The sequence below is a fragment of the Hyaena hyaena genome, unplaced genomic scaffold (genome assembly GCF_003009895.1).
Source record: "Hyaena hyaena isolate Hyena2069 unplaced genomic scaffold, ASM300989v1 scaffold_2376, whole genome shotgun sequence".
NCBI lineage: Eukaryota > Metazoa > Chordata > Mammalia > Carnivora > Hyaenidae > Hyaena > Hyaena hyaena.
Genome location: NW_024083010.1, coordinates 1 through 51,413, shown reverse-complemented (window position 1 = coordinate 51,413; position 51,413 = coordinate 1). Strand labels below are relative to the sequence as shown.

At 64.2% G+C, this 51,413-nt stretch overlaps 4 protein-coding genes across 6 annotated transcripts; 2 read left to right on the top strand and 2 right to left on the bottom strand.

Annotated features, from left to right (window-relative positions):
• Window positions 1-1,373: 1,373 nt before the first annotated feature.
• Window positions 1,374-3,717, bottom strand: LOC120227473 (basic proline-rich protein-like; the record flags this gene model as incomplete). The annotated part of the gene is made up of 2 exons (XM_039225581.1): window positions 3,196-3,717; window positions 1,374-2,194 (listed from the first exon to the last, which is right to left on the bottom strand). Coding segments are annotated over exons 1-2 (1,343 nt in total), but the record flags the coding sequence as incomplete, so codon positions are not given.
• Window positions 3,718-8,060: 4,343 nt separating this feature from the next.
• FLNA (filamin A) lies at window positions 8,061-33,873 on the bottom strand. 2 transcript variants are annotated; one of them, XM_039225582.1, is made up of 48 exons: window positions 33,784-33,873; window positions 30,278-30,765; window positions 26,957-27,205; window positions 26,756-26,853; window positions 26,476-26,623; window positions 25,870-25,988; window positions 25,717-25,794; window positions 25,458-25,620; window positions 25,167-25,367; window positions 24,512-24,649; window positions 24,302-24,425; window positions 24,072-24,208; window positions 23,779-23,972; window positions 23,516-23,629; window positions 23,285-23,428; window positions 22,416-22,539; window positions 22,171-22,331; window positions 21,990-22,080; window positions 21,731-21,900; window positions 21,344-21,461; window positions 20,985-21,247; window positions 20,161-20,758; window positions 19,890-20,063; window positions 19,645-19,807; window positions 19,401-19,561; window positions 19,138-19,308; window positions 18,646-18,769; window positions 18,399-18,555; window positions 17,566-17,755; window positions 17,387-17,410; window positions 14,698-14,945; window positions 14,494-14,589; window positions 14,214-14,316; window positions 13,987-14,127; window positions 13,769-13,897; window positions 13,414-13,587; window positions 13,156-13,317; window positions 12,860-13,063; window positions 12,632-12,784; window positions 12,390-12,512; window positions 12,002-12,268; window positions 11,714-11,851; window positions 11,397-11,512; window positions 10,735-10,867; window positions 9,859-10,035; window positions 9,482-9,700; window positions 9,192-9,395; window positions 8,061-8,568 (listed from the first exon to the last, which is right to left on the bottom strand). In XM_039225582.1, the coding sequence occupies exons 2-48, from the start codon at window positions 30,648-30,650 to the stop codon at window positions 8,381-8,383; spliced, it is 7,944 nt and encodes a 2,647-aa protein (XP_039081513.1). In that variant the 5' UTR covers window positions 30,651-30,765; window positions 33,784-33,873; the 3' UTR covers window positions 8,061-8,380. The 2 variants fall into 2 exon arrangements, with proteins under 2 accessions (XP_039081513.1, XP_039081514.1); XM_039225583.1 differs by lacking the exon at window positions 17,387-17,410.
• Window positions 33,874-38,694: 4,821 nt separating this feature from the next.
• Window positions 38,695-41,356, top strand: EMD (emerin). Of its 2 annotated transcripts, none has more exons than XM_039225578.1 (6): window positions 38,695-38,960; window positions 39,050-39,157; window positions 39,337-39,414; window positions 39,633-39,784; window positions 40,525-40,571; window positions 40,677-41,356. In XM_039225578.1, the coding sequence occupies exons 1-6, from the start codon at window positions 38,879-38,881 to the stop codon at window positions 41,008-41,010; spliced, it is 801 nt and encodes a 266-aa protein (XP_039081509.1). In that variant the 5' UTR covers window positions 38,695-38,878; the 3' UTR covers window positions 41,011-41,356. The 2 variants fall into 2 exon arrangements, with proteins under 2 accessions (XP_039081509.1, XP_039081510.1); XM_039225579.1 differs by having other exon boundaries at window positions 38,698-38,960; window positions 39,651-39,784.
• Window positions 41,357-47,697: 6,341 nt separating this feature from the next.
• On the top strand, window positions 47,698-50,041 carry LOC120227472 (basic proline-rich protein-like; the record flags this gene model as incomplete). The annotated part of the gene is made up of 2 exons (XM_039225580.1): window positions 47,698-48,219; window positions 49,221-50,041. Coding segments are annotated over exons 1-2 (1,343 nt in total), but the record flags the coding sequence as incomplete, so codon positions are not given.
• Between the last annotated feature and the right edge of the window lie 1,372 nt (window positions 50,042-51,413).

The window sequence follows — 51,413 nt, the reverse complement described above, 5'->3', positions numbered from 1 at the left end:
GGCAGTCAGCACAGAGCCTGACGCGGGGCTCGAACCCACAAACCCACGAACCCTGAGCTCATGCCCTGAGCCGAGGTCGGACGCTTAACCCACTGAGCCACCCAGGCGCCCCTCTGTTGACGTTTTAAACGCCCATGCGTCTTGCCCGGGCCGTTCCACTTAGAGGTAATTATCCTAGAGGGAGACGGACTCGGTTCAAAGTGGGTAGTGGCGGTGCTAATACCAATTGCAGAGAGAAGAGAAACGGTAAAAGTATCACCCAGGTGGGGATTGGTTATGTAAATGGCAGGGTACGTATTCTATCAAATACCAGGCAGCCCGAAGAGAAATGAGCTAGACATTTGTTTAGTGACATGGAAGGTTTTCCAAGACATATTGCTAAGTAAATAAAAGACAATCAACAAATGTGTAGGATGTGTGCTTTTCATTTTTATTTTTTCCCTGTCCCCCCCCCCCCCACGCCCCGGGATATATGATTTTTAAAACTGTGTGAATAACTATGTTGGTGATTGCATTAGAAAACTATAGTAGAAGAGAGAAACGAAATTGTCAACAATCTTGCTTAACCTAACGCTGCTTTGCTAAAACGTTCAATGATGTGCTCCAAAACCCTGCAGGGTGTTCACGGAAAATGATACCGCGGCGGCGGACGGCAATTTGGCAGTTTCTCTTAAAGATGAACATCCAGGGGCGGCGGGCTGGCTCGGTCGGAAGAGTTGCTACTCTTGATCTCGGGGTGCTGGGTTGGAGCCCCCGTTGGGTATAGAGATTCCTAAAATAAATGCCCATTTTCAAATAAAAGGAAATACTTAAAGCTAAACGTCCATGTCCACAGGACCCAGCAATTGCACTCCTGGGCATTGATGCCAAAGCAACGGGAGTTTAGGATCACACGAACACCTGTACGTGACTGTCCGCAGCAGGTGTCTCTGCGGCAGCCTAGGACTGGGGACGAGCGGCCAGTCCTACGTGCAGCGGGGGAATGCTTGAAGCAACTGGGCGACCCACATCAAGGGGCGTAGCCAGCAACACGAGGGAAGAACTGCCTACGGATACGCGCAACAGTGGACGGATCTCAGGGGCGTCACGAGGGTAACCCCCAAAAAGCCCACCGCGGGTCACTGAGACGGACTGCACACGGCCTGGTTCCATCTTCCTAAGTGTTCAAATGACCACCTCGCAGCCGGGCAGACAATCCTGGTGGCCGCGGGTGGGCAAGGAGGCGATGGGAGGAGGCTGTGGTTGCGAACGGTTAACAGGAGGGGCCTTGTGAGGGAACCAACTGGGCGCGGATGCCCCGGGCGTCGCCTGTGTCTAACACGCGTGGGGAAACCGCAGAGCCACGCGCGGGCGCACACGCGGGTGCAACACACCCGGGGCAGCCCTCGGACGGCAGCAAGGCCACATCCGGGTGTGTGACGGCACTGGATGTGCGCCCCGCCGATCCCCGGTATCTGCGGGGGGCGCCCCGGCCTTTGTATGCAACTTCCGTGAGTTCCACTACTTCAAGACCCAAACTCCGGCCGAGAGCACACAAGCAGGGCTGGGGGGCGCCACACAGGACGACTCGCGCGGCCCTGCACGCAGACGTCGTGCTCTCCCGGCGGGGACGTCCAGGCGTCACGCAGTCCTCCGGGCCCGACGCCGGAAAGGAGCGCGCGGGAGCGGAGACTAGAGGGGCGGGCAGGCGGCCGGCTTGTCTTGATTGGGCAGGGAACCAGTCCGTCAGGCCGCGGGACCCGGCTTCCGCCGGCGGCCTGGGAGCGGGTCCCATCCCGAGCCGAGCCTGGTCATTGGCGGAGCTAGCCGGAAGGGGTGGGGAGGTGGGCGGTGCCCCGCGGCGCGTGGGGCGGGGCTTCCTGTGGGCGCGCTGAGGGACGTTAGGAGGCGGGGACGGAGGCGGGGACGGAGGCGGGGGCGGTCGGGGCGCGCGGGCTGTGCCTGGACGACGCCCCGGCTTCGGGACACCGCCCTGCATCCCGGGGCTCTGCCCTGCGCCTCTCCGGGTCCTGGGCCCTGCCAGCGTCCCCGTCCCCCGAGGCCTGAGGACCCATGCGTTCCTCTGGGGGGAGGCCGACGAGAAGCCTCCATCGAGTCCAGGCTCCGGGAGGCCGCGGGGGGCTCCGTCGGGCCTGTCGCCCACTGGCACTGCGTCGCCAGCCCCTCCCAGCCCTGGTCTCGGAGAGCGGCCTTGCTGTGCGGACCGGGGCGCATCCAGCCTCCCGGGGGCAGATCGCGGCCCTCCCCCGCCCCCCTCTGCTTGCCCGGCCCACTGTGCGTTCCAGCCGCCCGGAGTGTGTCTGGAACAGTCCTTGTAAAGCATAGATCCCGACCTCCACACACACACAGGCCTAGTACCCGGGAAAAAGTGGGCAGAGCTGGTGCCAGTACCCGCGAATGTGGTGTTGGCCAGGGGAGCTGTCCAGGCTCCTGCAGGTGAGGACGGCAGGAAGGTAAAGTCTTTCCCATGTCGCTTGACAGGTGCGCCGCCCCCCCGCCCCCCAGAGAGTCCTGCGCAAGTCAGCCTGTTCTCCAGGACCACCCGTGGTTGTCCCTGCCCGTCACCTGGGGAGGTCACAATCAAGGGGAGCCCCGCAGAGAAAGCTCGCGGCTTCCCTACAAGTGGGTGCGATCAGGAGCCATCCGTTCTGGCGGTTCTCACGCTGCAGGGCTGCGTGGGAACACCTGGAGGGCTTGTTCAACCTCGGGTCACTGGACCCCGCCCCACAGTCTCTGATCTTGCAGATCTGAGGTGGGGCCTGAGAACCTGGGACTCCACGAAACCCGCCACCGCGGGTCTGGGACCTGTCTGTGGGACTCACTCTCCGGAGGCCTGAGACTCACTCCTGGGTGTGTGCTTGCCCCCAGCCCGACGTGGGCGTGGCCCCTTGGCAGGGTCCCCACTGGCCTGGGAAACGCCAGGAGGGTGCTAGCCCTCGAGGATCGGGGACTTCCCGAGGAGGGGCGGTCACCCTTTCCTGCCCGGGTTGGGCCGGAGGGCACCGTCCACAGCCCTGGGGGGGGTGGGGAGGAAGGTGTCGGGTTTGTACAGGCGCTTGGCAGTTGCCAGACGCGGTGGCTGAGTCTGGCCGAGTAGGAGAGAGGGGCGGAGATCAGACTCCGTCGCCCCCCCCGTCCCCCCCCCGCCGTGGGGATGCAAAGAAAGGTCTGATGAGGCAGAGGCCAGAGCCGCACCCTGAGCTCGGGGATGGGGAAGGACCCTGGGCCCTGAGACCGAGAACGTGCATTTGGAGGCAGCGCGCAGACCGGAAAGGCGGTCGTCTGCCCGGGATGGGCCCTGCCGGGCCTCTGGTCTGTGGGTGCGGTCGGCCCTCTAGCCGGTGGGAAGCCGCTGCCTCTCGTCAGCAAGTCGACCCCCCCCCCCTGGCCCCGGGCGATGCTGTCCCAGGCCCCCGGGGACGCGGCCCAGAGCTGCTCCGCGCCCGCACCACCACCGCCACCCACCCACCAGGGCCCGTCTTTTTGGTGGTCGCTGTTTGTTTGGCTCCGTGCTGCTCGTCCCCGGGTGGTGGGTGAAATGCAGTGCCCGTCACTGGCCGCCGTGTGTCCCCACGAGGAGCAACTCTGCCACGTGGCACACGAGCTTGTGTTGGCCGTGGGGTCGGATGGGGAAGTGTTCGGTGGTGCGTGTTCGCCGCCTCCCCCTGGACCTGCCGGGCCTGGCGCTTCTCCCGGCAACTGCTTCAGGCTCTCCATGCGTTAGCGCTCCGAGCCCTGAGTCACGTCTCGCTGCTCTTTCTTTCCCCGCGCTGTCACTTGTCTCTTGACTCTGTGGTTTTGGGTTGTGTCAGGTCAGGCAGACGCGTTTAGCTTTTGTGTCATCGGACTTTCCAGGCATTTCCTAACGGGTTCCGGGGTTTCTCTGCTCCGGACTTGCTCAGAGAGGCTTTCTGCACGTACTGCGGTGTCTTCGTTACCCACGGCTGCACGGCGACTACCCCTCCCACAGCTAAGCCCTGCGATCTGACCTCCACGCCGTCTGAGGGCAGGCTCCTCGAGGGCGGTGGGGGGCTCTGGCTCAAGGTGACTCCCGGGCCGCAGTCCAGGCCTCAGCCGGGGCCGCGGCCACCCGGTCTGCCTGGGGGCGGGCCCTGGTCCAGGCTGGCTCACGTGGCCGTGGCGGGGGCCTCAGCGCCTCCCCCGTGGGGCCCCTCCAGAGGGCAGCACAGGGCACGGCCTCCCAGAGCCAGGGATGTGCCAGAGGAGAGCCGGTGACAGAAAGGTCCAGAGAGCGAGGGAGCAGAGGGGGAGAGAGAGACAAGACACGGGCCCCGAGAGAGAAGCCTCGGCCTTTGTAACTTCATGTCTGTGCCGCTGTTCCCTCCTCTGCTGTGTTCTAGGTCACACGGGTCCACCCGGAGCAGTGCCGCAGGGGACGACACGCACGACGAGCGTCCTGCCTCCTGAACGTGGTCCCACAGGGCCCCTCGGGAACACACACGCCCTTTGTCTAAAGGGGGGTGGCCCGTTCCGGCCCGGGGAGCGAGGCACGCAGGGCCCGCGCTCGTTAAGGGCAGAGACTGGCTCTTCCGTCGTTAAAGGGTTGCGGACAAAACACACAGAAAGCCAGAGACAGAAAGAACATGGGCCCGCGTTCCCGGCGGGCCCCGATGTCCACGGCGCGCTTTCTGCCCTTTGCAGGGCAGTGTGCAGCCCTGGCGGCGGTCCTGGCACAGGACCCCGCCCGGGGCGGGGGGCAGCCGCCCTGTGAGGCAGGCAGGGGGGACCTGCCTCCTCACACCGTTGCCCGCCCCCGGTCTGGCGTTGCGTAGGCTGGCAGCCCCCTGCTGGACTCTGGTGGCTCAGCTGGTGGCAGGCCCCGGATCGCGGTGGGGGAGGGGGTGCAGCTGCCACTCCAGGAAGGAGCCCCCACTGTGGCCACAGGAGGCCCGTAGCATCTCATTTCCCTGGGGAGATGCCCACCCCTCCCCCGCCTTCCTGGCTGGGACTCGGAGATGACTTCGCCACGACACGCTCTGACACGCTCTGACACTCTCTGACAGGCTCTGGAGTCCTTGGCGTGTCCCGCCGGCTCCGTGGGCGGGGCCTTTCCTGTAGACTGTGGCTGCCGCACGGTGCCCGGGCCCTCGCTGCAGCTCCTGGCCCCGTCGGGGGCCGCCCTGTGCTGTTTGAACCTGGGGACCGACCGAGGGACTTGGGGCAGCAGCGCTGTCTCCCAGGAGCAGCAGCAGACACCCGGGCCTTGCTTGCTGGGCCTGACCTCGGGGACCGTGGTCGTGGCTCCTGGGGACATCCCCCAGCCAGCGAGTCGGGCGGCTCGGTCCTGCAGCCGGCCCCGCGGAGACACGCAGGCCCAGTGCGGCCCCGCACGCCGGGGCCCCCTGACCGGCGGCGTCCCCGTCCCCCTGGCGTGTGCCTGAGCCGAGCCGCTTTCTCGCCCCTCAGCCCTGGCAGGAGGACCAGCCCGGAGGGCCCGGCTTCCCAGGCGCCCTTCCCTGGGAGGCCTCCCTCCCCGGGCGGCTGAGGAGGGGAGGGGCAGGGAGTCTTCCCTTTCCCCTCACCGGGCCACACAGGGGCTCCCCCTGCTGGCCAGCTCTGTGGGTGGGCGCACCCCCGCCCCAGGTCCTGTGCCCGCTCACCTGCGGTGCCCATCCCTGCGCCTCGGCCTCTCTGCCCGAGGACGTCTGCGCCCGGCCTGCCCTCAGCCGCTGTGCCGGCTCAAGGGCAACCCCCGTCCCCACGCACGGCTCCGTGCTTTGCTCCGCCCTCCCCTGCAGGCCGCGGCCTGGCTGGGCTCCTGGAGACCTGCGGAGAGACAGGGGACCCCCGCGGGGAGCGATAGAGGTGGCGGAAGCCAGCCCGACCTCTGAGCCGCACAGCACTGCACAGAGGCCCCAGCTGGGTACGGCCCTCCCCTGGATGGCCCTGCCCCGGAGGAGGGGACCGCACCCCCGGGGGGCCCGCCTGCACTCGGGAGGGGCCCTCGTGCTGGGGGCCTCCACAGGAACCCCGAGGGTCCCCGGAGTAAGGTTGCCCTTGTTGATGTGCTGGGACTCCCTCGCTGTCTCGGGCGGGTGGCGGCGCCACCCACTTTGAGGAGCCCGGTGCTCCCCTTTCCTCGTCCCAGACCCCTTCCAGCCTCTTTGGGGCCCGGGGGGAGGCGGGGGAGCGCGGCAGGCAGGCAACAGGCAGGGTCAGGTGCAGAGGCGTGGCGGGGGGCAAGGCCGGAGGCTGGCTGGGGGGCGGGGCTGCTCAGCTTCCCCCTGCCCTGTGCTGCCTGGACCCAGAGGGGACAGGACCTGCCGGCCGGTGGGCAGGCCGCGTGCTGCTCCCCAGTATGGGGACCAGCGGTCCCGTCCCTACACCTGGTAGATGGGACGGGGCCAGCCTGGGGTCGGTGTGTGGCCGGGACCGCTCCTCTGCTCCCGGCGCCCCGCCTGGCAGGCGGGGCTCAGGCGTGGGGCGCGGTGGGGCCGGGCCGCCCCCTCCCCGGCTCCGGGCAGGCGAGCAGGCCTCCCCCGCCTGGGGGCGAGCCCGCTGGGGGCCCGGCCTTGCCCCTCCCTGCCTCCTCCTCGCACCTAGCACCCGGGGTGTCCCTCGGGGATTCTCCGGGCACACCGTGTCCCAGCCTGCGGGCCGCTCGCAGGACGGAGTCCCGGTGCCAGGTGTCCGTCCTGCCGCAGAGCCCTCTGCAGGGATGGCGCCCCCTTCTGCTCCCTGCCTGGGCAGGGCCTCCTGCCCTGCAGCCTCCGTGCACAGACCTTCCCCCCCCCCCGCCCCCCTCTCCCCGGGGCCTCAGGGGCTAGTTCCCCATCCCCAGGCTGGCATCTTTCGCCCTTGCTTCCCTGCGTCTGTCACAGCTGCCGGGAAGGATGTGGCATCCATGGAGGGACAGGGACTCCTGCTCAGCCCATGAGTCTCAGCTCTGGGGCTGTCCTTCTGTGGGGACCCTGGCCAGCACGCCCAGCAGAAGTGGTGGGGCCTGACTTTATTCACCTGCGTGCCACCTGCCTCGAGTGCCCGGTGTCCCGAGGGACTCACCACCGGGTCCGGCCCAGGGTGGCAGAGCAGCCCGTTTCCAGAGCATTCGGGATGTAGCGCCACTTTTCTGCATTTCAAGGAGTGCCTTCCTGTTCTGTGTTTTGCCGACGGGGTCTGTGGCGGGTCAGGCCACAGCCTCGTTCTCGCCTCCCTCTCAGGCTCCTGTTCTGTTTTCATCAAGCCGGTTCATAACTGTGCGCTCTGCTTGGGCTTCTGCTGGCCCGGGAAGCGTTTCCCATGGGAGTGTGGCCAGCTTGCCTGGAGAGGCCAGGTAGGGGAGGAGGCCTGAAAGGCGAGGCTTGGCTGGGTTTAGAGCCCTTCCCTGCATGTTGCGGGGCAAGGCTGACTTCAGAGTGAGGGAGGGGTGGCTGTGAGGGGCTTGATGGTGGTTATGAGAGCTTTGACGATGGGTGCAAAACAGGGACTTGAGCCAAAGCACTGGATGACTGGCTTTTTACAGTGGGAGACTGTTGTGTGGGATGTAGTGCGATAGATGTAGGGGCAGAGTAGGAGTTAAGGAAGGGGCGAGGGGCACCCCACTGTGCTAACGAGGCAGGCACTGCAAGCCGAAGACGCCTGGGGCTGGCGTGGGAGGCCACCACAGTGCAGCCCGTACGCGGCACTTTGAACGGGGCCCCCTGTCCACCTAGTGGCCTCGAGATCCCTTGGGACAGAGATCCTCATGCTACTCCCTTATCCAGGGGAATGTGGCACATTTTAGAAGCCTGGGAGATGGCCTGGGGCTGCTGGTCATGGCCTGGCTTTACCTTAGAATGGTATCTGTTCCTGGTGCAGCACGGGAAAAATGCACCCGCGACAGGTCCTTCTCTGGGGGTGGGACACATCTCTCACATGACATTGGCCTGACCCCAGGGAAGCAGAGAAGACTTGCCAGTGGGCCTGAGAGTTGGGGGTGGGGCATGGGTATGGGAAAGTGGGAGCCCCTGGGGGCTGGGCCTAGAGCGCTAGCAGCTTGTGGCCTGTGCACAAGCTTTGGTCACCCTGCAGGCACCCTTACAAGAAAGCTAGAACCAGCCTCAGGAGAATGGAAGCAGAACTTTATTCTTCTTGGCTAGGGAAGAGAACTAGCGGGTGGTCGTGCATAGTACCCCCATCCCTCACCCCTCCCAGAACCAAAGAAGATAGGCAGAGCCACCAAAGGGCTACCTCTGCTCGCCTCTCTCCTTTGCCCAGGCGGAGGCAGGTGAGTGCAACGCAGGGCTGGGGTGGCTGCAGTGATGGAGCGGCCAGGGCTCCAGGGCCGAGGAGACCGGGGGGAGGGGGGGGCTGCTCAGGTTGGGGGATGGGCGTGGGGGCACTTCTCATCCTGGGAGCTGCCAGCTGGCACAGGCAGAGCTCAGGGTACCAGGACGCGGTAGGGACTGCCTGGGATGTGCTCGTCACCCCACTTGACCACCAGCGTGTACTCTCCCTTGTCCTTGAGCAGGTAAGAGACGCTGTAGAGCCGGCTGCCCACGTGCTTCACCAGGATTTCCTCGCACGGTGTCCGGGGGCCATGCACCCCTACCAGCAGCATGTTGTTGCCTGGTGGAGAAGGGGCCTCAGTTCCAGACCCCAGGGCTCCTCCCTCCAACTGAGGGCCCACTCAACCGTCTTTCTGTCTTGGTATCCTCCCCCCGCCACCCCCGTCTGTTCAGGGGAGACAGCCCTTCCTAAAGAGCTACAGGCACAGGAGACCTCAGCTCTTCCCAAGGCACCTTCCTGAAGGGTAGAAAAGAAGGTGGGGCGGAGCAGGTGGGAAGTGGCTTCAGAAGTGGTAACCATGCCCTAGGGGCGCCACCTGGGTGGCTCAGTCGTTAACTCTTGTTAACTCCGACTCTGACTCTGACTCCAGCTCAGGTCATGATCTCAGGGCCCGTGAGTTCAAGCCCCACGTCGGGCTCTGTGCTGACAGCTTGGAGCCTGGAGCCTGCTTTGGATTCTGTGTCTCCCTTTGTCTCTGCCCCTCCTTTGCTCACACTCTGTCTCTGTCTCTCTCTCTCAAAAATAAATAAACTTTAAAAAAAAAGTGATAACCGTGCCCTCAAAGGCACCCCCACCCCATCTCACCCCCTTCTTCCCGTGTTCCCAGGTACTGTCACCCCATCTCATCACTGGCCTTGTCTTCCTGGAAGGGCAGAGGCCGTGGCTGCGTCCAGGGCACCCACCTGCTTTGCTACAGTCTACTGTGAAGCTGCTCTTCTGGCCTGCGTAGGCCTTGCTCAGCCCCAGGCCCTTGGCCAGCACCTTGCTGGCATCCGTGGAGGCTGCGCCCGGGGCCCCGTGCTGGGGGGCACTGGCGGCCTTGGTCAGGGAGTCCACAAACACCGATGACGTCTCATGAAGGCTGTGGTTGCTGACGAGACGGGGACCTGCAGGGCGAAGCAGGTGGGGCGCTAAGAAGTGGCCAGAGTGCCAGGCATTGGGTTGGGCACCAGCAGTCTGGTGCAAGGCTTACCTGTGACTTTGGCCTTGAAGGGGCTGCCCCCAATGTGGTAGGGGCCACCATACTTGATGGAGATGAGGTAGCTGCCAGGCGCCATGGGAGTGTAGGTGACCCGGTAGCCGTCAGGGCACTCTTGGCAATCCATCTTCACCTTGGACGGCCCATCGATAGTTACGGACAGGGCACCGGCTCCCGCGTTGCTCGTGTTCACGATAAACTCAGCTGGGCTCCCTGGGGGCGTGGGGGGTGAGGAAGAGCTGGCCCGGCCTGCTTCCCCATTCCCCCAGCACGGCTTCGTCACCTCTGCACCTCCTGTTGTCGCTGACAGCTTGGAGGAGGGGGCCCTAGTAGCCATGTCCACGCACTGGAAACCACATCCACTGACCTACCTGTGACACCACCTTCTAGGCCGGCTCCATAGGCGGACACCAGGCCTGGGTCCCCTCCATGCCCAGGCTCCCCAACTCGGATCTTGAAGGGGCTTCCAGGAATGTGGGTGCCGTTGAACTTGACATCAATCAGGTAGACACCGTTCTCCCGGGGTATAAAGCGCACAGCATACTTATCTGAGGAAGAGAAGGGCATGCTGGGGGCTTGACACCCCTCCCCGAACACTGAGCCGGTGGCGTATGTGAAGAGGCTCCCTTGCCCACCAGTCCAGGAGGTCCGCGTGGCCCACTCCGCTGCTTCTGGGGACCACAGCAGGCTTTCTGCACCCCTCAACACAGACCTCCCCAAACCGGAGGACTGAAGCGGTAGATGCCCGAGCAGACCGCTATCGGTGCTCATTTGGACTGAGATCTACAGGCAAAACACTTGCGTCTCTGCCCCCTGGAAAAGGTGACCACAGATACCAGTCCCTGCTTGTTACCAGGGGCACAGAGGTCACGTGGCTGGGCGGGGGGCATGACTAGCCGTGAGACTGGCGACACCAGCTGCTTCGGGCCTGTCTGCAGGTACCAGCCCCGTGGATAGACTTCAGCTCCCTCCCTCAGGAGACCACATCGTACGGCCTGCAGAAGGTGTCCTCCTTCCTGGAAGCCAGAGCTTCCGAAGCAGACCCCCCACCCCAACCCAGGGCTCAGGCCACGAGTGGGGCAAGGGCTGCCTGGCTGGGAGAGCCCCCAGCACTCAGGCTCTGCTTGCAGCGTCTGTACCTTCCTTCTGCACTCAGTCTGCTTCCAGCCAGCTGGGCAGGCCCACTGTTCCCAGCAGGGCCAGGGAAGGTGGGTGGGTGGATGGCCCGGGCAGGGACAGGGCCTCACCTTGGTCGATCTCTGTGACATAGCACTCCTCCAGGGCTCCCGAGGGGCTGTGCACCTTAGCATCGATCGCCCCCTTGGCCCCGTTCAGGCTGACTGCAAAAGAGGCTGGCTGGTTGACCTTGAGCCCTGACTCCTGGAAGCACAGCAGATGAGGTTAGACAGGGCGGCTGGGGCGCACGAGAGCCGGGGCCCAGCGGCGGGGGCCCACGGGGTCACACTTACCCATCTGGCGTCCGATTTGGTTTAAAGAGGGAGAGCCACTGATTGCTGCAGGGCAGTAAGCTCCAGGCACACCCCCCCGCCCCCAGCCCTGCACTCTGCAATCACACAGCCACGCAGCAGGAACGGAGGGTAGCCCTGCCCTGTGGGCAGCACTGGGCCCTGGGAGGCTGTCCCTCTTTAAACCTTAGCCCTGGTGCTCAACGGGCACAGGCTTCTGTTCAAAGCCTTTAGACCTGAGACACGAGAAAAACTCCACACAGTGGGCAGGGGTGTCTCCTGCCAACCCCAAGCGTGGGCTGCACCCGGCCAGAGCAGAGGCCCGGCGCCCCGAGCTGGGCTGGGCGGGTCACTCGACACAGGGCCAAGGCCTGCTCTGTGCGACGGCTCTGGTCTGGCCGGGCCCAGGAGCCCCAGGCAGGCGGTTTCTCTCGGTGCCTCACCTGAAGACTAGAAACAGTAAGGCGGCGGGCATCGCCAGACGGAGAAGCCACAGGTACTACGAAGGGGCTGTCGGGGATGTGCTCCTCGTTGAACTTGACTGAGACCTCGTAGTCACCTGCGCAAAGAGAGAGCACAGAAGGCATGCTGGGAGGCCCCCATTCACTAGGGTTCAAGCCTCCCACGTCCCACAAACAGCCTGGGTGGTCCTGGGAACTTAGGGGGGAGGCCGGGATCTAGGTGGAGCCATCCGCTCAGACCCAGACCAACACCCATGCCCAGGTGCCGCCTCCCCTGGCCCTGGGCAGGCCCTCGGCACCTGGCTCCTGGACCACATAGGCCACGCCGCAGGAGCCGTCCTTGCGGTCCTCGAAGGAGATCTCAGCCTTGCTGGGGCCCTCGACAGCAATGGCCAGGCCCCCGGCGCCGGCTTCCCTGGTCCAAATGCTAAATTCAGCTGTAGGAAGAGCAGTGTGTCCTCATGGAGGGCTGTGATCCCGGCCTCAGTGTCCTCCAAGCATGGCTGAGGTCAGCACAGCTGCTAGCGACTTCCTCACCCCCCACCCCCAGCCCAGAAGAGCAAAAGCCTGGCAGGAAGCAGGCATACCTGGCACTCCAGCTTCAGCCCTCTCCAGGCCAGGGCCTCCGGCGCGCACCTTGTGGGCTCCCCCTTCCCCCAGGGGCCCCACGGTGAACTGGAAGGGGCTCCCAGGCACGTGCTGGCCCTTGTACTTGACGCTGACTGTGTGCATGCCCATCTCAGCAGGCACAAAGCGGATGCAATAGGTATGGTTCTCCCCTTCCACGATCTCGGCCTCATGGCTCTTGCCTGATGGGCTGGTGACCTGGGCGGTCATGTCCTGGATGCTAATTTCTGTAGGCGGGGGACAACCTGATGAGCAAGAGTCCTGGGCCCCACCGCTCTGCTCGGGGCCACGTGGGGCTGACACCCAGGACTCCCTAAGGCCCTCTCCCCGGCTCCCTAGGGCTCCTACCGGGGATCTTCAGGCTGAGGTCACAGTGACTGCCGACGTTGGCGACTGAGGGGGCCCGTCGCCGACGTGTGATGCTCTCTTTCACCCGGCCCTCTCCTGTTACCTTCACAGAGAAGGGGCTGCCTGCAGGAAGAGAGCACAGCCCATGCACCGTGCAGGTTACGTTTCTGCAGGCAGGCCCTGGTGTGCGACAGGAAGGGTGGCCCCATCGTGGGAGCCACGTGCTGGTCAGCCCCACTCACCAGGCACATGCTGGTCAGCAAACTTGATGTTGATGATGTAGTTCCCAGGCTCTGTGGGGCAGTAGGTGACCCTGCACGTGCCATCCTCCAGGTCCTCCGTGTTGATGTCCACCTTGCTGGGGCCCTCGATGGACAGGCTAAGCCCGCCGTAGCCTGGGAAGCGACAGCCCTGAGCCAGGGGGCCGAGCACAGGGGTCTCACCCCAGCCGGTAGGCCACCACCACCTACCTGCATCACGGGTGTCAATGATGAACTCTGCAGGCTCAAAGGTGTGGCCTTCATGGAGGCCTTGGCCTGAGACCCGCACGCGGCTGGCATCCCCGATCTCTGACTGGCTGATCACCACCGGGATGGGGCTGCTGGCCACATGCTGGCCATTTTTCTTCACGTGCACCAGGTGCTCTCCCGTCTCCTTGGGCACGAAGGAGATCCCTGGGCACAGGGTGGGGCCGTCAGCCAGGGGAAGGCGGGCCCTCCCCTCACAGCCTCCCCTTCCTGGGAAGCCCTGCCCCTCCACCTCTTACCCACGTGGCCATTGCGCAGTCGCTTCAGGAGACAGGGTTCCTCCCGGCCCGAGGGTGGCACTACAGTGGCTGTCAGCAGGCTGAGGTCCGTCTCGGAGATATTGATGGGGATGTCAGCAGCGGAGCCCACCTTCAGGTGGGACATGCGCATCGAATCGTCACCTGCCAGGAGATAGTCACTGTGTGTCCAGGTGCGGAGGGAGACGGTGCCCACCCTGCCATCTGCCAGCTTTTGTCACTGCTCCCGGTGCCACCTACCTGTGACCCTGGCAGTGAAGGGGCTGCCTGGGATGTGCTGCTCGTTGTACTTGACCAGGATACTGTAGTCCCCGGGCAGCACGGGAAGATAGGAGACGCTGCAAGTCCCATCCTGGTTGTCGGTGCAGCTGATCTCTGCTTTGGACGGGCCCTCGATGGCCAGGGACAGGCCCCCTACAGAGAGTCACGGGAGAGGATGGGAACCACGCCCAGAGACCCTGCACTGAAGGTGAAGAGCCCCAACAGGCAAGCAGAGGCCGGCGTGGCAGGTGTGGAGCCCCGCTTAGGGAGTGTCTCCGCTGGACGCCGGTGTCCCACGGCACGCAGTAAGGCTGAGACCAGAAACGCTGCTCACCCTCTCCTGCGTCCTTGGTGTTCACGGTGAAGACCGCGGGCTTGTTCACCACTCCGTGGCTGAGGCCAGGCCCATAGGCAGTGACATGGCCGCAGTTGACATAATCCACGTAAAACTGCAGGGGGCTTCCTGAGACAGGAAAAGGGGCCAAGTGGAATGGGGCTGTGTCACCTCCCCAGGGCCCCCCCAGGGCGGTGGAGTACACTGTGGAGACGCACCTGGGATGTGCATGTTATCGTAGCGGATGTCCATCTCGTGCAGGCCTGCCTCACTGGGTGCGTAGCGAACGGTCACAGTGCCGTCCTTGTTGTCAGTGATGGCTGGCTGCGCCACCTTGCCCGAGGGCATCCGCACCTCCCCTGCAGGGCAAGGGGGCCAGGGTCAGGGCACCTGCTGGCAAAGCCTAGCCTCCATGGCTCCCGAGCTCCTTCCTACTCCCACTTACCAGTGATCTCGCCTTTCTTGATGGTGAAGGGGATGACGAGGTCGAAGGGCCTCAGGCTGGTCACATCCAGCCCATTGACACCCATCAGAGGTCTCTCTGGGGCCTGTAGCAGAGACAGAGGGCCCAAGTGAGGGGGCTGTAGGATGGGGGGGTCCCAGGGGAAGGATCTGGAGGTCCCTTCTCACTCGTGGCAGGATGGGGCCTCACAGGATCCCCAGCTGGCCAGTCCCAAGTGTCCCCTAGGGCCAGGAGAGCCAGACTGAGGCACACAAGGTCATACCCAGGTCTGCTGGCCACCCTGGGCATAGGCGTACTGCGGGGCCAGCTGCTGAGGCCGAAGCGGGGGCTGTGCTGCGGGCTGGTCCCCAGCTAGAGCCTGCAGAGCAGCACAGAAGAGTGCGGTAAGTCTACTGGCGTAGAGATGGCCCAGGGGGCGGGACAGGCCAGACTCCGCCCAGACCCTTCAGCCCCGGCCCCTCCTGACCGTCACTTGGAAAGGGCTGTTGGGCACGTGCTCGCCACCAAAGCGCACGCAGATGACGTATTTGCCCGGCTGGGGGGCCGTGTAGAAGATGTCAAAGGTGCCATCCTCGTTCTCTACCACGTCCACGTCTACCTCCGAGCCGTCGGGTGTGCACACGGTGCAGGTCACCTTGCCTTTGCCCGCCGCCTTGGTGTCAACGGTGATTACCGTCTCCTCCCCAATCTGGATGGTGGGGCCGATGCCAGCACCTGGGGGGGCAGGGTGGGTCCCCAGAGGGGGAGCCGGTGCGTGAGCTCGGCACATGAGCTGCTGCCGTGTACCTGCCACCCACCTGGGCCTCTTACTGCCACCACCAAGCGCAGCCAGGCCTCCCGCCCCCACCCCCCCAAGCTGGGACGGTGAGTGGTTTCTCAGAAGGCAGGAAAGGTTCCCCTGAGCCGCCTCAAGCCTGGGGATCCCATCTTGGGGCCGGCCCCACATGGGAAAGGCCCGACGGGCGGCACACAGATGTCTGGGAGAAAGAAGGGGCCTGGAGGCCCGGGAGGCCACCACCACCGTCAGGGCACAAGCGTTTGCTGCCACCTCCCCCGCCAACTGGGCCTCAGCTGGTGCAGCGGACTGCCACCAGTACCCCGGCCGGGCCCACAGCCACCTTCGGCCCTGCGGCCCGGCCCTGGATGCCAGCGCCGTGTGCAGATGCGGTGAGGCAGGGTCCTGCTGTAGCGTGGGGGCGTGTGACTCTCGCCTCCCGCCCCCCAGGCCTGAAAGTGAAACTGGGGTTTCCTGACAACTGAGAACACTCGCTCCACCAGAGGCTTGTGGTGAGGGGTGGCCAGTGCGGCCTGGCACAGGCAGGGAGCCGGGAGCAGGGGAGCAGGGAGCGGCAGGGGTGGCCCCCAAGCGGCACAACACAGCAGGCAGCGGTGGCACCCGGGGGGGGGGGGGACAGCACAGCAGGCGGGGGCGGCACCCGAGGGGGCAGCACAGCAGGCAGCGGCGGCACGCGGCGGGGGTGCGGGGGGGAGGTGGGGGGAACAGGAGGCCCAAGCCGCAGCCACCGCCGCTAGGTTGCAAGGGCAGAGCAGCTGAGCAGCCTCTAGGGCCCCAGAGTGCCCGAGGAGAGGGGAGGGACAGTGACGTTATGATCTGGGCTCAGCCGTGAAGGCCTGGGGGGGGGGGCTGTGGGCTGCGAGGCCTGGCGGTGAGAGTGCATCCTGCAGCCCGGCCCCTGCAGGGAAGCAACCGGGAGCACTCGATCCATTCTCGGGCTAAGTTGAAGGGGGTCCCCCTGGCCAGCCTTCCACTGAGCTTCCCTAGTGCGTGAGGGCTCCCGCCGTGCCAGGCTCCGCGCCGGCCTTCCACGGCTGCCCCAGGCTCTACACCTGGCCGCCTGCCGCCCACCTCGCCCTAGGAGGCCTCACCTCACACCCACTCCCCTCTCCGAGGCTCGTCCTCCGCCCCCGCCTTCTAGCTCGTGGCTTCGGCCCCGACCCACAGTTCCCTCCGATCCCCCACCTGCCCCCCGCTCAGCGCCTAGCCCATCCTCAGTTCTCGGCTGCTCCATCCTCCAGCTACACTTCCCACGTCCACTCCCTGCTTAAGCCGCATCGCCACCAACCTGGCCTGGGCCACCACTCTGACCGATCCAGAAGCGACTTTGGCCCCCCTGCTGGGCTCCCTGCCTCCGTTCTGCATGCGATGGCAAGGTTAACTGAATCCACTCCCTTAGCCAGATCCTGGCCCTGGCCCTGGCCCCAAGGCCCTGTTCCCGGCCCTAGGCACACATGCCTGCCGCCTCAGGTCCTGGAGAATTCTACCTACCAAGCCACTGAGCCCTACCCCAAGACCCTAGCCCCCCTCTGAATCTTGCCCTGGCTACCTCCCCCATGCTCCAGGCCAGGTGCGTCTGGAGGCTCCCAGGTCATCGGCACCTCTTACTGGTGTCCCTGGGGTCCCTGGCTGACGCTCGAGCTCTCCTCCCATGCCCAAGCAGGGGAGCCTCTATGCCTGATTCGGCACTATCTGAATAACGTCACTGCTGGGAGGGGGGACAAGGGGAGGGAGGGGATGGGGAGGGCGGGCAGGCCACCAAGTGCACTTTGGGGCTCTGAGGCTGGGCTGGGCCCCACCATGCTACCCGCCCAAGCAGTAGACGCGGGTGCTATGGTACTACCAGTCCGTCCCTCCCGCTCATGCAGTCTGGACCTCCCCCGGCCCGGGACACAGAGGCCCCTGGGAGCAGGGGATGGGGGTCTGTGGATCCGGCCAGGGCCAGGGACTCCCACTGGTAAGGAGAGACCCCTTGTCCCCGTAGCCCACGCAGGAGCCCTTGACACAGAAGGAGGAAGTGAGAAGGAAGGGCTGGCTGCCCGCCCCCAGGGCTCCCCCAGGGTGCCATGATCCCCAGACCCCAGAGCCCCCAGCGGGGTGCCTCTCAGGATGCACCTCACCCCAAAGCTCTCAGCTGCAACCCAACGTCTCAGATGGGGAAATGGAGGCCCAGAGGGAGGGAGGGCCGGAGCACTCGTGCTCTGCTCTGGAGGCCTCCCTGGACACTAACCCTCCAGCTCCCCCTCTGTCCCTGCCAAGAGCTGCAGCTGGAACTGCCCTGGGAATCGGCACGGAAGAGGAAAGGAAGCTGCCCTCTGGGCAGGAGGGGCATCGGGAGCGGCCCCAGCAAGCAGCTTACCTAGCCCGTGACCTCCGATTGACACTGAGGTGAGAGGGCAGAGAGCAAGGAGAAAGGTCAGGTGAGTCACTCAAGGGGGCGGCCCCCACTCCCACACGCCGCCCCAAGCAGCGAGCCCTTGCACACAGGCACACCCAAGCCCCGTGCCGAGCGTCGTGGCCGCCGGCAGGCCGGCTCACCTGTCACTGTGCACTTGCTGGCGTCTCCGGTGGGCACAGCCCGGACGCGATACGGGGAGAAGGGGATCTCGTCGCCACCGTACTTGATCAGGATGGTGTAACGGCCGGTCACATCCGGCACGTAGGCCACGGTGTACGTGCCGTCCTGGTTGTCTTGGATGTGCGTCTTCTTGGGCTTGCCCTCGGGGTCCTGTGCCGCAGAGCACCGGGGAGGCGGTTGGCCGGAGCCCAGCCGGGCCCAGGATTACCTCGGACCCCGTCAAAGGAGCAGGCATTAAGTCCCGCTGCCGCAGGGACAGCCTCCGAGTCACTCGACCACCATGGCCCAAAACGACTGCCCACACCCGGCACCGCCCCTTGCTCTGGCGCAGCCAAGGCACCCAAGGGGTGTCCCAAACGCCCAGTGCACCCCCAGGTGATGACGACACGTACGGCAGGGAGCTTGGTGGCCATCCTGTTCTATCCCCACGGCAAGCTCTTGGCTCCCACCCTCTGCCCCAGGGCCTGCCCCCAGAAGCTCTCAGGGCCTTATTCTTATTCCTGATCGATGAGAATGTCACGGGTGGCCAAGCCGAGGCACTACGGACTCCGGTCATGTGCTCGAAGTCAGCAGCGAGCAAGCGTGTGCCCGGGGAAGCCCGTGCCTGCCCTCACCATCCTGGCCTCGCTGGCATGGCTCCAAGGCAGACCGTACACCCGGGCTGGTCCATCTACCCTACTTACCCGCCCTATGCCACACGGCCCTGTGGCCTCGGCCCACTCCTCCCTGGCCTGCACTGTGCCCGGAGCTGTAACTCGGCAGGGCCAGGCAGCCGCCCCGGCGGCCAGCTCACCGTGATCTGGACAGCGAGCAGGCCCTCTCCTGCATCCTTCGCGTCAATGGTGAACTCCACAGGAAGGCTAGCAGGAACGCCCGTCGTATTGAGCCCAGGGCCGCTGGCCTTCACCTTGCTCGCGTCATGGGTAGGCAGCACCTTGACCTTGAACGGGCTGTCAGGCCAGGATGGTATGAATGGTCAGGAAGTGTCTTGGAGCTCAGCCCGAGCTACCTTCCCACAGGCAGCAGGCCCCACCCCTTACCTGCGGGGCACCTCCTCCTCCCCGTACATCACGGAGATGCTGTAGGGCCCCTCCCGGCTGGGTACGTAGTTCACGGTCTGGGTGCCGTCAGCATTGTCCACGACGTCCACAGGCTCCACCAGGCCTGGTTCCAGGCGTAGAGACAGACTCAGCCCGTCTCCTGGGTCTCCAGCCCTCCCACACCCGGGCTTGGCTGCGCACTCGGCCCCCACCCCGGGCCTCGACCTGGGCTTTGCCCTCCCCTGCCCATCCCTAGGAATGGCCCTGAGCCCCTCAGACCCCAGACACTGATCTGCACGCCATCTTGCACCGTTGCTCACCCTCCCTCCTGCCTCATCTGCGCAGCGGCCAAGCCCTGTCTGTCCTCGGCCCTCCTTCTGGTCCTCTGCCCCAGGCACCAGCTTCGCGGTCATGTACCACCCGCACACCCGCTTCTGAGCGCTGGGCCTTCGCCCTCCCTTCCCACTCGTCGCCAAGCATGAGGACGCTCACCTTTGGGCCCCTGCACTTTGACCTGCAGTGGGGCCACACCGGCCTTGCTCGTGTCTACCTGGAAGGACTGAGGGAGGTTGGCGCGGACCATGCCAGGGCTCAGGCCAGGCCCGGAGCACTTGACCTTGGATGCGTCCGTCACATCGTGCACGGGGACCTTGAAGGGACTGCCTGGGGGGCGGTGAGGAAGGAGGACAGCTGTGTGAGAGAGTCGAGGGCCAGCGAGCAGTCCCGGTGCCGTCCTAGGGAACTTGCCTGCTCACCTGGTACCTGGTGGCCACCGTAGGTGACATTAAGGCTGTAGGTGCCGGCCTCATAGGGGATGTACTCGACCGAACAGCTGCCGTCCTTGTTGTCCATGCAGGACATCTTGGCCTCGGAGGGGCCCTCTACGGCCAGGCCCAGGCCGCCAGTGCCAGCTCCCCTGGTCCAAACGGATAGCCCGTTATCTCCTGGGGCCCCGGGGCCCGTCACAGCCCCACCCCCCACCCCCGGGTGCTTGTTTACCTAGTCTCCACGGTGAATTTGTTGGGTTTGTTGGTTGTGCCGCTTTGGATCCCTGGTCCATGGACACGCACCCGGGAAGGGTCACAGCCCTCGGTCACGGGCACCTGGAAGGGGCTGCTCGGCACGGGGCTGCCGTCATAGGTCACATCCACAGAGTGGAGTCCTAGAGGAGGGCAGGCTGGGTCAGGAGAAGCCCGGGCCACCAGATCCCTGAGCCCCCGTCCCCTGGGAGCCCTGGCACGTACCCTCCTCGTAAGGCGTATACTCCACTTTGTACGTGCCGTCGCCACAGTCCTGCACGTAGGTCTCGGTCAGGTTGCCCGAGGGGTTGGCCACACGAGCCTTGACGTGTGGCCCTCCGGTCTGCGTCAGAGCCCGGGCATCCACACTGAATTCGGTGGTGGCCTCTCGGAAGACACCTGCAGGGCCAGGTATGGGGAGGAGGCATGGGGCTCCAGGGACCGTAGGGTCCCCGGCCTCCCCCTGCCCCTGTGATCCATGGTGGGGGGGCCTCACCTTGGCCCTCGATGCCAGGCCCGTAGCACTGGATGCCCGAGGTGTCCACCGCGGGCTCCACCTGGAGCTTGCTGGGGAAGTTGGGCACGGGCTGGCCCCCATACTTGATGGTGACAGTATAGGCCCCGGGACAGAGTGGGATGTAGGTGATGGTGTGGGTGCCGTCGCCGTGGTCCTGGATGTGCACCTCGGCGGGCAGTCCCGCCTCCGAGCGGATTTCGATGGTCAGCTCTGCGCTGCCCGCACTCGAGCAGTCTACGTGGAACTGGCCCGCCTCGCCAGCAGTGGCCCGCTCCAACCCGGGGCCCGAGCATTTGACTTTGGACGCATCGAAGCAGGGAACCACGTGAGCCTTGAACGGGGAGCCAGGGATGTGGGTGTCAGCAAAGAGGATGTTGATGTTGTAGTCCCCGGGCTCGGTGGGCACATAGGACACCGAGCATGTGCCGTCCCCGTTGTCCAGGCACTCGAGCTGGGCCTCACAGGGGCCCTCCACCGTCAGGCCCAGGCCACCCATGCCAGCACCCTTGGTGTCGATGGTGAAGCGGGCAGGGGAGCCTGCGCTGCCGCCCTGCAGGCCTGGCCCAAACGCCTTCACCTGAGGAAAGAGGGGCAGGTCAGGAGCAGAACCCACACAGCCTCGGTGACTCTGGCCCGAAACCACCAGCCTGACCTTCGTCTGCCTTCGCTCATTCTGGCTACCCTCCCCCACCAGTTAGGGGCACCGGCAGGGCCCAGGCAAGGCCACTGGTGCCAGAGGCAAAAATGGGGAAGGGGGAGGGCGAGCCTGGAGATGATGGGGTGGGCCCCCGAGCCCCAATTACCTTGCTAGGCTTGGTGGGGGGCAGGGCTTCCAGAGGAAAGGGGCTGCCGGGCACAGGCACACCATCGTAAGTCACCTCGACCTCATAAGGCCCCTCCTCTCGGGGCACAAAGCGCACCACACTGTTGTCAGCCCCCAGGCCGGGCTCCACCTTGCAGGGCACTACTGTGCCCGAAGGGCCTGTGATCTTGGATGCCACTTTGCCTTGGCCACCGGCGCCCTTCGATTTGACTGTGAATTCCTGATCTTTGCCAACGTCCACCTCTGTTGAGATGAGCAAAGGAGGGAGAGAACTGTGGCATCCAGCCCACGCGACCCCTGGGCATCCTCCGTGACTGCGACATGGCCCTAACTACTTACTCTCTCCCAGGCCAGACACCTTGATCTTGCTGAGGTCTAGGCTTGGAGACACTCCCACCGAGAAGGGGCTCTTGGGGATGGGATCCCCTCCGTAAGTGACACTGATGCCAACTGGACCCTGGAAAGGGTGCAGAGAAACAGGGTGACGAGTCAGGACCTTGGTCTCCCCAGCCTGTGCTCTTCCCCCCTTGGGCACAGAGGAAGCATAAGAGAAATAGTGGCTTTGCCTGCCCACCCGCAGCCTTCCATGCTGGCTCTGTCCCAGGTAGACATCGAGAGTGGGTAGGAAGCCCTCTGGAACAGCCCACCTAGCCCACCACACGAGGAGGCCCACAGGCTCCATAGGTGTAGTTGAAAAGCGTGACTGTTGGAAGTCACGGTGGCTACCTGCTGCACAGGAGTGTACTTGACCGTGTAGGTGTTGTCATGGTGGTCGATGATGTCCACGTCACGCACCGCATCCCCCTTGGCCAGGCCTGAGAACTGGACGTCCAGCTTGCCTTTGCCAGCAGCTTTGGCATTGACCGTGAAATGGGTGGGTTTGCCAAGCTCAACACCTGAGGAAACATGGTGGCCATGTAGACGCCCCTTGCCCCAAACCTCCTGTGGGCCCCTGACTTCCCCACAGGGTGCTGCTCATCCTCACCAGTGCGATTGAGGCCAGGGCCCTCAGCCTTCACCTTGCTGGCATCGTGCGAGGGCTCCACCTTGACCCGGATGGGGCTGGTGGGTGTGGCCTGCAGGGCATGGGAGGAGACAGGCTCAGAGGAAAGTAGAACCCCAACACTCAGCGAGCAGTATTAGGGGTTGAGAGGAGCAGCACCCACCTGGTCAGCAAAGAGGACCATGATGGTATAGCTACCGGCCCCACGGGGTGTATACTTCACCGTGAAGGTGTCATTGTCATTACGGATGATGTCAAAGTCAATGTCGGCCTCAGTGGGGCCCACCACGCCAGGAGCACACTTGATGCCGATGCTGACATCGCCTGCAGTGGTGGTGGGAGCAAAGGCTGGAATCACGCAGGGACACCTCACCTCTGGGCGCCCACCCACTTGGGGAAAGACCTTACCCTGGCCGGCCTCTGTGCAGTCCACAGTGAAGTACGTTGGCTCATGAGCCTTGAGCCCGGTCTTGGCTACTCCTGGGCCATACACCTTGACCTTGTTTGGGTGGCTACCGGCTCCCACGTTCACCTGCAGGGCACAGGGGCAAGTGCAATGGCATGAACAGCCTGGGGGAGACACAGGACTTTTTCACTTGCTGCTCACAGGGACACAAAATGGTGCAACCGCCTCAGGAAGTAGCTCAGCGCTTCCTCAAATGCGTGAGCATAAAGGAAGCAAAAATCTGATGCCACCACGCCACCTTTAGGTGTCTGCGTATGGCAAGGAAGGAGGTCACACGTCCCCATAAACACTTGTCCTCGAATGTTCACGGTGGCACTATTCTCAACAGCCGAAAGCCAAGAACCCCCAGATGTCCATCAACAAAGAGATAAGTAACATGTGGTCCATCCACACAATAGCACGGGATCGAGCCCTAAAAGGCATCAGGCGCTGATTCACGCTAGGAGGTAGGTGACCCGTCACGAAAGCATGATGCTGAGTGGAAGCAGTCAGGTACCCAAGACCACATCCCGGGTGACTGTGTCTATAGCAAATGTCGGGGGCAGGCAGGCGAACCCATGCAGCCAGGAAGGTTAGTGGTCATCTGGGGCTGGGGGAGAGGAGCTGGAGGGTAGAGGGGTTTCTCTTTGCGATGATGATGTGCTGAGCCGTGACTGTAACCACAGCTGCCTAACTCTAGATGTGCTCGAAACTCCCAAGTCGCACACTTGAAGCAGGTGAACCGCCCGGCTCTCATCTGACCGAGCTGGACAGAAATAAAGCAGGTGCCCAAGGGAGACGGGCTGCAGGCCTACTTGAGGCCCCAGCTCACCCGGAAGGGGCTGTTGGGGACGTTCACGCCTCCCCAGGACACCACGGCCGTGTGCTTCACGGGCTTCCTGGGCACGTAGGAGCAGCTATAAGTGCCGTTGCCATTGTCCTTGACGGACGCCTCCACGGGGCATCCCTCGTTGTCCTGGGGCAGGAACAAGCAGTTTGTGGCTCAGCCCGGGCACCTGGCTACGCCACTCCCCCCACCCCCCGCCACGGGTGGGCACCCCACCTGCACTTGGATCCGGAGAGGTGCCTTCCCGCCATGCTTGGCATCCACCGTGAACTCGGCCGGCTTATTGACAGCCACGCCCGTCTTCTCCAATCCAGGCCCACGTGCCTTCACCTGATGAGAGGCCACCCAGGTCTCAGGCCACCAAGGACCCAGAGTGGCGGGAACACAACCCTGGGGATGCCAGCCCAGCCACGCCTCCCAAGGCCCCAAGCAGAGGCGGAAGGGGGCCGAGCCCCGGGCCAGCAGCACGTGCCCCTCACCCTATCTGGGTGGAAGTCCTGGGGCGCCTCACGGATGTCAGCCATGAAGGGGCTGAGGCGGATGTCTTCACTGTTGCATAGCACGTGCACGGCATACTCGCCAGCCTCCTGGGGCCAGTAGCGCACATCGCAGGAGCCGTCGCCCTTGTCATCGCATTCGATCTTGGCCTGCGAGGGGCCCTCCACCGAGAAGCCTGAAAACAGCCACCGGTCCTATCAGCACCCCGGAGCCCCGGTGGGGTGGCCTCACCCGCCTCTGCCCCAAGGTGCCCACATCACAGCCTCCAACTTACCCAATGTGCCTACGTCGTCCCCGATGGCCTCCACCACGAAGTCTGCAGACTTGCCGACGACACCGCCTTCCAGCCCAGGACCCCAGGCCCGCACCTTCTGATTGCCACACTCCGTGCCCACCTTCACCTCAAAGGGACTATGAAAAGAAAGCCACGCAGGGCAGCGCTGAGGGCCCAGCAGGGGGAGGAGCACACTGCCCGGGCTCTGAGGGCTATGCCCAGGGTCTCACCTGCGTCCAATGTTCTGGCCGCCCCACGTGATGGTGACCATGTAGGTGCCGGGGACCGTGGGGTAATACTCGAAGCCATAAACGCCGTCCCCCAGGTCCTTCTGCTTCACACGCTCCTCGCCCTCTGCCCAACACAAGGGAGGACCTCAGGCCTGGCCAGCGGCAGCCCCGGGGTCTGCCACTGCCCATCCCGGCCGCAGCCCAACTTACTGGGACCCTTCACGGTGACCTTCAGCTCCCCACTGCCCGCGCCCTTCGTGTACACCTTGAAGTCTGCAGTCTCCTTCACCCGCACACCCTTGGGCTGCAGGCCCCGGCCGACAGCGCGGCAGGCACTCGGGTTACAGGCTGTGGGGACAGGGCCAGCTAAGCCACTGGGAGCTGGCCGTGGGTGACCCCACCCTGCCCTCCCGCAGGGCTGGGCCATCAGAATCTGAGGGTCCCTCAGCACTTGGTCCCATGGGATGGTGAGGGACATGCAAGAAAGAACTGGAAGGGACCGAGACCCCGGGACCTATAGGCCAGGCCTCCTCCCAGCTCCTCCACGCCAGCCCCTCCCCTCCACCCAGACCGCCCCCTCCCAGAGGAAGACAGATCCAAGTACCGTTGACCCTGTGGGCAGAGCAGAGAGCAGCAGGTTTCTAAACAGCTGGAGCGAGCTCTTCTGAAGGTGAAAGCGTGGAGAGAGAGACGGAGAAGGAGGAGGAAGGGCCCCAGCAGGGGAGGACAGAGAGCCCAGACAGTGGAAGCACAGAGACCCAGGGGGCCGGGGCCGGGCCCGCCGGGAGACTCGCCCTAGCTACCCCCTCCGGAGGGAGGCCCAGTCTACAGTGCCTCGCTCGGGGGGCGGCCGGGACCGGCCTACCTTGGCCAACAGTGACAGTGTAGGGGCTGCGAGGGATCGGCACACCAGCGAAGGTGACGTGCACCGTGTGGACGCCCTCCGTGGTGGGCTGGTAGCTGCAGCGGTATGTGCTGTCACCCCGGGCCTCCAGCTGAGTCTCCACGGTGCCCTTCTGTCCCGTGGGGTCCTGGATCACAACGTCCACCTCACCCGTGCCGGCTCCTGCCACGAGGCACCGGCTCAGCTCGCGGGCCATTCGCGAGCCCTGGCAGCACCCCGCTCACACCCGCCAGCCTCAGCGACGCCCCTCACCGGCCGTGAAGATCTCAAAGTAGGTGGTCTTGTTGGCAATGTTGCCACTGGGCTCCAGGCCGGGGCCCTGGGCGGTCACTTTGCTGGCATCACCCTGGGACTTGTCCACATACACCTCGAAGGGGCTCTTGGCAATATGCTGGCCAGCAAAGAGCACAGTGACCTGTCCCGGGGGGGGGGGGTGCAGGCTGTGAGGGAGAGGTCTGGGCCTCGGGGCCGCTGCCTCCACCCCTGGCCTCCCCTGGGGCTGAGGGCTCACCTTGTGAGTTCCAGTCACCTCGGGGACGTACCAGACCGAGAAGGTACGGTTCTTGTCATTATTGGCGGTCACCTTTGCCTGTGGCGGGAAGGAGCGCGTGAGCCCTGCCGAGCCCTGCCGAGCCCTGCCAAGCCCACCCGCCAGGATCCCTACCTCCTCCTGGTGGCCGGCTGGGTCCTCCACGTACACCAGCACCTCTCCCTGGCCAGCGCTTCTGGTCTCCACCGTGAATTCTGCCCGCTTCTTCACCATGTTGCCCGTGGGCTCGATGCCTGCCGGGCAGGGTGAGGGAGCCAGGGGCCGGCCGTCAGGGCCGCCGCCTCGCCCCTGCACACCTCCCTGCCGTTCCCCCGTCAGGCAGGCTCTGAACTGGGGTGAATCAATTCCATGTGAACCCTGGCCCGGCACAGCCTGACCTTGTGCCCCGGCTGCATTCTTGCCGCGGGCCGGGCCTGGGTCTGCTTGCTGGTACCCTCGCTCGGTCTGCCTGGGCCCTAGTTCCCGTGTTTCACCCTCGCCGGGTTGCGTCTGTTTACAGCAAAGCGGCTGGGTCCTCCCTCCTGAACACAATCCACCTTGCGCTGGGCACTCGGGAACTTCTAGCCAAGTGGCCAGTCTTGACCAGCCCCGGCCCACTTCCTGGATTCTTGGGGGGCATTTGAGAACCTATCCCCTACGTAAGCCAAGAGCTGCTCAGGACCTCCACATCCTGCAGGGAGGAGGTGAGCGCCCCCAGCATCCCTGGCCCCACTTCCTCACCTGGCCCATAGGCTCGGGCTTTCTTGGGGTTTAGTTTGGGCCGCAGGGGGGCCCCCGGCTTCAGCTTGGCCTTGGGGAACTGGGACAGGTAGGTCATGACGGAGTGCTCGTCTACATTGGGGTCCACGATCTCCTCGGGCGTGATCACCTACCACAGATGGAAGGCGGAAGCCGTTTGACCCTCCAAGCCTCGGGTTCCCAGGCCGTGACACACCGGCCCGCTGGGACCCCGACCCCCGGACGCCTCCCCACCCTCCACCCCGGCCAGGCAGGGGCGCACCTGAGGGATGCCCAGCCAGTCATCGGCCTGCTGCATGGCTTCCCGCGCGTTGTTCACGGGCTTGCTGGCGTCCCAGGAGTCCCAGTCAGGACACAGGCCTGTGGTGCAAGGCTGGAAGGTGAGGGGAGGAGCCCACGGGCGCCCCCACGGGGGCGGCCCCCTCCACCTCAGCGCCCTGCCCCGAGCACCCTCGCCCCTCACCTGGGGCACAGCTGTCGACAAGGGCGCCCAGGGCCCTCCCGCTCTGCCAGTCCCGGCTGAAGTTGGTGATGGGCAGCTGCGGCAGCTTATTCTGAATCCAGCCCAGGAGCCGCTGCTTGGGCGTCTGCTTCTTGGCTTCCTCATCCTCCTCCTCATCCCACATGGGCATGGAGATGGAGTAGTGCAGGATCAGGGTCCAGATGAGGCCTAAGATCAGCTTCAGGTTCCCATCCACGATGGCCTTGCTGTCTGTGAGGGAGGCGAGTGGCGGCACTGAGCAGGCAGGTGGCCGAGCTCGGGCATCCCTGTGCGCTCGCACACACGGCACCAGGCGCTCACAGGCATCCCGGGGCGGGGGGAGGGGGAATAGGACGGAAGGAGAGCTCCCCCAGGGCATGGACTGGGAGTCGTGCCCTCTCTGCCCAGGGTCCCTGTACGGGCTGGAGGAGAGAGGGACTTCTGGGGACGAGGAGACGCCCGCGGACACGCGGCGTGGTTACAGCGCGATGAAGCGTATTGCTGGAAGCCCTTTGGGCGTAGGGGCCCAGAGGAAGGATGGACGGCAGACCCAAGCTGCAGGCAGGGCCCGGGGAGGCCTCTAAAAGAGCCCTTCTCCTGATGGCACTTTGCAGCCGCCCGCCTTCCAGATCTCCAAGGAATCGGGGCAGGAGCAGCAGCCTGGCCCCAGGGGGCCTGGATGCGAGAGACCCCCTGAGCCGACCCTGGCACGGGGCGAGGGCTGTGGCTGAGGCTGAGGCAGGGGAAAGCTGGCCAGTGGGCCAGTTGGGAAAGAAAACCGTTGCCTCAGAATGGGTGGGTGGGCCGAGGGCCATGCAGGACAGGGGAAGTGGAGCTGTTGGGCAAGGACCCTTTGTGTGGAGGATGTGAGCCCTACCCCCACTTCCTCAGTGCCCCTCCCCCCCCACCCCCCACCCCCCCACAGACCCAAACTGAGAGCAGGCCCGGGAGGGAGTGCGGAGGACACAAGAGCAGTGCCTGGGTTGCATGGGCCTGACTCACTGGGGCCCAGCAGAGGTGGCCTGCCACCGAGGGTGGTGGCCAGGACACACACCACGGACCCCTTCACCCAGCCCGAGGAGGAGAAGGGCAGAGCTAGCGAGCCTGGGTGGGGCAGCCAGGGCCCAGCTTGGGAGGTGGGGTGGCAGAAGCCGCGGGTGGGGACCCTGCCTCCTGCTGCTGCCTCAGCAGGGCTCGCTGGCGGCCGCCTGCCCTCCTCACCACCTAACGGGGCCCTGGGCCTCAGGCGGGTGGTTGCCAAACTCACCACAGGGGAAGTGGTTAGGGCGGGCACCCAGCACCCCGTCACCATAGCAACCCCTCCAGGCTCTGGGCCCCACCCAAGGCACTTCTGGGTCTCAGCTTCCGAAGGGGTGGGGCCCTGAAAAGAGGAGGGCTCCCTGTGAGCCACGGGAGTCCTGCACCCCCATCAAAATGAAGAGAGAATACTTGTCTGATGAGTCAGCTGGAGGGTGGGAAGGGGATGGACACACGAAAAGGGCCAGCGGTGGCCGCCTCTGCATCCAGCAGGCAGGCCTCGAGAACCAGCTGAGCTGCGCAAAGCGAAGCCGCCTCCCCGCTCCTAGACTGAGGTGTCCTAGCTCTGCACCCCTGCCTTATTCTGTCCCCAAACACCAAGTGGATGTGGTGGAGGAGGGGCTTCAGGCTGGGGATGAATGGAAGGTTCGGAGAAGACCAAGAGCACAGGATTAGCCAGGGCTTCCCACCAAGCCCCCACCTCAAGTCCTGCTGTGACTTAGGAGGGGGACACACAAGGCCAAGCTCATCAGCCTTAGTAGGTAGGGCTGGGCCCCTCCCCTTGGTCAATAGGAGGCTGGCCTAAGCCTTCCTCAACCCCCTTACAAAAGAGGGAGGGAAGAAGCAGGGCCCAGGGTTGGGAGACAGCCTGGTTGGATGGCCCCGCCCCATCCCACCCCCTTTCCCCAGCCCCCGGGCTAGCCGGCCCCCTCCCTCCCCTAATCACTGCTGCTTTCCAACATTTTTTTGCCTTATATGGCAAAGCTCTGGGAACTAGGCCTGCTCCAGCCAGCTCACAAGAGGAGGAGAAGAAGGGAGGAGGGAGGAGGAGACCCCCCCCAGACAGCTGGGGTGTGGCCTGCCTCCCCACATCCGGTTGCCCCCCCACCCAAGGCTCAGAGATGACTCAGCTTGGCTAGACTGAGGCTGGGACTGAGGGGTGGGCCTCGTCTCGACTGGCATTCCAGAGAAAGAGGTGGGGCCCAGGAGACCTGCCCTCTGAGTGGTTGGGGGCACCTGAGTCTCCGTCCCGCAGACTGAGGCTCAGCAAGGACCGTGGCCGTAGGGACAAGCGGACGAATTGTAAAGAAAAGAAAGCTTTCCTTCTCTCGCTGCAACACGCTGCTCCCCAGTCGGCCACCAGTTCTGGTGTCCATCCCTGAGCAGCCCCCATCTTGAGAAGCCGCAGTTGGGCCGCAGCCTCAGGCTCGCTGGGATGCCGCAGTAGGTGCGGTCAATGCCAACCTCACCCGTCCAGTGGCACGGACACTAAGTTGGCGGTGAGCCCAGTGCACACTGGAGTGCCTCGCAACCGACTCCTGCATTCTAGATACCAAAAAGTAAGTCCTACATGGAAGCAAGAGTGTGGCCCAAGTTTAAGTCAACTTGGAGTTTAAGTAGACTGCAAACCAACTCCCTTCACCGGCCAACTCCTCTCAGGGGCCTTTTGCTGGCTGTGGTCCTCGGTGGCCCAAAGTTTCCCGAGAGGAGATCGAAACTGGGGGTTGGAGCCATCTCTAATGGAAGGACCCATATCCCAAGGCCAAAAGAAGACAAGAGCCGTAGACAATGGGACCCACGAGCTCCAACACTCTGTTTAGGAACTACAGGAGCGCCTCAAGGCCAGAGGGCCCTTTTCAAACTGCCGAAGGGAGGGCAGTGGAGAGCCTGAGACTCCCCCTCCTCAGGGATGGGGCACTGGGCGCAGGGCCAGAGCCTGGCCAGTGTCCGCCTTCCGCAGGCCCTCTCCCACCGCGGGCTCAGTGGTGGGGGCGCGGCCTGCGGAGGATGTGAGCTCAGCCTGGGCGCGGGCCAGCCGGGGTGCGACGGGCGGGGGCGCGTAGCGGTCTGCATGCCTGGCCGGCCTGCCAGCACGCCTTTGTTCTCGAGGCCTGCGCGCTGGAGCCCGGCGGCCGGGGGGCAGCGCCGCGGCTTGCAGAGGTGGGGGGGGGGTTGCTGGGAGGGGTAGGCCTGGGAGAGAGGGGAGGACGCGTGGAGCCCCCGCCCTCGACCTCCCGGTGCCACAGGGGCGACCCGCGCCCTCACCGATGGACACGAGCTTGATGCTCTCGCGGTCCAGGAACTCGAGCGCCACCGACACGTTCTCCAGCTGCATCTGGCGGAAGGTGGGCCTCTGGTTGTGCTTGCGGTGCATCTTCTTCTGGCTGAGCACCTCCAGCAGTGCGATGAGCCGCAGCCCATCGCTCAGGTCCGTCTGCAGGTTGGCGATGCGCTTGCTCACGCACTTGAGGTGCTCGTTGCACCAGCGCGTGAACGTGTTCTGCTGGATCTTCTTCCACGGCGCGTCCTCCGCCAGGTCCTTCTCGGTGGCTGGCATCTCGGCGTCCCGCGTGTCGGTACCGCCGCCCGGAGCCGCGCCTGCCGCGCTCTGGCCCGCCCGGGAGTGGGAGCTACTCATTTTGAGGCGCGAGGAGCCGAGGGGCGGTGCTGCAGCCTAGGCGAGGGGACGGCCCTTTAATTAAAGTCGCAGGCACCTCGGCACGCGCTGGGCGAAGCAGACAGCGGAGATTGTGCTGCGGAGAGAGCGAGCCCTTTAAATGAGGGCGGGGGCGGGTTCCGTGGGGGGCGGAGCCACGGCGGGGCGGGGCCCTGGGGTGGGGCTTCGGGCCGCACCCGCCCCGCCCCGCCCGTCGGAATGCCCCCTTCAGCCCCCAGTCCCGTCAATTCTGACCCAATACCGAGGCTCCGGGGAGGGTCTTTGGGCCCTGAAGGGGGCAAAGACGCGCCTTCGCCTCAAGGCCTCGCACCACCGCTGCAGGAAACGCTGCAGCAAGGAAAGGGTGAACAGCGTCTGGCGTTGTACCACTGGCCGCCAGCGGGCACGCCATACAAGGGACTTTCCTTCCCCAAGGCCCCTGCGGGGGGGGGGGAGGTATTGGGTGGGGTGGGGTGACTCCTGCTCTCCGAGTCACACGGGCTCCGTCCCCACAGCCTCCAGAACCCCCCGGCCCCCTCCCTACCCGGGACTCCTGCGCTTGGGGTTCCCCGACCCGCCGCCCCTGCAGCAGCGGGAAGGACCCGATCCTAAGAGCGAGCCCCTGGAGAGCGCGGGTCCCAGGCCCGGCGCTGCTGCCAGCGCTTCACGCCCGTGCCCCACGCCAGGGAAGAGGCCGCCCCAGAACCCCTGTGCCAGGCCCGCCTTCCCGCTCTACGCGATCCTGGCCCGCGCACCTGCGCCCGCCGGCCCGCCGGTCCCCCCCGCCCCCCTCCTTCCCTCCCCACTCCACTCGGGAGGAAATGGGGCACTGGGCCAGGAGGCCGCCCGCACTCCAGGAGCAAGCAGCCTTGCAAGGGACTGGGCGTGCCAGTGGGCACTGGCAGAGGGCCGAGGGTACGCCTGACCCACCGTGCCATCCACCTGGGGCGCTGGGGACTTTCTCTCCTGTCGGAACGGCTGCCCCCGGTCGCCCCAGGAGGCAGCCTGCCAGGGGCCAGGGGGCGCAGGACCTTCCACACCCAGAGGGCCTGCTCATGGGTTCCAGTGTGGCTTGGCAGGCTCTGAGTACTTGGGTCTGGGTGGGCTTCAGGCCCCGTGGCAGCGCAGAGGGGGCCCCCAAAGACAGGGATCCAGGGTCCTGATGTGGGCGAACCATGGAGGGCTTCGAGCTCTTCGCTCAAAATCACTTTTCTGGTAGATGACTCTGGAGACAGCGGGGAAATCTCCGCTGTGGGGAGACAGAGACCAGCAAAGGCACAGGGGCAAGGGGCCTGCTGGGGACCCTGGCTGCCACCCTCTTCAGTGTAGAGACGCCAGCCTACCAGGGCTCCTCCCAGTCCTGTGCACCTCCGCTCTGCAGGCTGTTCCCTTCCTTCTGTCTTCTCTCAAGAAAGCCGTGCCTCTCCCTCGTGCATGCTTGTAAGACTGAGCTGCACACTAGCAGTATTTAAGTTACCTCCTAAAGACCAGTGCAGGCGGAGGCCCTGGTCAGCCAGCAGGTCGTGCCCAAATACGGTTGACTCCGAAGTGGCCCCGGTTGCCTGCATTACCCGCGGTGGGGCTGCAGCCCTGGTCAGCATCTCCCCCTGGCCTCTGGCACGCTCACTGTGGGGCTGCCCGTCACCCTGTTGGCTTTTCCAGCCTGAGGCCCACATCCCCACGTGCGGTCTTCCCTCTCCTGACCACTTTCAGACACGCTTGCACAAAACTTGCACAAAACAGACACGCACCAAAATGCCATGGTGTCTGGGACCTGGGCTGGAAGTGGCAGTGAGAGCTGTAAAGAGGGGACCCATATGGACCCCTCCCTACCAGGTACCATCAGGACGATGTGAGATTGGTCCTGGTCCTTCCCCAAGCCCCACTGGAAAGCAAGCTCCCGAGGGCAGAATGACAGGAAAAATGGATTTTCTCTCCACTGAGTGCCATCCCAGTGGGTCATCTGTGTTGATTCCCTAATCTCCAGAGACCAGGCAGACTAAGTCAGCACAATTATCTGTAGTCAGCCCGGGCAGAAAGGGGGACAGAAGCTGGGTATCCAGCTTCCAGTTCTAGGCTTTCCCTATTTGGGGGAGACAAGGGAGGTGGCTGTAGAGGGTTCTTGTCCCCAGGAAACAGTATCACCACCAGATGGCGCCCCATCTCAAAGCCCCCAGATCGGGCAGCCCTTGGAAGCCAAAATCCAGCTCTTTCATATTTTCCCTTATTTGGAGTAGATTCTTGGACGTTAGACACACCCCGCCCCCAATCCACCCCCGGCCCTCAGACCCCAGGCCAGGCCCTCCCACAGGGGCGCTCCGGTTGGTGCAGAAAGCTGCAGGCGGGCACGGTGAGAAGAGACCTGGGCTGGAAAGGCAAGTCCAGGTGCGGCAGGTGAGGACACTCATTTCCTGAGCTCCCACCTTGGCCGTGTGGCCTGGAGCACGTGCAGGTGGACCTGCCAGTGGACTTCACCTACTTTTCCCGGCCCGAGCTGGCACGGGAGTCTGGGGATGTTGCTGCTCACATCCTGACTGGCGGTGAACATCCAGCTCAGAGCCAACCTGGGATAGGGCCCAGCCAGGGAATCCGGCCCGTAGGAGGAGCCCCTGCCGCCTGTGCCTGGCCACACCCCTGCCCCAGCCCCCACGGCTCACAGCAGCCCCGGAACCAGCTGCCCCGTGCCCAAGGTAGCTGGTGCCCCGAGGACTGAAGCCAGCGTCGACTCCACTATTACCCTCCCAGGGGCCATACTAGCTGCGAAGTGTCCTTCTACGTGACCACTCAGTCTCAGCCCATACAACGTCCTGGCTCTCGGCGGCCCTTCTTTCCCAGCAATGCAGTGGCTGGCTCATGGGCACCCACTTAGCCCGTGTCCTGCCACACACTCAGACACCGTCTCTCTGAGGGACCCCTATGGCCCAGGGCCCCCACACTGCTGGGAACCGGCACACATTCACGCGTAAACTAGGGAGGGCAGCCCCTGGGCACCGCATTCCCAGGTTCACTCCCAACCGCGCCGGAGTCCGCGTTCTTGGCACCTCTCCGCCCCCCTTTGCCACCCTGGTTCCCCATCCGCAAGCTGCGCGGTGACCGTCTCGCGCCGAGGCCTCACCTGCTCTCGTCGCGGGCGGCCCGCGACTGCGGGGGTGGCGCCGGGTTTGCCTTCGCGCCCGCGCCGGGCGCCTCGGGATTTCGCTGTCGTCCGCTGCGCGCCGCGCGCCTCCACGCGAATGGGCCGCCGCTGCCCGCCTTCTTGTTGGCCGCACCCCCGCCCCGCGCCCGCCCCGCGCCCGCCCCGCGCCGGGCCCGGCGAGAAAGCCTTAATTGGTAAAATCGCCCAGGAGCCGGGGGGCGGGGGCGCGCCGCGAGCTCAAGCGCCTGGGCCGCCGGGCGACGCCGCCACCCCCCACCCCCGATGAGCTCACCGCCCGGCGAGGTCCGCCTGGGGGTGGGGGTGCCTGCCTCAAGATCCCGCGGGGTCTACGGGCCCCACATCTCAGCTCAGCGGGAAAGGCCCCTCCCTCCAGGGAGCCACCGCCCACAGTCACGGCCCCCTGCATTTGCCCCAAGCCTGGGCTAGCCGGACAAGTTGGATTCTGCCCCTCCCGGGGCGGGGGGGGGGGCGGCGAACAACAGTCAGCTGCAGGTGTTCACTGAACTACAACTGGCATGGCCACAGTGGGGCAGAGGCCGAGCCCCGTGCCAACAAGCATCCCGCGGCCACCGACTTGGCCCCTGCTAGGTGCCAGGCCTGTCCTGGGAGCCAGCAGCAGAAAGATACTGATTCTCAGGAACAGGGTTAGAGGCGGTCCCGAAGTCTGTGCGTGCCCAGTGCGGTGCAGCCCGAGAGTCAGGTATTGGGGAACTGGGTGGGCACAGACCTGCTCTGGCGCTACCAGGCTCCTCTTCCTCTTCTACATGCCTCTTGCATGGCAGCTTCAGATTCTGCTCAAATGTCACTTCCTTGGGCAAGGCCACATAAAGCAGTGTCGTTTTTAACATTTTGCCCACAAAACCCAATAAGAACTACATTTTACATCCTGAGCCAGTATTACGTACTTGCCCGTGCGAGAGGGCAGGCACACGCACACAGATTGACCCAAGTAACTGAAAGAAACGTTTCACGAAATGAGGCTTCTCCTTACTACCTGAAAAGCACTCTGATATTTTGTATTCTATTCTACGTCATTAAAAGAGAAAGAGAGGGGCGCCTGGGTGGCTCAGTCCTTTAGGCATCTGGCTCTTAGTTTCAGCTCAGGTCATGATCTCACTGTTCATGAGTTCCAGCCCCACATGGGGCTCCGTGCTGACAGCATGGAGCCTGCTGGGGACTCTCTCTCTCCCCCTCTCTCAAAATAAATACATATACATTTAAAAAGAGAGAGAAAGAAAAGAAGAAAAGAAAGGACGGAGAAAGAAGTTGGTCATACTCAGGAAATGAATTTGGCTGTGGATCGACAGCTTGACAGCTTAACGCTAACAGCAAGGCGCTCGTTGGGCTCCAGGCCTCCCTGCTTTCGTTGCCACCTTTGCTGGCTCCACTGGCAATGACCTTCCACCTTGACCCACAGTGGGATCTCCCAGCAGTCCCAGGGTCTCCTGCTGCTCCCTCCGGTGGGAACCCCCCCTACCCCCCCCCCCCCCCCGCTGGGGAGAGCTGTGTGGTTTTGTCACTTGATACACGAGCATGGATGACCGGCATGAATTCAGGCCTGTGAGATCGCTGCGCCGGGGCTTATGGCCAAGACTGTCCTTCAAGGATGGAAACGCACGCTACCACACACATTGGATGGCGGGGTTCACAAAGGAGGCTATGGCCACGCGGCTGGATCCTGGGATCCCCACCTCCATGTGAATCCTCCTGTTACGCTACCATCTCCCTCCTCCTCCATACACGACCCAGAAAGACCCAGAAAGACAGGCAGCTCTTGGTCTCCGCTTCCTGCAGGCTCAGGGGAGGTGAAAGTTTGTACGCCACCCGCTGTTCTCTGCTGAAGTTTTTATATCTATTTTGACCATCTTCCACATACTTATTTTGACAGGAGTCCTGACCTTATGTCTTTTGTTACTACCTGAGCAATGTTTCAAAGTATTTGAATACCACTACGTAAAGCCCAAAGTATCTTTAACATCCTTCAAAAGTTTAGTTTTGTATCAAACTAAAGTATCAAGAAGATTCTGATCTTTTTTTAAAAAAATCTTTAATGTTTTATTTATTTCTGAGAGAGAGAGAGAGAGAGAGAGAGCATGAGCAGGGGAGGGGCAGAGAGAGAGGGAGACACAGAATCCAAAGCAGGCTCCAGGCTCTGAGCTGTCAGCACAGAGCCTGACGCGGGGCTCGAACCCACGAACCATGAGATCATTACCTGAGCCGAAGTCGGACGCTTAACCGACTGAGCCACCCAGGTGCCCCTCTGATCTTGAAATGCTAAACAGCTCAGTGAACAACTGTCTCCTTGGACATGGAACCTGAGGAATGTACTTGTGTTGATATTTTTCCTTGTAACTTTCAATCCTGCTGGGACTGCAAGTTATACAATACACTGCTTAGAAGCCATTCCCATCCTAAAAACAGAAATGGTCTCATTCTTGACCTGGAATCACTCGCTTCCTAACCCTGCTCACCCCGGCTGCGGTTCCAGAGAAATTCCTCTTCTTTACCTCTGCACACCCTTCCCAGAAAGACTCCACTGGAGGCCCAAGATTTCCCCCAACAGCCCCTGTGATGACTCAGAACCCTCAGGCTGTCCAGGTCACTGCCCGGAGAACTAAATACTAGCCCTGGGAACGTCCATGATGGAATTGCTGCACTAGAAGTCCTTGGGCAAGTCACCTCCCTCTCGAGGCCCCTAATTCCTCCTCTGTGTGATGGGGGTGGTACAGAGGGCTTCTCAGCTCCGAAGGTCAAGGGCTTGGCTGGTTTCTGGTGGTCTGGAATAGACCTGCACTGTGGTGGGGCCAGACCAGGGCTACAGGTGCCCACAGGGTGGGTGCAGGGGACAGTTACAGTTCAGCCTCCTGGTGCCATCCGTCATGGGACCCCCATGGTGGGGCAATGGGTGGGACATAAAAGGCAGAGTGCCGAGGCAGGTGCCGGGGGAAGGGGTGTTCCTTGGGGAGAAGGCAAACCTAGAATTCCTTGACCTCATAAGGAAACAGCTTGGATCACTATGGGGAGGGGTGGCGTGGAGGAGGACCGAGCCTCTGGGACAGAGGCCAGCACTGCAGAAGAAGGCTTGGAGAGGTGCTCGGGAATCTGACCTCGCCAAAACTCAAAATTCCATAAGGCCGCTTCTGAGCGCCTCGAGCTCAAATGCCATGTCTTCCCTTGCTCTGAAAGATGAGCAGCGAGCCCCCGCCCGGCCCAGGCTCTCCCCTTGCCACTGCCATGCACTGGTCTGGGGACCCACACACCTCCTCCTCCTATTTTGGGAGACGGAGCAGGCTTTGCCTGTACTCTAAAAGCCAGCCCGCAGCAACTCTTCAGAGTCCTTGTGCGCGGTCACATCAGGACCACGTCTCCTCACCACTCCGTGTGTGGCTACCTCTTCTCCACCCCACGACTCATAGAGAGCTGGTCTGTGACCCTCACCAGCTGGACCTAGCAGCCTGGGTTTGATCAGGGCCCTTCCCACTTTTCCTTGTCACCAGCTGTAATCTGACATCAGACACAACACCTCCTGTCCCTACGCTCTCAGTTCCGGGCTGCCTAGGGAGGGGCACATCAGTTGGACCCACATTCCATGAGTTGGCTTCATTCACAATCTGATTATTACCTCCTTCCCATTCTCCCCAGGGACAGCTCTTTATTGACCAAGGCCCTCACCAGTTCCTAATGGCAGTCCACGCTCTTCCGCAGCCCTTGCAGCCCTCCATGGTTCGCCCACATCAGGACCCTGGATCCCTGTCTTTGGGGGCCCCCTCTGCGCTGCCACGGGGCCTGAAGCCCACCCAGACCCAAGTACTCAGAGCCTGCCAAGCCACACTGGAACCCATGAGCAGGCCCTCTGGGTGTGGAAGGTCCTGCGCCCCCTGGCCCCTGGCAGGCTGCCTCCTGGGGCGACCGGGGGCAGCCGTTCCGACAGGAGAGAAAGTCCCCAGCGCCCCAGGTGGATGGCACGGTGGGTCAGGCGTACCCTCGGCCCTCTGCCAGTGCCCACTGGCACGCCCAGTCCCTTGCAAGGCTGCTTGCTCCTGGAGTGCGGGCGGCCTCCTGGCCCAGTGCCCCATTTCCTCCCGAGTGGAGTGGGGAGGGAAGGAGGGGGGCGGGGGGGACCGGCGGGCCGGCGGGCGCAGGTGCGCGGGCCAGGATCGCGTAGAGCGGGAAGGCGGGCCTGGCACAGGGGTTCTGGGGCGGCCTCTTCCCTGGCGTGGGGCACGGGCGTGAAGCGCTGGCAGCAGCGCCGGGCCTGGGACCCGCGCTCTCCAGGGGCTCGCTCTTAGGATCGGGTCCTTCCCGCTGCTGCAGGGGCGGCGGGTCGGGGAACCCCAAGCGCAGGAGTCCCGGGTATGGAAGGGGACGGGGGCTGCGGCGACTGCGGGAACAGGATGGAGCCCACGTGACTCGGGGCGCGCGAGCCACGCCCATAGCCTCGGTCCCGGGCGGCTTTCCTGTCCTGGCCGGTTTCTGCCGGTTCGATTTGCGTAAGCCCCCCCATACCTCCTCCCTTCTGGCCGTGACACGCCAGCCGCTGACGCCTCGGCCGCTGACCCCGCCCCGCTCCCACGTCCCGACGAGCCCACGCTCTTTCCCTTCACGCGCAGGCCCAGCTCGCCTCTCAAGGCCCTCCTGAACGCGCCAGCGGGCGGGGTCTCTAGGCTCGCCGGCCCCGCCTCCTTCCCGGGGTGCGGGGCCCCGCCCGTTCCCGCGGCCGGTCGGGCATGCGCAGTCCTGGCTTCCGCGCACGCCCCGCCCTCTTTTGCCTCCAGCCTATCCCGCCCGTTTTTGACGTCAGGGCTCGTCAGGCCCGCCCCTCCCGCTCCCACGGCCAGGAGGCTCCGCACCGGCTGCTGCTCAAGGCCCGGCCCCGCCCCGCCCAGCGCTCGCAGTCCGCAGAGTCCGGGGTTGCGACGCGGCCGTGACGCGAGCGTGACGCGAGTGCCGCCGCTCCCGAGGCGCTCGCGCTGTCCCCGCCGCGCTCTGAGGCAACGGTAGCTCGGCCCGCGTCGCCAGGCCTCGGGCCGCCCCCGGGTCCCCGCCACTCGCCATGGACGACTACGCAGTCCTCTCGGACGCTGAGCTGGCCGCCGTGCTGCGCCAGTACAACATCCCGCACGGGCCTGTCGTGGGTACGCGGCGGCGAGCGGCTCCCCTCCTTGCGCCGCCCCCGGGCTCCCGGCCCGCGACCCTGACCGCCCCGCGTCCCATATCTCACCAGGTTCCACCCGCAAGCTCTACGAAAAGAAGATCTTCGAGTACGAGACCCAGAGGCGGAGGCTCTTGCCCCCGAGCTCGTCCTCATCGTCTTTCTCCTATCGGTTCTCGGGTGAGGCCCCCGCCCCAGAGCTCCAGCTGGCCTCGCGTGGGGACGGGGCTTGGGCGCCAGGGAGGCCCGAGTCGGGAGGGTGCGACAGAGGCGCCGGCCGGGAGGGGGGGGCACGGGGGAGAGGGAGGGGAGGCTCGGGGGCAAATGGTTCCGGCCCCCCCACACCTCGCCCCATTCAGACTTAGACTCGGGATCGGTGGACTCGGATATGTACGATCTGCCCAAGAAAGAGGACGCCTTACTCTACCAGAGCAAGGGTAAGGCCGGGGAGGGGGGGGGCCGGGCACCCAGCCACCTTTACTGCCCTCCCTCTGGGACTGTGGTGTCTGGGGGGAGGGGGGGACCCGAGATCTCAACCCCCATAATCCTCGGCAGCCCTAGAGGGGCGAAACGGTGCCACAGGCCCCCAGATGCGATTCAGATTAGGTCCACTGAGCCGAGCAGGGGACACTGCTGTCCCCTCTGCTATCGCTGGCCCCCACCTTTTCCCAAGGCTATGGTGATGACTACTATGAGGAGAGCTACTTGAGCACCAGTACTTATGGGGAGCCTGAGTCTGTGGGCACCTCGAAGGGATTCTGCCAGTCGTCAACTTCTCTCTCAGACACAGACGCTTTTCACCACCAGGTGAGCTGGCCGTTGAGCGCTTGGGTGCTGCCTGAGGGGGTCATAGCTGCGTTCTGATGAACCAGGATGGCCTCTGGGGGCAAATGGTGGCTCCCATACCTCCAGAGAGGTGTGGTCAGCAACCGCCTTCCTGGTCAGGACTGGCCTTTGGGGGGCTGTCAGAACTGTTGAGAATAGAGCACTTGTGGGGCGCCTGGGTGGCTCAGTTGGTTAAGCGTCCAACTTAGGCTTAGGTCATGATGTCACAGTTCATGGGTTTGAGCCCCTCGTCAGTCAGGCTCTGTGCTGACAACTCGGAGCCTGGAGGCTACTTCAGATTCTCTCTCTCTCTCTCTCTCTCTCTCTCTCTCTCTCTCCCTCTCTCCTCCCCCCCCCATGCTCTGTCTCTCTTTCTCTCTCTCTCTCTCATTCAAAAATAAATCAACATTTAAAAAAAGAAAAAAGACTAGAGCACTTGGGGTATGCCTTAAGAGCACCCTGGTGTGGGATCTAGCTTTGAGCTCTTTCTCAGAACCTTGGAGCAGAAAGTAAGGTGAAGGCAGCCAGGACACTCGTGGAGCAAGTGACAAAGCCCTACACACACAAGGCTCGGAACTCGGAAGAGTCCTGGGAGGGGCAGGGTCTGGGCCTTTAAGCATCGGTCACAATAGGCCCGCTGCGGAAGTGTGGACTGAGGGATGGGACAGGCGGCACTGACCCCGCCTGCTAGTCCCCTTTCCTGACTCCTGACTCACCTACAGGTGCGCGACGACAGTCTCTTCTCTTCTGAAGAGGAGAGCAAGGACAGGTGAGTAGGAGGGAGGGCCAGGCGCCGCGGCTGATTGGAGGCTCTGGCATCCTGGCTCATCCGCTCCCCTCTGCCCCCCACCCCCACCCCCCACCCCCGCCTCAGGGAGCGCCCCGCATACGGCCGGGACAGCGCCTACCAGAGCATCGTGCACTACCGCCCTGTATCCAGCGCGTCCAGGAGCTCCCTGGGCCTGTCCTATTATCCCACCTCCTCCTCCCCTGCTCCCATGTCCTCATCTCCGTCCCCCGCCACTTCGTGGCTCACCCGTCGCGCCATCCGGCCGGAAAAGCAGACCCCGGGGGCTGGTCTGGGCCCGGACCGCCAGGTCCCTCTCTGGGCCCAGCTGCTCCTGTTCCTGGGCTTTGCTGCCTTCCTGCTCTTTGTGAACTACTCCTTGCAGGCTGAGGACGGCAGTCCCTTCTGGACGGAGTCCTGAGGGTCTGGCGTCACTGCCACCTGCTCTCAGATGTCCTGGCTGACTGCCTTAGTAGTGTTTGCTGGGGGAGGGGGGGGGGACTTTTCTGTGTGTCCTGGCTTGGGAGTACTGGCCTGGCCCTTGTGCCGGGGAGGGGCCTGGGCAGGCCTTCCTCTGGAGCCTTCTGGATCCTGCTTGCCTCTGACCCTTGGGGCCCAGGAGGGCAAGACTCTTCTCCCGGAGAGGAGAACATGGTTGTTGTCATTGCATGCCTCCTGTCCGTTGTCACATCGTTGAGGGGGGTTAACCAAAAGCCCCCCCGACTTTGTTTTCGTGGACACACAATAAAAAGACCATTTATTTTTAACGTGTGGGCTATTTCTGCTGGGTATGGGTGGGGCTCCCCTGGCCGGGGGTCTCCAGGGTTGGCATCTGGCTTTATTGCTTCTCCCTTGTGGCTTTGGGGTTGGGGTGGAGATCACACGCTGCCCATAGGCGTGTTTGTGCTTTACTTGTAGGGTCCCTGACCTCTTCCCCAGGGCTGCCATAACTACTTAGGACAGTAACTGCCACCACCGCAGGGCACGGAGAGCCCCCTGGGAAATGCAGGCAAGGGTACACGCACAGTGCTACTTACAGAAGCGCTGACAGCCTGCCTCACTGCGCGAGGGCAGGGCCATGGAAGGGACAGGAGACCTCTGTTTGCCGGGGTTTCTCCTGGCCGGCCGCCTGCCTAGTGGCGTGGGAGCAGGCTCAGGTACGCTGAAAGGCCTCATCGCTTCTGGGTCCAATCCAACCCCTCCCCTGGCTGTATTGTTGCTAATCTCCAAGCTTTCTGTGGGGGTGGGGCTACTTCATAATCTTCCAAGTTTACATACATATATACACATTTTTTTAAGGATCGTATACACCCAACGTGAGACTTGAACTCACACCCTTTAGATCAAGAGACCACAGAGCGCTGCCGACTGAGCCAGCCAGGTGCCCCAGAGTTTACCTATACTTTTTATTTATTTACTTATTTTTAAGAGAGAGAGCACAAGCTAGGGAGTGGAGGGGGGGGGGGAGTGTCTCAAGCAGGCTCCACACTCAGCCTGGAGCCTGAATCAGGGCTCAATCCCACGACTCTGGGATCATGACTTGAGCCAAAATCAGGAGTCGGACGTTCAACTGTCTGATCCACCCAGGTGCCCTTACACATAGTTTCTTAAAGCAAGCGCTAAGGAGCCCTAGGGTAGCAGGCCCTGCATGCTGGTTCACACTGCCAGCTGGGGCAGGGGGGAGGAGGGGGGGGGCAGGTACTCCAAGCGCTCAGGTGGCTCCCAGGCTCCCGCACAATTCCCCAACAGGCTCGGCCCTGGCATCCGTCCCTCACCTCTGAGCAGCTCCTTGCTCAGGTGGGAGGACTCGGCCCGGCCCACCGTACTGGGCACAGCACCCACGGGCTCCTGTTGATTGCTACACGGTGATCTTGGGTCAGGGCTGGAACTGGGACACCCCGTCCTTGTTCCTGGCCATTTCTTTTTCCTGCATGCTCACCTTTCTCCCACGTGTGTGTGTGTGTTAAAGTAACACGTGAATTTAGAATTTATGGAACAAAATGAAAGAAATGAATCCTTTCTCGTTTTCTCACCACCCCCACAGCCTCAGCCTCCCTTGTTTGCTCCAAGCCACTCCCACCCCAGCTCACCACCACCCCCTCCACCCTCCCCCGCTGGGGCCTAGCCACTTTTGGTGAGGACTCCCCCCACCCCGGCTCCCTGCTTCTGCCCCTGGCTATCCCAAAGCAAGGGCCTAGACCTGTCTGCTCCGTGGTGGGCGGTGGGCATGGACACAAAATGGTGCCTCCTCCCCAATGATGAAAGGGCTTGATGGTCAGTCAGATCAGTGAGCCTATGTCAGGTCACTGGTGCACCAGGACCCCGGAGAGACACAGTGATGCAACTCGTTTCACCAACTGATCCTCAATCAAGTGCATAGACAGGAGGGACTGACCCTGCCTGGGAGTACAGCTGCCCCACCGGCAGTCAGCACCCGGGCAGAGGGGCAAGTGGAGACTAGTGGACCCAACACAGAGCCTGGGAAAGTGGCAAGCTTGACGTGGTGACGCTCTAGACAGGCTGGGGCAGAGCGAAGGCACAGCGTGTGGGGAAGGGGAGCTGAGCTAGAGGCATCCCAAGGAAGGGAGAGAGGCGGCAGGGCTTCGGGATGTGACGTCCCCTATAGGCCTCTCGCTGTTGCAGGAAAGGAGGAGACGAGGTGTGCTTGGCAACCACTGTGCTTTCCTGGAGGAGAGAAGAGAGGACTGGGTCGGACCCGTGGGACACAGTCTCCCCCTTTCCATTCACTCCACAAAGACAACCTGCACTGCCCTCCACGTGCCAGCTGGAAATTGCTGAGGACTCTCCCAGTCCCTAGGGAGCTCCACCTTTGAGCCTCCTGCCCTAGGGCTCAGAGACACCCCTGTCATAACAGTCTCAATAGCTTGGAGGGTCCTGGGCCTTCCCCAGGACTCCACCGCAAGCTTGGCCCCAGGCCCCAGGCCTCCTTGGGCCCTTGAGTGCTCCCATACCCTTCCCAGTGCTCTGAAGGCTCTGCGCCCCCACGTAGTATTGTGCCCCATCCGCAGCAGGCACCCAAGTGCTCTCTGCTGCTCTGGGTGCTCTGGTCCTACGGCTGTTGATGGCTCCATGGGGCCCTGATGGAGCACCGGCTGCAAGGCTCGACTTAATGCTCTCTACGAATCTGGGACTACCTCTGGGAAAGCTCCCACAGGCGCCTCTCCTGAAAGGAACCTACGACTCCAGAGTCTCACGACAGGGCAGCTGGGGGTCCAGGATTCCCACTGCCAACAGCGTACTGTCTTCCTTACCCCCGCAAGGGTTCCTGAGGCGGCCAGGGGCACAGGAGGGGGCAGTAGCTGCCCTCGGTCCAGGACACAGCGGCTGGGCTGGAGCCTGGGGTGTCAGCCTTGCTGCCGAAGGAGAGGCCCTGGAGCCCCAGACAGGGCATCGGGGGTGTCAGCACACCAGCACCCCAGGACAGGGACAGGGAGGAGTGCCCTACAGACGTGGCCTGGAAGCAGTGCTCCTGACCTTGGCCCTCCAACACCGGGCCCTGATAAGTCCGGGGGAAGAGGACCGCACTGGGTAGACCTGGGGCTGTGCCTGCCTGGCCGCGCCCTCAGCACAGAGGGCAGCGACTACACGTGCCTTCTGGGCCACGAGGTCCGAGTGACGAACAACCGCCCTCACAAAAGACTCCAGATCAAGGGGTGCACAGTCTGTGCCTCCATGAGCAGAAACTACACCAGGCCGTCAGATGCTAAAGGACGGGAAAGAGGCGCTACATCCCGAATGCTCTGGAAACGGGCTGCTCTGCCACCCTGGGCCGGACCCGGTGGTGAGTCCCTCGGGACACCGGGCACTCGAGGCAGGTGGCACGCAGGTGAATAAAGTCAGGCCCCACCACTTCTGCTGGGCGTGCTGGCCAGGGTCCCCACAGAAGGACAGCCCCAGAGCTGAGACTCATGGGCTGAGCAGGAGTCCCTGTCCCTCCATGGATGCCACATCCTTCCCGGCAGCTGTGACAGACGCAGGGAAGCAAGGGCGAAAGATGCCAGCCTGGGGATGGGGAACTAGCCCCTGAGGCCCCGGGGAGAGGGGGGCGGGGGGGGGGGAAGGTCTGTGCACGGAGGCTGCAGGGCAGGAGGCCCTGCCCAGGCAGGGAGCAGAAGGGGGCGCCATCCCTGCAGAGGGCTCTGCGGCAGGACGGACACCTGGCACCGGGACTCCGTCCTGCGAGCGGCCCGCAGGCTGGGACACGGTGTGCCCGGAGAATCCCCGAGGGACACCCCGGGTGCTAGGTGCGAGGAGGAGGCAGGGAGGGGCAAGGCCGGGCCCCCAGCGGGCTCGCCCCCAGGCGGGGGAGGCCTGCTCGCCTGCCCGGAGCCGGGGAGGGGGCGGCCCGGCCCCACCGCGCCCCACGCCTGAGCCCCGCCTGCCAGGCGGGGCGCCGGGAGCAGAGGAGCGGTCCCGGCCACACACCGACCCCAGGCTGGCCCCGTCCCATCTACCAGGTGTAGGGACGGGACCGCTGGTCCCCATACTGGGGAGCAGCACGCGGCCTGCCCACCGGCCGGCAGGTCCTGTCCCCTCTGGGTCCAGGCAGCACAGGGCAGGGGGAAGCTGAGCAGCCCCGCCCCCCAGCCAGCCTCCGGCCTTGCCCCCCGCCACGCCTCTGCACCTGACCCTGCCTGTTGCCTGCCTGCCGCGCTCCCCCGCCTCCCCCCGGGCCCCAAAGAGGCTGGAAGGGGTCTGGGACGAGGAAAGGGGAGCACCGGGCTCCTCAAAGTGGGTGGCGCCGCCACCCGCCCGAGACAGCGAGGGAGTCCCAGCACATCAACAAGGGCAACCTTACTCCGGGGACCCTCGGGGTTCCTGTGGAGGCCCCCAGCACGAGGGCCCCTCCCGAGTGCAGGCGGGCCCCCCGGGGGTGCGGTCCCCTCCTCCGGGGCAGGGCCATCCAGGGGAGGGCCGTACCCAGCTGGGGCCTCTGTGCAGTGCTGTGCGGCTCAGAGGTCGGGCTGGCTTCCGCCACCTCTATCGCTCCCCGCGGGGGTCCCCTGTCTCTCCGCAGGTCTCCAGGAGCCCAGCCAGGCCGCGGCCTGCAGGGGAGGGCGGAGCAAAGCACGGAGCCGTGCGTGGGGACGGGGGTTGCCCTTGAGCCGGCACAGCGGCTGAGGGCAGGCCGGGCGCAGACGTCCTCGGGCAGAGAGGCCGAGGCGCAGGGATGGGCACCGCAGGTGAGCGGGCACAGGACCTGGGGCGGGGGTGCGCCCACCCACAGAGCTGGCCAGCAGGGGGAGCCCCTGTGTGGCCCGGTGAGGGGAAAGGGAAGACTCCCTGCCCCTCCCCTCCTCAGCCGCCCGGGGAGGGAGGCCTCCCAGGGAAGGGCGCCTGGGAAGCCGGGCCCTCCGGGCTGGTCCTCCTGCCAGGGCTGAGGGGCGAGAAAGCGGCTCGGCTCAGGCACACGCCAGGGGGACGGGGACGCCGCCGGTCAGGGGGCCCCGGCGTGCGGGGCCGCACTGGGCCTGCGTGTCTCCGCGGGGCCGGCTGCAGGACCGAGCCGCCCGACTCGCTGGCTGGGGGATGTCCCCAGGAGCCACGACCACGGTCCCCGAGGTCAGGCCCAGCAAGCAAGGCCCGGGTGTCTGCTGCTGCTCCTGGGAGACAGCGCTGCTGCCCCAAGTCCCTCGGTCGGTCCCCAGGTTCAAACAGCACAGGGCGGCCCCCGACGGGGCCAGGAGCTGCAGCGAGGGCCCGGGCACCGTGCGGCAGCCACAGTCTACAGGAAAGGCCCCGCCCACGGAGCCGGCGGGACACGCCAAGGACTCCAGAGCCTGTCAGAGAGTGTCAGAGCGTGTCAGAGCGTGTCGTGGCGAAGTCATCTCCGAGTCCCAGCCAGGAAGGCGGGGGAGGGGTGGGCATCTCCCCAGGGAAATGAGATGCTACGGGCCTCCTGTGGCCACAGTGGGGGCTCCTTCCTGGAGTGGCAGCTGCACCCCCTCCCCCACCGCGATCCGGGGCCTGCCACCAGCTGAGCCACCAGAGTCCAGCAGGGGGCTGCCAGCCTACGCAACGCCAGACCGGGGGCGGGCAACGGTGTGAGGAGGCAGGTCCCCCCTGCCTGCCTCACAGGGCGGCTGCCCCCCGCCCCGGGCGGGGTCCTGTGCCAGGACCGCCGCCAGGGCTGCACACTGCCCTGCAAAGGGCAGAAAGCGCGCCGTGGACATCGGGGCCCGCCGGGAACGCGGGCCCATGTTCTTTCTGTCTCTGGCTTTCTGTGTGTTTTGTCCGCAACCCTTTAACGACGGAAGAGCCAGTCTCTGCCCTTAACGAGCGCGGGCCCTGCGTGCCTCGCTCCCCGGGCCGGAACGGGCCACCCCCCTTTAGACAAAGGGCGTGTGTGTTCCCGAGGGGCCCTGTGGGACCACGTTCAGGAGGCAGGACGCTCGTCGTGCGTGTCGTCCCCTGCGGCACTGCTCCGGGTGGACCCGTGTGACCTAGAACACAGCAGAGGAGGGAACAGCGGCACAGACATGAAGTTACAAAGGCCGAGGCTTCTCTCTCGGGGCCCGTGTCTTGTCTCTCTCTCCCCCTCTGCTCCCTCGCTCTCTGGACCTTTCTGTCACCGGCTCTCCTCTGGCACATCCCTGGCTCTGGGAGGCCGTGCCCTGTGCTGCCCTCTGGAGGGGCCCCACGGGGGAGGCGCTGAGGCCCCCGCCACGGCCACGTGAGCCAGCCTGGACCAGGGCCCGCCCCCAGGCAGACCGGGTGGCCGCGGCCCCGGCTGAGGCCTGGACTGCGGCCCGGGAGTCACCTTGAGCCAGAGCCCCCCACCGCCCTCGAGGAGCCTGCCCTCAGACGGCGTGGAGGTCAGATCGCAGGGCTTAGCTGTGGGAGGGGTAGTCGCCGTGCAGCCGTGGGTAACGAAGACACCGCAGTACGTGCAGAAAGCCTCTCTGAGCAAGTCCGGAGCAGAGAAACCCCGGAACCCGTTAGGAAATGCCTGGAAAGTCCGATGACACAAAAGCTAAACGCGTCTGCCTGACCTGACACAACCCAAAACCACAGAGTCAAGAGACAAGTGACAGCGCGGGGAAAGAAAGAGCAGCGAGACGTGACTCAGGGCTCGGAGCGCTAACGCATGGAGAGCCTGAAGCAGTTGCCGGGAGAAGCGCCAGGCCCGGCAGGTCCAGGGGGAGGCGGCGAACACGCACCACCGAACACTTCCCCATCCGACCCCACGGCCAACACAAGCTCGTGTGCCACGTGGCAGAGTTGCTCCTCGTGGGGACACACGGCGGCCAGTGACGGGCACTGCATTTCACCCACCACCCGGGGACGAGCAGCACGGAGCCAAACAAACAGCGACCACCAAAAAGACGGGCCCTGGTGGGTGGGTGGCGGTGGTGGTGCGGGCGCGGAGCAGCTCTGGGCCGCGTCCCCGGGGGCCTGGGACAGCATCGCCCGGGGCCAGGGGGGGGGGGTCGACTTGCTGACGAGAGGCAGCGGCTTCCCACCGGCTAGAGGGCCGACCGCACCCACAGACCAGAGGCCCGGCAGGGCCCATCCCGGGCAGACGACCGCCTTTCCGGTCTGCGCGCTGCCTCCAAATGCACGTTCTCGGTCTCAGGGCCCAGGGTCCTTCCCCATCCCCGAGCTCAGGGTGCGGCTCTGGCCTCTGCCTCATCAGACCTTTCTTTGCATCCCCACGGCGGGGGGGGGACGGGGGGGGCGACGGAGTCTGATCTCCGCCCCTCTCTCCTACTCGGCCAGACTCAGCCACCGCGTCTGGCAACTGCCAAGCGCCTGTACAAACCCGACACCTTCCTCCCCACCCCCCCCAGGGCTGTGGACGGTGCCCTCCGGCCCAACCCGGGCAGGAAAGGGTGACCGCCCCTCCTCGGGAAGTCCCCGATCCTCGAGGGCTAGCACCCTCCTGGCGTTTCCCAGGCCAGTGGGGACCCTGCCAAGGGGCCACGCCCACGTCGGGCTGGGGGCAAGCACACACCCAGGAGTGAGTCTCAGGCCTCCGGAGAGTGAGTCCCACAGACAGGTCCCAGACCCGCGGTGGCGGGTTTCGTGGAGTCCCAGGTTCTCAGGCCCCACCTCAGATCTGCAAGATCAGAGACTGTGGGGCGGGGTCCAGTGACCCGAGGTTGAACAAGCCCTCCAGGTGTTCCCACGCAGCCCTGCAGCGTGAGAACCGCCAGAACGGATGGCTCCTGATCGCACCCACTTGTAGGGAAGCCGCGAGCTTTCTCTGCGGGGCTCCCCTTGATTGTGACCTCCCCAGGTGACGGGCAGGGACAACCACGGGTGGTCCTGGAGAACAGGCTGACTTGCGCAGGACTCTCTGGGGGGCGGGGGGGCGGCGCACCTGTCAAGCGACATGGGAAAGACTTTACCTTCCTGCCGTCCTCACCTGCAGGAGCCTGGACAGCTCCCCTGGCCAACACCACATTCGCGGGTACTGGCACCAGCTCTGCCCACTTTTTCCCGGGTACTAGGCCTGTGTGTGTGTGGAGGTCGGGATCTATGCTTTACAAGGACTGTTCCAGACACACTCCGGGCGGCTGGAACGCACAGTGGGCCGGGCAAGCAGAGGGGGGCGGGGGAGGGCCGCGATCTGCCCCCGGGAGGCTGGATGCGCCCCGGTCCGCACAGCAAGGCCGCTCTCCGAGACCAGGGCTGGGAGGGGCTGGCGACGCAGTGCCAGTGGGCGACAGGCCCGACGGAGCCCCCCGCGGCCTCCCGGAGCCTGGACTCGATGGAGGCTTCTCGTCGGCCTCCCCCCAGAGGAACGCATGGGTCCTCAGGCCTCGGGGGACGGGGACGCTGGCAGGGCCCAGGACCCGGAGAGGCGCAGGGCAGAGCCCCGGGATGCAGGGCGGTGTCCCGAAGCCGGGGCGTCGTCCAGGCACAGCCCGCGCGCCCCGACCGCCCCCGCCTCCGTCCCCGCCTCCGTCCCCGCCTCCTAACGTCCCTCAGCGCGCCCACAGGAAGCCCCGCCCCACGCGCCGCGGGGCACCGCCCACCTCCCCACCCCTTCCGGCTAGCTCCGCCAATGACCAGGCTCGGCTCGGGATGGGACCCGCTCCCAGGCCGCCGGCGGAAGCCGGGTCCCGCGGCCTGACGGACTGGTTCCCTGCCCAATCAAGACAAGCCGGCCGCCTGCCCGCCCCTCTAGTCTCCGCTCCCGCGCGCTCCTTTCCGGCGTCGGGCCCGGAGGACTGCGTGACGCCTGGACGTCCCCGCCGGGAGAGCACGACGTCTGCGTGCAGGGCCGCGCGAGTCGTCCTGTGTGGCGCCCCCCAGCCCTGCTTGTGTGCTCTCGGCCGGAGTTTGGGTCTTGAAGTAGTGGAACTCACGGAAGTTGCATACAAAGGCCGGGGCGCCCCCCGCAGATACCGGGGATCGGCGGGGCGCACATCCAGTGCCGTCACACACCCGGATGTGGCCTTGCTGCCGTCCGAGGGCTGCCCCGGGTGTGTTGCACCCGCGTGTGCGCCCGCGCGTGGCTCTGCGGTTTCCCCACGCGTGTTAGACACAGGCGACGCCCGGGGCATCCGCGCCCAGTTGGTTCCCTCACAAGGCCCCTCCTGTTAACCGTTCGCAACCACAGCCTCCTCCCATCGCCTCCTTGCCCACCCGCGGCCACCAGGATTGTCTGCCCGGCTGCGAGGTGGTCATTTGAACACTTAGGAAGATGGAACCAGGCCGTGTGCAGTCCGTCTCAGTGACCCGCGGTGGGCTTTTTGGGGGTTACCCTCGTGACGCCCCTGAGATCCGTCCACTGTTGCGCGTATCCGTAGGCAGTTCTTCCCTCGTGTTGCTGGCTACGCCCCTTGATGTGGGTCGCCCAGTTGCTTCAAGCATTCCCCCGCTGCACGTAGGACTGGCCGCTCGTCCCCAGTCCTAGGCTGCCGCAGAGACACCTGCTGCGGACAGTCACGTACAGGTGTTCGTGTGATCCTAAACTCCCGTTGCTTTGGCATCAATGCCCAGGAGTGCAATTGCTGGGTCCTGTGGACATGGACGTTTAGCTTTAAGTATTTCCTTTTATTTGAAAATGGGCATTTATTTTAGGAATCTCTATACCCAACGGGGGCTCCAACCCAGCACCCCGAGATCAAGAGTAGCAACTCTTCCGACCGAGCCAGCCCGCCGCCCCTGGATGTTCATCTTTAAGAGAAACTGCCAAATTGCCGTCCGCCGCCGCGGTATCATTTTCCGTGAACACCCTGCAGGGTTTTGGAGCACATCATTGAACGTTTTAGCAAAGCAGCGTTAGGTTAAGCAAGATTGTTGACAATTTCGTTTCTCTCTTCTACTATAGTTTTCTAATGCAATCACCAACATAGTTATTCACACAGTTTTAAAAATCATATATCCCGGGGCGTGGGGGGGGGGGGGACAGGGAAAAAATAAAAATGAAAAGCACACATCCTACACATTTGTTGATTGTCTTTTATTTACTTAGCAATATGTCTTGGAAAACCTTCCATGTCACTAAACAAATGTCTAGCTCATTTCTCTTCGGGCTGCCTGGTATTTGATAGAATACGTACCCTGCCATTTACATAACCAATCCCCACCTGGGTGATACTTTTACCGTTTCTCTTCTCTCTGCAATTGGTATTAGCACCGCCACTACCCACTTTGAACCGAGTCCGTCTCCCTCTAGGATAATTACCTCTAAGTGGAACGGCCCGGGCAAGACGCATGGGCGTTTAAAACGTCAACAGAGGGGCGCCTGGGTGGCTCAGTGGGTTAAGCGTCCGACCTCGGCTCAGGGCATGAGCTCAGGGTTCGTGGGTTTGTGGGTTCGAGCCCCGCGTCAGGCTCTGTGCTGACTGC

Bases quoted from the DNA above. Each gene is read 5' to 3' on its own strand.
- FLNA (XM_039225582.1), bottom strand. From the start codon at position 30,650: ATGAGTAGCTCCCACTCCCGGGCGGGCCAGAGCGCGGCAGGCGCGGCT. The intron at 27,206-30,277 runs GTGAGGGCGCGG...CCTCCCTCACAG, and splicing joins CATCAAGCTCGTGTCCATCG to ACAGCAAGGCCATCGTGGAT. The intron at 25,368-25,457 runs GTGAGGGGCGTC...GCCTCGTGGCAG, and splicing joins CTTTGAGATCTTCACGGCCG to GAGCCGGCACGGGTGAGGTG.
- EMD (XM_039225578.1), top strand. From the start codon at position 38,879: ATGGACGACTACGCAGTCCTCTCGGACGCTGAGCTGGCCGCCGTGCTG. The intron at 39,158-39,336 runs GTGAGGCCCCCG...CGCCCCATTCAG, and splicing joins TTTCTCCTATCGGTTCTCGG to ACTTAGACTCGGGATCGGTG. The intron at 40,572-40,676 runs GTGAGTAGGAGG...CCCCCGCCTCAG, and splicing joins GAAGAGGAGAGCAAGGACAG to GGAGCGCCCCGCATACGGCC.